Source organism: Xenopus laevis, chromosome 1L, assembly GCF_017654675.1.
Source record: "Xenopus laevis strain J_2021 chromosome 1L, Xenopus_laevis_v10.1, whole genome shotgun sequence".
Classification (NCBI taxonomy): domain Eukaryota; kingdom Metazoa; phylum Chordata; class Amphibia; order Anura; family Pipidae; genus Xenopus; species Xenopus laevis.
The window spans coordinates 9302477-9374565 of NC_054371.1; the positions used below are offsets into that span (position 1 = coordinate 9302477).

The 72089-nt window shown below is 38.0% G+C and overlaps 1 protein-coding gene across 1 annotated transcript; it reads right to left on the reverse strand.

The window, feature by feature from the left end:
- Positions 1-21229: 21229 nt before the first annotated feature.
- On the reverse strand, positions 21230-51355 carry LOC108719464 (vomeronasal type-2 receptor 26). The gene is made up of 7 exons (XM_018268321.1): positions 51052-51355; positions 37169-37364; positions 36285-36576; positions 31320-32144; positions 24753-24977; positions 23742-23862; positions 21230-22182 (listed from the first exon to the last, which is right to left on the reverse strand). Exons 1-7 carry the CDS (start codon positions 51353-51355, stop codon positions 21230-21232), a joined length of 2916 nt encoding a protein of 971 aa, XP_018123810.1.
- Positions 51356-72089: the final 20734 nt, after the last annotated feature.

The window sequence follows — 72089 nt, forward strand, 5'->3', positions numbered from 1 at the left end:
TGGCTTCTCTATACATATAGTTTTCCCCGGGTCTGGCCACTCAAAGTCCTGGCATTTTAGACAATTTTCCATGTCTGTAATAAAATAAAATATATAAATGTATAGTAAAGTATTAAAAGACCTGTAAAACAAAAAAAAGTTGATTTAAATGTCCATAAGATTTTTTTCTATCCTGAGCATTGCAGTGTATTTCCTTTTTCAGCTTTGCTGTAATCATCCATTATTATCCTATTGTCAAAACTTCACACCTTTTATGTACCTCCTCTACCTTTTGTGGTCAGTGCAGTCATGTATAATGCTTATTGATATATTGTATGCTATGAAGTCATGAAAAAAATTGCATTACAAACTTCAAGTATTTTTAAATAAATATGTCGCACATTCTAGAAAACATTTGAACTTTTGAAATGTAAAGACACATTTATGTTATGGCAGTGTTTTTATTGAATGTATTACAAATGACTTGTAATGCAATCTCTAAAGGCACCCACAATGGTGGGCAATTCCCAATGGGGCTATTAAACACTTAAGGGAAGATGTATTAAAGTTCGAGTTCTGTTTTCCACGACAATTCGAGTTTTCGAGTTGTTTTTTTGTCAAAACTTAAATTTTTTGAGTTTTATTTAAAAAAAAAGAAGTCAATGGCAGAGGTCATTTGAACCAATTAGAGATGTTAAGAGCCTTCATGATGTTCTGTTTTTTTTTCCAGAGGGTTTTGCCCAAAAACTCAAAAAATTAGAATTTTTTCCCACTGAAAACTTGATTAATTTAAGTTTTTGGGTTGTTAACCCTGACCACATTGAGTTCATTAGAGATTTAAAAAGCTCAAATAACTCTAAAATTTTACTATGGAAAAATAATTCCCTTTACAGTATAAAAAAAATCATTTTTACCCATAAAGTGGATCACTGTACCAGAGGCCTCCCCTTCAGACTAGAAGAAAAGAACTTTCATTTGAAGCAACGTAGGGGGCTCATCACAGTGAGGACAGTGAGGTTGTGGAATGCACTGCCGGGTGATGTTGTGATGCTGATTCAGTTAATGACTATAAGAGGGACTTGGATGATTTCTTGGACAGACATAATACAAAGGCTATTGTGATACTAAACTCTATAGTTAGTATAGATATGGGTATATAGAATTTATGTGACAGTAGGGAGGGGTGTGTGTATGGGGCTGGGTTTTCATTTGGAGGGGTTGAACTTGATGGACTTTGTCTTTTTTAAACCCAATTTAACTATGTAACTATGTAACTATGAGCCATTTTCCTAAGTTTTATAACAAGTGAAATTTTTACCCCATGTATGAGAAGTGAAGAAAGGGTGGATAGGGATATTTTGCCCAGCAGCAGGGATGGGCGAATTTGACCCATTTCATTTTGCCAAAAATTCGCCACCAGCAAAATGTTGGCAACGGCCATTAAAGTCTATGGGCGTCAAAATGTTTTTGTCACGCGGCGGAATTTTTTTTGACGCGCGTCTTTTTATTTTTGATGCACAAGGCCATACAAGTCTATGGCCGTCATTTCCACGGCGAAACAAGCTGAAAAAATTCGCCCATCCCTACCCAGCACCATTTAACTTGAGCCTATCTAAACTAATCACTATTATCACCATTGTGCTGCAATATTTTTTTCTCATAGCTTGCCCCTGGGAGTCAAAATCAGTGCTTTCTTTTCTGCCCTAGTGCATCTAGCATTCTTTTATGATAGTTTTGGGCAGTGGTAACTATGTAAATATTTTCTATAAACCAAAGCTTCCTTTAGAAAGCAGGTGATGGGCAGGATTAAACAGGCTAACCACTGTCATATACATTATTATTAAGTACCACTCTTATTGGAGATCTCCCCCTCTGAACAAGGAACACAGTCGTAGCAGCATGGTGGAGCTCCTTCTCTTGGAACTTTTCTGTAGCCAGGAACACAGTTTTCAGAGCACTGAGACCTTAGGATCTGAACATTAAAGTAAATCTATTAGATTTTGATTCATTTAATAATATTTCAGCTTTTTTTAATCCTTTATATCAAGTACATCATAGAAAAAATATGTAAATGAATAACCTTAAGGCAGTAAAGATCAAGTGCTAATAAATACAAATCCTTTCAAATGGAAAAAACACAAAATGATTAAATAAATATATGTTTATATGTGAAATATGCTGTTGGATAACAACTACATGAATTTTTCTGTTCATGTGAAGTATATATGTTATACCTTGTGAATCCAAACCTTACTCAAATCTCTACATAAACATGGTTTTTTTTAATGAATATATCATATGTAGGGGATGAGCAATTTTTTTCGCCTTGTTCAGCCCGGAAATGACGACCATAGACTTGTATGGCGTTGTGCGTCAAAAAAAAAAGATGCGTCAAAAAAATTTTGACGCCCATAGACTTTAATGGGCGTCGGCGACATTTCGCTGCCAGCGAATTTTTGGCAAAATGAAACTGGTCAAATTCGCCCATCCCTATTTATGGCCAAAAATATTTGAAGCTCCATTTTAATTATTGGAATTGGAAATTTAAGAAGCAAGGCAGTAAGGGATCAGTGCTAATAAATACTCTGTTCTGTAGTGTAGAAATTTCAACTTTGAAAATAAAATAGAGGTTCTACCATATTCCATGGTAAACAAATCCGTAGCTTCAGATGGGAAAACACAAATTACCATTAAATAAATATACTTTCACATACAATGTCATAACTACTGCAGCTACAGTATACAAAAGCCTCAGCAACCCTGTCCCCCTGCACCTCTAATATCTGCCTGGATAATAGTGGAGAAATATGACTAGCTTCCACAGAGTCATAACCTAAACACAAGTAATCATCTGTGGAAATAATTGGAATACCTGGAATACCGACTACAGGTCAAGCCTGATGCCAACAGCAATGCCCAACCTTAATAATGCTCTTGTAGCATTAAAAATGCTACTTATGCAACTAACAATAATCCAACATTTAATGCCAAAGCCTCTCCAGAAGAACAGACTCTCTTATATCATGAAAGTGAGAAACAACTACATATTAACCCTTGGCTGTTGAACACACAGTATCCACATACATTTGGCCATGCAAATTAAATCTGTTGTTGTTTTGCATTCAGAAACCCCACATCAACACAACATTAAAAAAATAAAGTAAAATAGTTAAACAAATAATTGAATCTAACCTTTTTTGAGGGTTTCTTCCATATTATTGTTTGGGTGTTGATTTCAAGAGTGTACCCTAGGTCAGACAAAGCAAATTTCCCAACATTACTGTATATGAGCCTCAAGTTATATAAAATATACCGGTTCACTATTAGGTAATGCCTGTAGACTTCTCCAATGTCATTATAACTTGTTTCTTTACCCCAGGGGTCCTTAAACTGTATGTTTCTTATATAGTAATGTAACTGTAAAGTTAAAATTATAATATTTAGGCATGTTAGCAATTCACATGCATATGTCTCTTCTTCTAAACATTCTCAATAATTATTCTTCATAATGTAATATATGTCCCATACAACAGAATTAGCCAACAGTGGAGAGATAATTGTTCAGCATAGATCAGGTTTATTATAGTTCAAATTCAAGAAACCAAGATTCCAAGCAGTTTGATCTATGTTGTTGTCTATCAACATTCAGGAAGTTTTTATGACAAAGTCAAAGATGATATTTGTGTGAGTTCATCGGGTTACCCAGTTACACAAGATAAGTATATTTATTGTAAATGAGACCACATCTTTTACAAAGAGTTCTAGAAAATTATAATTACGTGTTATTGTATAGGTTTTGGCATCAATTTGCCAAAAGATTTGCAAAACGATGGGAAACTTTTTAAAACTAATTGACGTCAATGGACATTTTCTTCACAGCAACCGTGGTGACTTTTTTCATGGTGACATTTTACATTGAGCTTCCAGATTACATACAAATATTGGCCAAGACTGGAGAAAACCACACATTCTAAATATTCTTAGGGGCACATTTACTTAGCTCGAGTGAAGGATTAGAATGAAAAAAACTTCGAATTTTGAAGGTTTTTTTGGCTACTTCGACTATCGAATTGGCTACTTCGACCTTCGACTACGACTTCGACTTTGAATTGAACGGTTCAAACTAAAAATCATTTGACTATTCGACCATTCCATAGTCGAAATACTGTCTCTTTAAAAAAAATTTGACTACCTACTTTGCCACCTAAAACCTACCGAGCACCAATGTTAGCCTATAGGGACCTTCCCCATAAGCTTTCCTAGCAATTTCTGATCGAAGGAAAATTGTTCGATTCGAAGGATTTAAACGTTCTTTCTAATTTTTCTTTCGATGGATCGATTTTTCTTTCGATCGTTCGATCGAACTAAATGCGGTAAATCCTTAGACTTCGACATTCGAAGTCGAAGGATTTTACTTCGATGGTCGGATATCGAGGGTTAATTAACCCTTGATATTCGACCCTTAGTAAATGTGCCCCTTAATATTGACTGCATTTGAATGCTATTCTTCTTCCTTTTAACTTAACCAAGAGCAGTTACCAATAGCAACCAATAAGATGTATGCTTTTAAACAGGTGACCAATAAATGCTGCCTGTTGATTGGTTTCAATTATTTACTGCTCCTTTACAAACATAGTCCCTTTTTTACATAACCCCATAAATCTACAAAACCCTACACAAATTGTTAATTTAAAGTACAATACTGAACCTGACTCGGTACAACCACCAAATCTATTATCTTCTTATTTACTGCCATGAAGTAATTACACTTAGATTTGTTTCACAAGTAAATCATACAGTAAATCTACCGATAAATTTAAATTATCCCTAGCATATCCCTTTTGTCTGACTTATTCTTGATTGAATGTCACTTTTTAAAGTATCCTTATGTACAGCACTATGCAATAAGTGGACACTTTTGTAAAAAAATGAACAATAGCAATAATATGAATAATAATGTAAAATGTTTTGACATTATTTGTATGGGAAAGGATTTAGTTTAGCCAAAATGAGATCAGTATTTATGTATCCATTAATTATTGTCCATTCATAGTTTATCCAATTCATTTAAATGTGTTTGAAGTTATTGAATTATATTATATATTGAATTATATTACTGCACTCAAACTAAAGTTCCATTACTTTAGCTACAACTATTTATTTGACTTCAATGGAACCTTTTTTAAGTTTTATGCATATGCCAATAAAACACTACAAATAGACACAGGGGTACATCAATATAGTGTTTATACTTTAATGCTTTATAAACAGAGCTCTTAACCAACATTATATAAATACTCATTAAAGTGTTCTTAAATCTTTCAGTATTTTCAATAGTCTATTAATTTTTACTGAAAACTTCAAGTGCAAATTTTGTTTTTGAAGCCATAGATTAAATTCTTAATGATAATAGTATATGTAATTAATAATTATAATCAACACTTTGGGGCACATTTACTCAGCTCGAGTGAAGGAATAGAATAAAAAATACTTTGAATTTCGAATGTTTTTTTTGGCTACTTCGACCATCGAATTGGCTACTTCGACCTTCGACTTCGAATTGAATGATTCAAACTAAAAATCGTTTGACTATTCGACCATTTGATAGTCGAAGTACTGTCTCTTAAAAAAAAACTTCGACCCCCTACTTCGCCACCTAAAACCTACTGAGCATCAATGTTAGCCTATGGGTAAGGTCCCCATAGGCTTTCTAGCCAATTTCTGATCGAAGGAATTTCGTTCAATCAATGGTTCGTTCGAATCGAAGGATTTAATTGCTCGATCGAACGAATATTGAAGTCAAAGGATTTAACTTTGAGGGTCGAATATCAAGGGTTATATTCGACCATTAGTAAATGTGCCCCTACGTCTATTTCTCTATGGACAAACTGCAAATGATATATTTTTAAATTGCACATTGTGATGTCAGAATGTGCCAGTTATAATTTTTAGAGACTTGCACCATATTCTGCATGTATCTTCAAGTTATCTTCTAATAATTAAATAAAACCTTGTACTTGATCCCAACTAAGATGCACACATCCACTGTATTTGCAAAACAATGCTACTGGGTTTATTTTATGTTTATATGTTTTTTAGTAGACATGAGGTAGGCATATCAGAAAGATCTCTTATCCAGAAAACCCAAAGGCCTAAGTATTGCAGATAAAATACCCCATACCTGTACTGTATATTATGGTCTGTACTTGTAAGATAATATATAGAACATAGAATAGCGTGTGCTTAATATCTAGTTTATATGAAATAAAGTGTGAAATTGTAATATATACAATTCGATTAATGAACTAACATTGTGCTCAGCCATTGATTTATAGTAAACTGATACCTGGTACTGTTACAATTTCTTTGAGTTGCAGAAGTTATTTTTCTATAAATTTTTACCTGTTTTCTATATTTGTTAATTATGATAGGTTTATTCCTGTGTTTTCTATATGCAGAAAGCATATTGTGAAGTGCATGTGCAACTGTATATACGGACGTGTACACTTTGATATTTGGTTCATCTAATAGATTGATTAATTGAAATCTCTCCTGTTTACTGCAGTTCCGAAGAGACATTTGATATATCTGTTCTAATACGATTTTCTTCTTTTCATCATGGTCCCAACAACTGAAACGATTTGCCAACATGTCTTTAAATAACATATCTTCTTGGATGAAAGACAAGTACTCCTTGAACTGATTTTCTAATCCTTGAACCGGGCTTAGTGGATCTCTGAAAATCAAACTCCCATGAAATAATCTGCTTGATGCGAGGAAGACATGGGAACCCCATGTTAAAGGAATAACCAGCGTCTTTTCTTCAATCATTTGCTGTAGTTCTTTAAGTGAGTTATAAATGGGAGAGGATGGTGTTCCACTTAAGACTATAACCTCAGCAGTTGAATGTTGGATTCTCTGAAATGTTCTCATATTGATGTTTGTATCTTCTGCTATAGTGACAATGAGATCAACACAGGCACCATGTTTAATAATCTGATCTCTGAGATTCTGGCTCTCTGTCTCTCCTCTATCATTCGCACCCACAAGGATGATAATCCAGGTCCAACCAAAGTACTCCAACAGCTTTGAGATAGCAATGTGTTGAGTGCGATCATTGAGTCCTGTACTAAAATAGTATGGATATTGGACTCTGTTGCTCAGGGCCGGGTCTGTGGCTCCGTAACTAATCTGAAACCAAATAAATGTAACATTAACAGGGTTATTTATTAAAATCTTAGATTTATTTAGAGTTGTCAAACTCTAATGCCGGATTTGAGCTTATTTATTATTAAAAAAGCTCAATTTAATCTGTTTGGGTAAAGACTCAATAAAATCTAGCAAAAACACAGATTGTATGGTTTTTTTGGAGTTATTTCCCAAATTGCTTGATTTTTTTTGTGCTTTTTCAAGAAAAGCCTGAATTTTTTAGATTTGGCCTTTTTGCTGCATTGGGTTTTAACCCAATGCAGCTTAACCCAGAGTTGAGTGAATAACCCCCTAAAAGAATAGTACATATTTAAATTAAATGCATTTGTATAGTGATGTAAGGGAGTCTTTCAAGGAATTAATGTTTCATCTTGTCACCAAACTACTTGGTACGGTCATTTGCTTCTTGGGGAAGGAAAACAAGATTCATATACTGTGCTCCCAATCAGCATCCACTCACCAAACTATAATATGTATTTGCAACTTACAGCTAAAAGTAACAGGACTCACGCCCCCTCTAAAAGATAGTACAAGGGGATGTTACCTTTAGTTACACTAAATCCATAATATATTATAACCATGTTCAACTTTCTAAAGATGTTAAAATACTAATTTCATGCATACCAAACTTCAGTGGTGTGTAGAAACTACATTTGTATTATAATATCTATGGAAAATGTGATGAATAAATCTTCTTCTTTATTATTATATGTATTATTATATTTATTATTATTATTATTAGTAGTAGTAGTAGTAGTAGTAGTAATAAAGCTGAACTTTAAAGGGGTGGTTTACCTTTGAGGTAACTTTAATATGTTACAGAATGTTCCATTCCTAGCAACTTTGCAACTGTTCATTATTCATGTTTTATCGTTTTTGAGTTATTTGCCATCCTATTCTGCCTCTTTCGAGCTTTCAAATGGGGGTCACTGACCGCATCTAGAAACACAAGCAGTAAGGCTACACAATGTATTGATATTGCTATTTTTAATATTGCTCATTTTTCAATTCAGGCCTCTCCTAATCATATTCCACTCTCTTATGCAAATTAATGTATGGTTGCTAGGCTAATTTTGCCCCTAGAAAATTTAAATTGCAAACTGGAGAGCTTTTGAATAAAAAGTTAAATAACTCAAAAGTTAAATAACTCAAAAAACAAAAACACAAATAATAAACAATAAAAACCAGCTGATTTAAAACCCCCATGAACTCCAATGAACTCAAAATTCAACCAATTGCTATTTATTAAAAAATTTGAAATTTTTGAAACTCGGGTGAATGGGATCGAACCGCAAACTCAAATCAAATTAGAATCAAATTCAATTTGAGATTTTCTCAAAAAACTTGAATGTCAGGAAGGCAGCAAACATCTCCAAATTGATCCCATAGGCTAAAAACAGCAATTTGGCAGGTTTAAGGTGACAAAGTTAGAGTTCTTAAAGGGCCAGTGTATGATAAATCTTAAAATAAATTCAAAATTTTAAAAAAAATTTAACAATTCCCTAGTCAAATTTGACAGTTTTGGCCATAAAAAAACTCATAAATTCAAATTTGAAATTTGGAAATTTGGGAATTTTCACTTCTACCATTGATAAATCTGCCATAACAGTTATTTGAAAGATGAACAATCCGTTTAAGACAACATTGCTGGGTTATAGTCCACCAAATCTGTTCAGTTATTTGCAAGTGCTTAACCAGTCATCAGAGGGCATAAAATGGAACTTGTTTGACACGCTTAGAAATAATGTGACATATTTATCAATGGATGAAAATGAGAGTTCACCATTTGAGAAATACACCTCTAAACTTGCCATAACAATGGTTAGAAAGCAGCAGAATTCCACCTTTGCAGACTGTGCTGAGCTCTAGTTTCACTCTTTGATAAATAATCCCAAATTGCTGGAAAATTATTAAATGTTTTTTATGTGGAAATGATCTTGCCAGTGAGGTATAGAAGTTATAGAATTTAGAAAATTAAACTTTATGTAAGAAAAACAAATAATACTAATGAAGTAAATATCTTTTAGTAAGGTATTCAATTATAATATTGTATGTAAACAGGGTTCATAGAGACAGGTACAAGAGGTCCTCTGCACTCAACCCATTATCAATATATTAAGGATATTGAGACATCTTGTGCATTAAGCTACTAAAAACAAGGTTTATAGCCCGATACCTGACTTACCTGTGTGTAACCATAAATAGTGAGAAGCTGAGCTATAGCTACAGATGTGGCGGAATGCAAGTCTCCAACAAATCCAGCTATTTCTCCTAGTTCCCCACAGGAGAAATTCGGAATCACATTCCAAGGGCCTGATAATATCTGTAAAACATTTCCAATAGCGAGTCGTGGATCTGCACAGGAATCATATATGTGATATCCCAAAGTGATGTTGGGTAACAGATCCGAGTGACTGTTGATCTCATCAATGGCAAACAGAAATGTAATGATGTCACCATAGTTTTTTGTAAAAGGACTGTAGAGCAATGTTGAGCACATTATGTTAGCAAAGCAATTAAAAAGTATAACAACAATTTCCTACATAGGTATTTTTTGCAGTTGGTGAAATGCATCTTCAAGAATAGACCTACTCAGTTGATTGAGTTGTTGCCAATTGCAGATGTTATTGCTATCTAACTAGCAACCTGCAATCTTTCTTCCACTCATTAGATATTGTCCAGTAGTTATATCCTGTATATCCATTAGTAATATATGAACAATATGCTATTGCATGTAGAATTATAGCCATGGTCCATGCACTTAGAGGCAGATTTATCAAAGGTCGAAGTGAAAATTAATAAAATTTGAATTTCATGCTAATTTTTGTGTACTTTCGACTAGGGAATAGTGCAAATTCATTTTGAATAAAAAAATTCAACTTTGACCAATTGCCATCTAAAACCTGCCGAATTGCTGTTTTTGCCTATGGGGGACCTCCTAGAACCCATTGGTCGACTTTGAAAAATCAAAGTTATTTTTTGGGAAAAACTTTGTATCATTCAAATGCGCTATTACTTTGATTCGATTTAATATTGGCCTATTCGAAAACTGACCTATTCAGCCAAAAAAAAAAAACTTCGATATCATTTCCATTGATCTTTTTGAATTACAATTTTGAAGGTTTTCAAATTCGAAATTCGACCCTTGATAAATCTGCCCCCTAAAGTATAAAGCAGCTTCCTATGTGTTACTGCAACAGGATTAATCTTTGGTAACACAGTTACCCCTCTTTATTATACCACCGCAACAGAATCAACACCACTAACTTCACAGCTGTATTTTTGTAAGGGCACCTGCCTATTTAACATTGCTGTAATATTTTATTTCATTTCTTTGAAGCATGACAACGTTCAATATATATGGACAGTTCCTCCAGGATGAGTGCAAAATAGTGCTGCAGTGATGCACACTGACCTATAGTATATGCTATGTTGTACTGTTCCTCTTTGTACTGTATATTGGCATAGAGTACAGTATAAGAAGCCTAATAAATGGAATATCTGAGCTGGATCACTCATTAATAATAAGATGCTATACAAGGCATAATAGTTAAACATAGTTAAATTGGGTTAAAAAAAGACAAAGTCCATCAGGTTCAACCCCTCCAAATGAAAACCCAGCACCCATACACACACCCCTCCCTACTTTTAATTAAATTCTATATATCCATATCTATACTAACTATAGAGTTTAGTATCACAATGAATTGGTTCTTTGTATATGAAGGCATCTGAGCTATATACTAATCTTCCAGGCCCAACTTCAAAGAAGTACTAAAGTTTATAGATGACAGGTTAACTAAGTGAGCTTTATCAGAATGATCTATATAAATACACCAGTAAACCCTCAAAGTAATGCTGCTCTGAGTCCTCTGTCAAAAGAAATACAACATTTCTTTCCTTCTATTGTGTACTCATGGGCTTCTGTATCAGACTTCCTGTTTTCAGCTTAAACATCCAGGGCTTGGGCTTGAGCATGCTCAGTTTGCTCCTCTCTCCCTCTCCCTCCTCCCCTCCCTGCTGTAATCTGAGCCCAGAGCTATGAGTGAGCAGGGAGAGACTCAGGCAGGAAGTGATGTCATGCAAAGCTAATATGGCAGCTGCTATCCTAAACAAACAGAGAGAGCTTCTAGAGCTGTTTACTCAGGTATGGTAAAGTATTCTGCAGAATAAATATAGTCTTGTAGTTTGCACTGTTGTGGCTAATCTATTGGCAATAAACTTCCTTGGTAGCTTTCCTTCTCCTTTAACTAAATAAGTATATAGAAATGTTGTACATGATGTTTTGTGCTTCTGTAACAGCCCAAGGCAACCACAACCCTAAAGATCTGTGTCTACAAAGATGCCCCAGTAGCTCCCCATCTTCTTTTCTGCTGATTCACTGATTCACATGCTCTGTGCTGCTGTCACTTACTGAGCTTAGGGAGCCACTCACAATATACAGTACACATAGAATAGAAATGTCACAATATAAGGCTGATTAGTCATTAATACACATAATTACTACATGGCAGCACAGAAACCAGTGCAATTAGCATCAGAATTGAATAATCAGCAAACCTGTAGCATCAGCTTATATTACAGCCAGGGAAGCTCATTTTCTGCTGGATAATTAGTGACGAGCCCTAAGCTTAGCTTCTCAACAGCCAATCAGAGCCCACTGATCATGTGAGTGTCACAGACACTTTCCAAGATGGTGACCCCCTGTGACAAGTTTGAAGTCCTGGATCATTGCTGCTATTGACAAGCTCAAACTTTAGCCTTGTGCAATAAATTCACTATATAAAATATGCCATTTTTAGCCACATTATTATTAACGGGGTTATTTACTAAAATCCAAATTTTTATCAATATTTGCACGTTAATAAATAACCCACATAGTAAAGCCTTTTGCCTCTTAAATGAGTATTGGTCTGATACAATATTTTGAGCTGTAATTTCCTTGTACAGCTAAGCCATGTGGGTGACTGTGATATTATTTTGCCATGTCTGTCCATCCTATGCAGGCTCCCCCTATTTGCCTCTTTCTTTTAATACTAGTTTTAGCAATGCAATCAGTAGAATTCATGGAGTGTTTTAATGTCTTCTAATAAAATTCCAATCAAAACCATTTTAGCAATTTCTGAAATGTTCAGAAAATACTCATAAAGGTTGAATTCAAATAATTAAAGCAGATATAATGAAAGTAAACATGTAGATAGCATGTAGGATTCATTTCCAGTAGCCTGTTATCCAGAAAGCTTCCTGGAATGATTTCCATTTTCCTTGCCCTATTAAACAATCAATCCATTATTTGCCTTTTTTCTGCAAAAATTAATAATGCTTTGTTAAAACTAAATTAGCATACTATATAGGAGGACAATAGTAGCCATATAGTTTGGGCTCTCTGTATCATGGAAAGATTTATTTGGAAAACCCCAAGTCCCAAGCAAGTTGTATTACAGAATCCATAATGCTACTGTTATTGTAATCTTCAGCATTTTTTTTAGAAATGAAAAATGATTTTATGTGGAAAGTGGAAAAAAAATCTCTTACTCAATGCAAATGGGTAAAGATCTAAAAGGCCCATCAGGTAAATATTTTAGTCTGTAATTCACAGTAAAAACTCCTCCAATAATGATGTCTCCATCCTGAAAGTATTTGTATTCATACTTGGGCTTGGTAAGGTGAATACGACACTGTAAGTCTGACCCACTTGGCTCAGTACTGCAGGGTGTGACCCACAGAGCTGTCAGGCAGAATATCACTTTCAGATGATGAGGAGAGAGACCTCGGTTTGAAAACAAATTCCAGTGATACATTTTGCTAGTTGTTTTTTTCGTCTCTGTATTCAGTAGATCCGTCTTCTCTCTAGTCTGCACAGAACACCCACTGCTGTATTGACTTGGAAGATACATGAACTGTATACCTTTGTGCCCTTATAAATACTCATTGAGCAGTGATATGTCTCCTGTTCTGGAAGAGCTGCAATTATATTATTTCTAAAATACATTCTGTCCATGTCTGCTTCCTACACTACAAATAAACATTGTAATAATCTCAGGACTCATTAGGAACATTTGAATTTAATTTTATTTCAAGACTTTAAACTTAGAAAGTATAAATTATTTTACAGTCACAGTTCATTTTTCTCTTTTTTTTTTACTTTCACAACTTACAGTATGATCAACAGATTATTGTTAAGCACATTTACTAGTTTGGAAATGTAGTAAGTACTGTATGAAGTTTGAAAGTGAGGTTACAGTAAATGTAATCTACTAAAATTAAGCCCAAATTATGTATATAGTGTTGCCCAAACCTCTGCTTTCTAAACTAAAGTATTTTGGTCTTGGTGGAAATGTTTCTACATAGATAAAGCATTGGCTTAAGGTTTGTGAACAGGGATTGCTTTTCTTCTCCAGGTTGAAGTTGACTTCAAGGTTCTGGTTTTTTTTTTTAGTTAATTTGTTCATAAATTATAGAACAGGAAAGGGTTAGTGATGGGCGAATTTATTCGCCAGGCGCGAATTCGCGGCGAATTTGCGCGATTCGCGTCAGGCGAATAAATTCGCAAAACGCCCGCGAAAATTTGCGAAAAAAACGGGCGCCGGCGTCAAAAAACGGGCGCCGATGTCAAAAACGAGACGCCGGCGCCGTTTCGCGAATTTTTCGCCGTTTCGCGAAATTCGCGAATTTTTCGGCGAAGCGAAACGGCGCAAATTCGCCCATCACTAGAAAGGGTTAATGTTGACTTGGGTATTGGGTATTTTTTAGTTAATTTGTTCATTTATAATGAGGAGCAGAGCCATTGAGTCAATCCTTTGAACTGTAGAAAAAGGAGATATGGGCAAGAAGTGCCAGGAAAGATTAGATGATAAATGTAAGGTTATACATTTGGCATTTAAAAATATGCAGCAACTTAATAATGTTATGACAAAAGGAAAAAGACCAGGGGGGTATCTAAGGATAATGAAACTTAGCTGTAGCAAGAAATGGCAGTCATTATCAGAAAGGGATAGCAATGTATTTTATTAAAAGGATTGTAGATTCATAGGAGGGACGGTTTACAAAATACCAGTAAAGTCCTATCTAAGAAAGTGCAGTTTTTTTGCAGAAGTCTGGTTGCTAGGGACCAAATTACCATTAAAAACACACACTGATTTGAATAAGAGACTATAAGGTGCCTGAATAGAAAGATGAGAATAAAACATAGCAATAACAATAAATGTGTAGCCTTACAGTGCATATGTTTTTAGTTGGGGTCAGTGACCCCCATCGGCCATTTGCTTGATACCGAATCCTGCTGAAAAAAAATTGAATCTTGGACAAATCCTAAACCAAATTCTGCATTCTGTGCATCCTTAACTGTGAAACAGCTTGTATAATGTATTTAATTTTAATTGATATTCATTTGCAATGCAAAAATGTAGAGACAAGAAAAATTCTAACCTTGCTGTTATTGGTTCTCCATTTCAACTGAGTATTAATCTTCAATTGCTGATGTGATGGTTCCCATGGCATAAACAAGCCAGCAATGGAGACACTGTACATTTTAAAAGACGTATATTCAAATAATAAATGATGAACTTATTCTGGAGCTCACCATTATCATCAAAAGAGAATGGGGGAAATTCACTAAAGGGCAAAGTGACTAACTTTAGCAAAAATTCTCCAGCGTGACGTCATTTCGGGACTTCGCCGATTAACTAATGGGCACAGGCGTTATTTTTGCTAGAGAAGGAGATAGACTCTAGCGCTACTTCGCACTTTTACGCCAGGCGATGTTTCACTCGGGCTAAAGAGCGTTACTTTGTAAATTCACGAAGATGCACCTTTTACTCAATGTTACCTGTTCTGCCAGACTTGCCTTCACCAGCTCAGTCCAGGCAAAGTGCAATGGAATGTATAGGGCTTCTTCAACTTTTCTTCAAGTCCCAAAAAACGCTGGCGTCTTTTACTTTTTCAGGGTATAGGCTGCAAAAGTCGTCCTAACATATGGCACATAAACTATACACTGGGATCATGTATAGGGCAATATAACAACTTTATTTTATTCTCTTAAGGTTTCCCAGGCTTGTGTAGTGTAATGTATTTGCTGCAACATATACGTCCATTGTACTTTAACTTCCCGTAGTATGCAAATTAGGTAACGCTAGCGTAACTTCGCTTCGATTGACGCAGTAACGCTCGCGCAACTTCGCCAGAGTTCGGCGCCCTGGATGCAACTTCTTATTTTAGTGAATTAGCGTTGTCCTGGCGAATCTACGCCTGGCAAAGTGTTGCAATGTGAGCGAAGCCGGCACTGGCGAATTTCCGCAAGTTAGTGAATTTGCCCCAATGTCTCATTGAAATCTTTATATTGGAAATTTTTGAGATACTGTAGTGATAAAAATATACAATACAGTTATTAGCAATGTTACCACATTTAAAATACTCAAATATACAGTAATAGGTATCATTTAAAAAAAAAAACTAAAATAAGCTATCCTTTCATGGGAGCCATTCTAATAGTTGTTGCCTGCTTACTCAAATACTCTTATGTGCACTTCTTTGGATATCTCACTTACAGTACAATCAGCATCTTATTGGGTTAATGTAACATTCTAGCTTGTGAAGAGACACAGAAAAGTCTAGCATTCAAAAAAATGTTGCACAAGTTTTGGTTTTTCTGCACCCACATTTTTTCACCAACTTGTATTTTGATAAATCTGTCCCTAGGTGTAAAAATTGTGAGTTCTAAATTTCACCCACTGATAAATACAATTCTAAAAATCCCATAGGAATGAATAGAAAGTGGAGGAGGTTTTATTTATTAAACTCTAAACTTTTTTTTTGATAAATGTGTCCCATATATTAATCTTAAATATCAGTTTTGTATGACGATTTTTTTTTTAAATATTTATTTTGACCAGTTGGATATTTAGCTAGTCTGGCATGTCACTTTGTGAATTCGGTTCTTTGGAGTAAGAGTATTTAATGTGTATTTGGATTGTTGTTTTGCTATATCTAAATGGTTTAAAATGTATATATACCAGGGGGTTATGTAAATATTATGTAATACAGATGCAGCCACTTTGGTTTGCCTGTTTGACACAGAATAACTAAACACAGATATCCCACTTATCCCATTTAACACAGAAAATTGTGTCACAGCATCCCATCTAATTAAACCATTCCCCATTGTGAACAATGGTGCTTTGGTATGCTAATGAAAAGGTTAAATGCATTAAATGAGTTAAGATGACTTTAGATAACACAGTTTCTTTAATTAACCCTGAGTCATGACGCATTTAACTCACAAATCCAAGTGGCTTCATCTGTATGTGCACTATAGGGGTTTTGGGATAAAGTACGAGTGTTGATAATGTTACGTGTGCTTGTTTGTCTATTTAGCTTTGGAGGATGGACAGCTTTGGGCAAATTTACAGTATCAGTTTTTTTTTTAGGTTTAGAAGAAAAACCTGCATCAAAGCTTATGCCATTTGTTTTTTCCTCGAGCACAAGCTTATTTAAGAAACAAATCGAACAAAACATTGTGAATTGCACACCAGCGAGTATCACATTGTATTGCTCTTTTTTATCGTGGCTATCTATAATAATAAGTCAAATGAAATGGTTGATTTGACTTATTACTGTAGACCTATATACCATGACCTGGATGAATGAGAACCTTCATAGACATTTTTCAATCGGGCTGAATGTTTTAATAAACTGGGAAATAAATCAATAAAGTTGCATGAGAAAATTTTCCCTGGCTTCTCTAGAAACTCATGAGTTTTTACCTGTCAAAGTTTTTTGGCGGGGTGGCATTTTGCAGTTTTTCTGTTAAAAACCTTGACTATTCATGGCTCCAAAGAATATTCTAAGAATATATTCACATTTTCCATTTTAGCCACATTTTTTCTCTCATTGTGAAACAAACGCAAACTTGATTTTTAATTTATATGAGAAGGTAGAGTATTAGTACATTATATCAAGATGAAAACATAGGTGGAGGATGACTACAGATCAAATTATTACTAATATTATGGGATTCTGTACCTCACAGTCTGATACCAAACAGAAGTGCTCTTTAAAGAAGCACTAAGAGGTGTCCTTCTGTCTGGGGTCTAAATAAATGATCCTTTATAACTCTGATGTAGATATCCTAGCTGTCACCTGGGGTGTAGGGTAGACACTGAAGAAAATGAAGCTATTACAAAAAACACAACAGGGCATATTTATGTCTAAGTGTAGTTGTGGTCATGCAAATTTTGCCATAATTGTAGTGTATAAATATGCCATTCATTAAACGTAGATAGTTGATTCATTAAGCGTAGATTGATAGTTGGATGAAAGTCTTGAAACTGTCTGTCTGTGAAACAGAATTAGTTTTTGTTCAGTATCTGTCCATATTATATGGGTACAGGCTTTGCACCCCATTATGACAACCTCTTCATGGCAAAACTAGAAGAGGACTTCCTCTCCACCTGCAACACCAAGCCTTTGACATACCTCCGCTATACATGTATAGATGACATATTCATAATATGAACAGAACTGATTCAGTTTCAAGACTTCATCCAACTTCATCAATTTGAAAATGAGCTACTCCCCCACTCACATTCACTTTCTGGACACAAAAATACTATTAAAACCACCATATATTGAAAGCCAACGGACAAATCATCATATCTAATGTATGACAGCTTTTCTCCCTGACCACAGTAAACACTCAATAATCTACAGCCAGGCTTTACGATACTATTGTATATGTTCAGACACTGCAAAAAGGAACCACCACCTCAAAACACTCAAATCAGACTTCATCAACAGGGGCTACAACCCCTTGATTGTAGATCAATACATGCATGCAGCTACCATGATTTCCAGAAGTCACCTTCTATAGTAAACAAAAACCTGAAACAAATCAGGTCCCCCTAGTGGTCACATACAATCCACAACTAAGGTTCCTCAGAAAAATAGCCATCTACAAGGTACACTTCATAAGGATGAGAGGCTCAAAAGCATATTCCCAGACCCACCACTCCTAGCATTCAGACAGCCTCCCAACCTAAAGTCATTACAAGAAGTGCCTTATTGCACCCCACCAAAAGTGGAACATACCCCTGTGGCAATAAAACAATGCAAAACCTGCCCACACATCCTGACTTCAGACAAAATACCAATTCCAGACACATTACAGGAATACAGCATGCATGGTCAATACAACTGTTCTTCTTCCAATGTGGTGTACTTAATACAATGCACTAAATGCATAACAGGGGGACTATATATATAGGAGAGACTGGGCAAAGTCTGAGAAAGAGCAATACACACCACCGATTCACTATAACCAATAAAAAACTGGACACACCAATAGGAAATCATTTCAATGTCCCTCATCACTCCATAAAGGATTTGAGAATTTTGGTTCTTATCGGCAATTTTAAAACCTATATGAAAGAAAAGTGTCGGAATACAAACTAATGGAAACTTTCAATTCTTTGGAGAAAGGACTAAAGCTGAGCCTTTGATTTACGGCTAATTATGTGGACTATAAAGGACTTCACCAGGTCAGAAATACCAACATGTTTGGATCTGGACTAAGATCATATGGAATTCCTTTGATTCTACACTCCAATAATTCAGCCTTAATTTATATTCAGCCTCTTTGACCCATATTATCTTGTACCTTATCTGCTTGTCTCTTGCAGATCCCCTCGTAAATGACTTTGACTCCTTACACACAGATTGATATTCCCTTTGTTGATCACTTGACCTATGAGCTGAATGTTGTATATATACCAGAGAACGCCACAGCTTCATTGTAATCAGCTTAGAAAAGGAACTGACATTTTCTGAAAGCTTGTTATGATTATATCAGTTAGCCAATAAAGGTATCACCTTTCTACAACTTTTATTTTTTATTCCAAAAGGGTTGCCCTGTAATATTGCTCTGCTTTATGAATGATATTCAGCCTGCCTTCTTCTCCCTTTTCCTTAGCATGATTTATTTCCCTAAGAGCTGCAAGCAGTAAAGGAGCAAGAGCATGAACATACTGACTTTGTCCTGGGTTTTCTTTAGGACAGATTTATGGGTGACCTGTCTGCTGCCCTCATTGCTCTTAGAGAAATAAATAGAAGTTGAGGAGATAAACACACACCCTCTCCCCATACCTAAATGCTACACGGAATTCAGAAAAGAGGGAAAAGGCTGGCTGAAAATCATACGTGAAGCAGGACAAGTAACTTCCAGTTTTAAAAACAAATGGGCTAGCAGGACATCAGAGCATGCACGTAAGTGCAGGTTGCCACATCGCCTTTATTTGCTTTATTTATGTATTAAATATTAAAGATATTAAAGATAAAAGTATTATTGAAGGGGGAAGAATTTAGTTTTTACTTATACATTTTTAGTGTTACTTGTGCTTTAAGCAGAAGGTGCAGGTGGCCACATACTGATGACAAACCAGAAACTTGCAAAAAGGGAGGGGCAGCACCGTTTTCAAGCTGATACATATATATGACACATATATTTGAAAGTACTAAAATAAAAACACTTCCTAATATTTTACATGATTTTCGTGGTTTAGTGCATTGTAATCATTTTCGTTATGTGTCCCCTTTAAACAGAAAGAATGCAAAGTACACTCTGCTAAAAAAATGAATCTATGATATTTGTTGAAATTGATCAAATTTGTATCAAATTAAAAAATAAATAAATAAAAAGCCATTCCTGCTGTTTTGCCATTGCCTTATGATTCCTATTCCTGTTCCTGTTTCCCTCTTCCTGTCTAAGCTGAGAGCAATAATGGAGCAGGCCACACCTACCTTCCACGTTCTAATAAATGTAGCACAAGTCCCTGTGCACAATCACAATCATTAACTCACTGTTAGCCAAGTAGTTTAATCACATAAATCACATGAAAAAAAAAAAACATTTTAATTCCAGGTTGTAATACAGCAACATGTAGAAATCCAAAGTGGTTTTATGGCAATGCAAGAGAACCTATAACTGTAATAAATGCTTTATTCTTCTCAAACCTAAAGCTCAACTGCATCTACCCTTCTACTTACCTGCTATTGTACAAAGTTTTCTTTACATACCAAAAAAATGTTTAAAGGGATTCTGTCATAATTTTTATGGTGTAGTTTTTATTTTTAAATGATGCTGTTACACTGCATTCCTAAACCAAAATGTGTATTGTTTTTTAGTTATTGGTGTGTAGGTGCATCTCAGGTCATTTATAGACAAATTATAGACAAATAGAAGGGGACCTTTTTTCCCTTAAAGAGAATCACCGTACCAGGGGCCCTCCCCCTTCAGACTAGAATAAGCAGCATTGGCGGTTCTTCCCAGTGAGGTTGGGGAATGCACTGCCGGGTGATGTTGTGATGCTGATTCAGTTAATGACTATAAGAGGGACTTGGATGATTTCTTGGACAGACATAATACAAAGGCTATTGTGATACTAAACTCTATAGTTAGTATAGATATGGGTATATATCATTTATGTGACAGTAGGGAGGGGTGTGTGTATGGGGCTGGGTTTTCATTTGGAGGGGTTGAACTTGATGGACTTTTTCAACCCGACTTAACTATGTAACTATAAACATAGCCTACATAAGAGAAAAGTTGCAGTTTGAAGGGCAGGCAACAAACCACTCAGACCACTACCAAACGTTTGGTTGGATTTTAGGTTTATTCCAGAGCAGAACACAGAAAATTCCAAATAGGATGGGGACCTCTGTCACTGACTAATACACAACCTCAGCAAAGATGGTTCATTTTAGGATTCTGACTTTTTGCAGCATTGGCCTTTAATAAATATTGAAAAATGTGAGTTTTAAAAAAAAAAAATGTTTTGCATTAAAAAGCCAGACCAGATAAATTCAGAGTTTAGTAAATAACCCCCTAGATGTGGAGTTGGTAATACGGTATAACTATATACTCTCTCAAGTGGCAGGCATACCCTCTCTCCCCCATTCAAATATGTTTTCATTTATGGTTAAAAAAACAAAAATCCTCCATCTCTAAATATATATGTATCACAGGTAAGATGTGAGTTAAGGAACAACTCTATGCACTCTTTGCATTTGCGTAATTATGAGGTTTTGTTTCTAATAAATGTGATTTTGTGTTAATTTCTGGTTTGAATACAATAATATAACATTTGGGGAGAAATATACAGCCTAAAAGTCCAGCACTTGAGGTCACAATGGCAAATATCTCCACACACACAGTGTTTTTGCCTTTGGTGCTCAGATAGGCCGGGATCATTGTGATCCAAACACTGCAGAAGAGCAGCATGCTGAAAGTGATGTACTTGGCCTCATTAAAACTGTCCGGTAATGTCCGAGCTAAAAATGCTAAAACAAAACTAACAGCTGCCAGAAGTCCCATATACCCAATAACTGAGTAAAAGCCAATAGCTGAGCCCTCATTGCACTGAATGATGATGGTTCCAGGGTAAGTGTGAAGGTCCAGTTCCTGAAAGGGAGGAGAAATGGCCAACCAAGTCATGCAGATTATTATTTGAATGGATGAGCAGAACAAGACTACAGAATTGGACAGTTTGACTCCCACCCATTTTCTCCATGAGCTCCCTGGCTTGGTGGCTTTGAAAGCAATGTAAACCATGATAGTCTTGGCCAGGAGAGAAGAGACAGCTATGGAGAAGGTGATTCCAAAAGTGATGATGCGCAGCATGCAGGTTATATCCACAGGGCGACCGAGGAACAGAAACACACTGAGGAAGCTCAGCTTGATGGAGACAAGGAGGAGGAAACTGAGGATCCTGTTATTGGCTCTCACAATGGGGGTGTCCCAGTGTGTGATGAAAATTCCCAATATTACCAAAGTTATCATGAAAAAGAGAATAGAGATAGATGAAAAAAACACAGAAATCACATCATTTCTGTAGGACAGAAATTCTACTATTTTTGCAACGCACTGATTTCTGTTTTCATTGGGCCATTCCATGTCTGGGCATTTGAAGCAGTTTTCACTGTCTGTAAACAGAAGATAAGAAACTAAAGATATAATTGTACATGAATAGGGATATGAGAAATATTTTGCATGATTTTGCTGCAAAAAAACACCCATAAACTTGCTGAATTGTAGAATCATTGTACGGTTCATAAAAATTCAAGGCCCTTTGACTTCAATGCGGTTTGAGAATTGTTTGCCATTTTGCAGATTTTCAGTGAAGCAAAATGAATCATATTCACTCATCACTATACATTAACAGATTAGCAGATAACATTTATCAAAAGTATACTATATATTATTATTATATATCCCTTCAGTATATCTATTTATCACTGATTGTATCTTACCAGGCAAGAGGACCAAATTCATAAACATGGCAATACCCCTTTTGTGGCATCACAAACTGGCAACCTGTCCCCCTGTGTATAATATATTGTTTATACCTCGAATGAGTTCACAACGCAAATGGTTTCTAATTTAATCAAAAAAACTCGAATGGAAAAAAAATGAAATACCGAGTTTGGGGGATAACAACCCAAAAACTCAAATTGATCAAGTTTTAGGCCAAGAAATATTCAGTTCGCTCAAATTTTTGAGTATTTCGGCAAAACCCTTAGAACAAAAAACTCATAAACTCATAAACATCATGAAGGCCATTAACATCTTCTAATGGTTGAAGGGTCCTCTGCCATTGACTCCTATTCAAAATTTGAGTTTTTAACCCAAAATTGTGATTTTTGAACAAACAAAAATATCCTTGAAATCGCGAATTTTCATGGAAAACACATTTCGAACCTTAATAAATCTGCCTCTTGGTGGCAATGAGATTCAGTATTTAATGCAACACTGTTGGTCTGGTCTCTAGTGTGTGAGTTCCTACAGTATGGGGCATATTTATCAAGGGTCGAATTTTGAATTGAAAAAACTTCAAAATTCAAATTTGTTTGGTCGAATAGGTCCATTTTCGATCGGATAGGTCCGTATTTGGCCAAATTCGAATCGTACGAATCGAAGAAATATCACATGCGATCGAATTTGATTCAAAGTTTTCCCAAAAAAACTTTAAGTCCACCATAAGCTAAAACAGCAATTCGGCAGGTTTTAGATGGCGAATGGTCGAAGTCGAATTTTTAAAGAGAGAGTACATGATAAATTTCGATATTCAATTTTTTTGCAAATTTGAATCGAATTTGGGCTATTCCCTAGTCAATTCGAAAATTCACCTCGAGCTTGGATAAATCTGCCCTTATGTTTTCTACTTGATTTTGGAAGACTTTGAACTTCTATCTATTTCCTAACCAATTTTTCCTTTTTTTTTTTTTTTTGCCCTGGTCTGTGTCAGACCAGTGGATTTGCTCTTGCCTGGACCCACTGTTTGGTACTTCTCTAATTGCAACTCTCTCCTAATTCTCTCCACTGCTTCCTTAATCCATTCAACCTTGGTAATACTTTTAAGCCCTTACAACTAAATGGGGAAAATACAAAAGTTATAAATCTAACAAAAATTTTGTAAAAATATGTTCAGTTTCCATCTTTGGTACACTTAAAGCCTCAATTACACAATCTCGTTATTTTTTCTGTTCCATGTTATTGATTATACCTGTAGTAGATATTTCCCCCTCTGAACACATAACACAATTATAGCAGCAGACTGGGGCACCATACTTTGAAGCCTTCCTGAAGCCAGGGACACATTTGTCTGAGCACTGGGATATTGGGATCTAAAAATCAGTTAAGAAGGAGAGCTTATTGTGACAGTATACATCAACCTCTTCATCATTATATATATTATATATATATATATATTGTTTTTTTGTTTTTTTTATTTAAAGGTAATGGAACCCAAAACATAATTTTTTGCCGATTAAAAGAACTTTTGAAACAACATAAGACAAGCCAGTTGATTAACAGAGGTGTCTTTGCTAGGGAATTAAGATTGTTTAAAAAGTAAGAACTGGGAGTTCAGCAAATGCTATTTTTAATGCAGGTTTTTACAAATAACTTTATAAGCACTGAATATTAATAAATGTATATTGGGAAGTTGCTTTTCTTTTGTCAGGAAAATTTTCATTTTGGGGTAGACTTCCCTTTAAAAGAACATGTATTGATTTTTAAAAAAAAGTCTACACATTAAAATATTAAAAATTAAAATTAAAATGGGCGAATTTTTCTTGGTGAAAAATTGTGAAATCGGGAAATTCGAATGTTTTCACCAAAAAAAGTGCAATTCAAACGTGTTCAAGAAAAAATTGAGCAATTCGAACGTTTTCACAAAAAAATCGGGAAAATCGGAAATTGACCCCGGCGAATTTTCACCGGCAAATTTTCACGGGAGATTCACAAATTTATTCACCGGTGGTGAAACGCGGAAATTTGCCGCAAATTCATGTCAGGCAAATTTATTCGCCCATCACTAATAAGAGGATTTATTTATATACAAATAGCACAAATGATGAGCCAATGTACTGTATTTTAGTATTAACTATGTCTGCTTACTGCTTCCTTTAATTACTATTTGTACTCCTCACATATATCTGCATTGCACTACCTACCTTGATATGTAGAGCAAAATACCAAATAACAAACATAGGAGAAACAAACAAATTCTAACCTTACTGTCATCGGTTCTCCATCTTAAATTAGATGTATTGATGTTAAATTTCTGATCCAATGCTTCCTGTGGCATAAACCAGCCAACATGTGATATAGCGAATTCCTTATACGATTTTATAGTGAGATAGTAAAATAGGTATTTATCCAGTAACTCACCATTATTATCAAAAGACATTGTTTTACTGAAGGATTTATATTGGAGATTTTTCAGATAGTGATGTAACTATGACAAATGACACAAAACAGTAAAAAATAAAAATAATCAATTATAATATATTTCACTTTTAAAATACAAAATTAAGAGGTTTAAAAATTAACATCTTAACTTCACGTGTGCTTACAAACTACACTACAAGTGCAAATGTGGGCACATATGTTGCTGTAATTGGGGGGGATGTACAGGAATGCCAAACCCTCGAGTTCTTTATTTCTGTGAAATAGCATCCCCCCAGGAGGGGTGTAAGAGATTTGAACTTTTTTTTTGTAATACCAGAGCTTTTTTTTGCTCCTCCATACACCTGCATGCAAATAAAATGGATAGATTAAAAAGCACAAGGCAAAAGAGCATATAGAAGTTGAAAGGAGAATGACAAGATAGATAAGGAAAAGTGTTAAACAGATAAAAAAGCTGGAAACATCAGTTATAGAAAAAAGAATATAAAAAAACCAAATACAGAAAATGAAGGTAAATAAGAGTTGCAAATTGAGGAATAGTGAGAGAATGATATATATATATAATGTAAGCTGGAAGGAGTCTCGCACTCTCAGGACTTAAAAAACAATAAACAGGTTTATTATTTCACCGAGGAAACACTGACGTTTTGGTCAGCAATCTGACCTTTTTCAAAGTGAATGAACAAAGAACACGTGACCTGGATTAAATATCGGTAGTTGTTGTTGTGTCACCGAGGCTGTTGGCCAAAAATGAAAAATAAAACCAAAATTCATATTTCATTTTAGATTTTGGTTTTATTTTTCATTTTCAGCCAACGGCCTCAGTGACACAACAACAACTACCGATATTTAATCCAGGCTAGAGCGCAAGTGCACCATACTTTGAGATCCGCAAAGTTGACCCGAAGCAGCAGCGATTTTTTTCTTAAGAAAAATATCCGGTGAAACATGCGGAACGCTGACAAACAAAGAATGTAGGTAGCAAGGTTTGCGCTATACAACGGAGGACACAGTCAGTAAATTTAATGTAGAATAAGACAGTTTAGGATTTGGTGCGCTAAATTGATATTCGGTCCCCAATATCTAAGTAAGGACGGAAAGATATATAGTGTAATACAGTCGATTGTTTTTGATAAAGGTTGCTGCTCAGAACTACTCACAGATTAAAATTTCTTGACAGACGTTTAAGTGGCCGTTCCAAAGTGGAGTCGGTCTGTAGAGCGCACCTATAACAGACAACTGCAATAGTGTAATACTATCGGACTTTTTGGATACATTTAACGGTCAATTGTACTCACCGAGTATCAGTTAGTAATAAGCGTCTTTGGGAGAGTTCTCCGTCTTCTGCACAGAATGTCCACCTCCACCGGCTGGTTAACGATCTCTTGCTCCAAGGCTGCAGCGGTGTTGTTTTAAAAGCCAAGATATCCCTCAGCGTGTTGCCGCTGGTTCTCTGCGGGGCCTTGTGGGGTATCTGATTCAGTGCTCCGGTGCAAGATATTATGAGGGGAGACTGACAAGGTTGGGGTTGTTTTCTCTGGAAAAAAGGCGCTGTCAGGGCGATGGTATAGTCTGTTTGTATGAGGATTCCTGCCGTCCCGGTAATTTACATTCTACCGAAAATACATAAGGATCCCGAAAACCCCCCTGGGCGCCCGGATGTGGTTCCCTATCCTCCAATCTGTCAGAGTACATAGATCTATTTCTACAGAAATATGTAACAAAATTACCCTCTTACTTGAAAGACACAATTGATACAATCCAATTTATAAATAATATCACTTGGAAAAAAGGATACATCATCGGGACTTGCGATGTAACCTCCCTATATACGATTATAGACCACAAATTGGGAATTCAAGCAGTGAGATATTATTTGGATGAAGATATTTCCTTAAAAAATCATCAAAAAGAATTTCAATTGAAAAGTATAGATTTCATACTCACCAAAAATTATTTCTGGTTCGAAGGTGATTACTACCTCCAAACCAAAGGGACAGCGATGGGGACGCGTTTCGCACCAAGTTATGCTAATTTCTTTATGGGAATGTGGGAACAAAATAACATTATACCACAACTAAATAAAGATGTGGGGTTGATTACATGGAAACACTATATCGATGACTGCCTATTCATCTGGAAAGGTTCCGAAAATGATTTAACCATTTTTCTAGAAGGTCTGAATAACAATACTTCAAACATTACATTTACTAGCAATTACAGTACCTCAAATGTGAATTTCTTGGACTTAAATATTTATGTAGAAAAAGGTAAATTTGAGACTAGTTTATACTGAAAACCCACTGATTGCAATGGCTATATTTTACGAACTAGCTGTCATCACAGAAAATGATTAGATAATATATCATTCAGTCAATTTAATAGAATAAAGAGAAATTGCAGCAAAAATATAGATTATGAGAAAGAAAGTGTATTTCTGACTAAACAATTCAAAGAAAAAGGATTTAAAGACAATATTTAAGAAACGCCAAGGCAATGTGCGATAAGAAAAATAGAAACGAAATGCTAGAGAATAAAAATAAAATCAAGAAAAAACAAATTTCACCAGATAATAATTTTATTCAATTTATTACAACATATAACAATTCCAACAAAGAATTGGAAACAATAATTCAAAAACACTGGCATATACTACTTAAAGATAAAGATCTTCATGACCATTTGTCTGCCAATCCACATATAATTGATAAAAAACCTCGCACAATGAAACAAATGCTGGTACCAAGCTGTTTGCCATCCAAAAAACAAAAACAAACGTCAGATCCTTTCAACACTGGAGTATCAAATGGATTTTTCGCTTGCAGAACATGCAAAGGGTGCAAGACAAGTAAAGTAAATGAAAGAAAAGTTACTAATTTCAAATCAAATGTAACTAATGTAGAATTTGCCATTAAAGACATAACTTGCAACAGTAACAACGTTATATACTTGCTACAATGCCCCTGCAGTTTGCAATATATAGGAAGAACAAACAGAAATTTAAAAACACGAATTGGGGAGCATATGAATAATATTAAAAAAGGACTATTGACACATAGGGGCCAATTCACTAAGATTCGAAGTTGCGCCAGGCGCAACTTCGCCGCACTTGGCCGCACTTCGCCAGGCGTAGTTTCGCCAGCGCTCCGCAAATTCACTAAAATCCGAAGTTGCGCTCAGGGGTAGCGTAAGGTTGCGATGTAAAGCGAAGTAACGCTAGCGAAGGCTAATTTGCATACGGCGCCAAATTCAAATTTAAATGGAGGAATACGTATCTGCACTACAAATGCCAAGAAAACCTTCAAATCATCAAATAATTTTTTTTTTGCCCTACACATGTGCCCACTGTCTAGGTAAGTTGCCATGAGTCAGGAAATGTAGGGGGGAAGAAGGGGGGCCCCAAAAATTTTTTCGATCTTTTTCAGCCTATCACCCATAATGTAGAAAACACGCCAGTGTTTTTTGGGACTTAGAAAAATTTTTTGACTTTTTTTGAAACAATCCCTATCTACTCTATTGCGCTTCGCCAGGTCTGAGGTGGAGAAGGAAGTCTAGCGTAAAAGGTAGCGTTCAGTACACTGCGCAAGTTAGTGAATTTGCATAGTTACATCGCTAGCGAAACTTCGCCAGGCATAAGGGTGCGAAGTAACACTAGCCAAACTACGCCAGCGTTCGTTAGTGAATTTGCGCAGTAACGAAAATGACAAACGCTAGTGAACTAACGCTAGCATTCGGCGCTTCGGCGCTTAGTGAATTTGCCCCATAGTGTATCTGCACACTTTAAAACTTATCATAATTCGGATCCCTCCTTACTACAGTTCACTGGCATTGTTTCGAAAAAAACACATTGGCGTGGAGGTGATATTGTTAATATAATATCGAGAGAAGAGACTCTGTGGATACATAAATTGAAAACATTGACACCACAAGGCCTTAATATAGATATTGATTTAAAATGTTTTTTAAATGATTGATTTATTACATTCAATGTTTGTACTAATTTTAATGTTTTAATGTATTAATCCCTTACTAAATAGAGAAGAATTACTACATCTATACTTAAACAATTATGCAAATAAGCAAATGAATGACCACAAATGCTATTTAAGTACCAATGTAAAAAAAACATGGCGTCTGCCCCTGATGAAGTATATGAGATACGAAACGCGTTGGGCTTTTTTTACTAGTGAATAAATAAATATTTTATAATATAAAAAAGCCTGACGGCAGGAATCCTCATACAAACAGACTATACCATCGCCCTGACAGCGCCTTTTTTCCAGAGAAAACAACCCCAACCTTGTCAGTCTCCCCTCATAATTTCTCGCACCGGAGCACTGAATCAGATACCCCACAAGGCCCCGCAGAGAACCGGCGGCAAAACGCTGAGGGATATCTTGGCTTTTAAAACAACACCGCTGCAGCCTTGGAGCAAGAGATCGTTAACCAGCCGGTGGAGGTGGACATTCTGTGCAGAAGACGGAGAACTCTCCCAAAGACGCTTATTACTAACTGACACTCGGTGAGTACAATTGACCGTTAAATATATCCAAAAAGTCCAATAGTATTACACTATTGCAGTTGTCTGTTATAGGTGCGCTCTACAGACCGACTCCACTTTGGAACGGCCACTTAAACGTCTGTCAAGAAATTTTAATCTGTGAGTAGTTCTGAGCAGCGACCTTTATCAAAAACAATTGACTGTATTACACTATATATCTTTCCGTCCTTACTTAGATATTGGGGACTGAATATCAATTTAGCGCACCAAATCCTAAACTGTCTTATTCTACATAACTTTGTGGGCCCTGTGTGGACTCGCATAAAACATTGGTGCAGCTAGCAAGAATTTTTTTGCGAATTGGACTGAGCGCAGCACTCACACTTATCAGATAAAGTAAATTGAATGTGCCAATATTTGACACTGAACAAACGAAACGAGATCGCTAATACCTACAACCGACAGAATGATTATTTGAGCTTAGACACAGATGGAAGATAATGTATCTGCAAAACTGACCTACAACTGATGAATAGCTATTAAGTATGTTCTTGCACTATTTACACAGCTTGTGACGTGAGTGCTGGTACTCCTGCTGTATATATATATAAATATATATATATATATAAACAATGCACAGGCAGGATGCTGTGTTTTCAGAAGTTGAAGTATGAGCCAAGAAAAATCATATGCACAATTTGTATTTTGGGGTCTCCACTGGCCACAAACATAGTGTAATCTACAATATGTATAGTTGGCATCCAACTGTATTTATAAATCAAACATTTTACTTAATGATTAACTAAGATGCATTAATCCATATTTGGGGCAAAAAAATTATTTTGGGTTTATGTAAAGGGTTGTTCACCTTTCAGTTAACTGTTAGGGGCAGATTTACTTAGGGTCAAATATCGAGGGTTAATTAACCCTCAATATTCGACTGCCGAATGTAAATCCTTCGACTTCGAATATCGAAGTCGAAGGATTTACCGCAATTCGAACATGGCACCTCATAGGCTAACATGGCACCTCGGTAGGTTTTAGGTGGCGAACTAGGGGGTCGAAGTTTTTTTAAAGAGACAGTACTTCGATTATCGAATGGTCGAATATTCGAACGATTTTTAGTTCGAATCGTTTGATTCGAAGTCGAAGTTGTAGTCGAAGGTCAAAGTAGCCCATTCGATGGTCGAAGTAGCCAAAAAAAAACATTCGAAATTCAAAGTTTTTTTCCTCTATTCCTTCACTCGAGCTAAGTAAATGGGCCCCTTAGTATGATGTAGAAAGTGCTATTCTGAGACAATTTGCAATTGTTTTTCATTTTGTATTATTTGTGTTTTTTTTTTATTATTTAGCATTTTATTCAGCAGCTCTCCAGTTTCCATCAGTCTGGTTGCTAGGGTCCAAATTCCCCTAGCAACCATGCATTGATTTGAAATAGAGACTGGAATATGATTAAGAAAGGCCTGAATAGAAAGAGGAGTAATAAAAAGTAGCAGTAACAATACATTTGTAGCCTTACAGAGCAGCTGGAAAAAGTTTGAAGAAGAAGGCAAATAATTCAAAAACTAGATAAATAATGAAGACTAGTTGAAAAGTTACTTAGAATTAGCCATTCTATAACATACCGAAAGCTAACTTAAAGCTGAACCACCCCTTTAATGTTTGAATGTTTTTAGTGGATTTAAGATATGGAGAAATGACATAGCATTATTCGTATAAACTCCAGGTCCTATGCATTCTGGATAACAGATCCCATAAAGAGCAACTTTATCTTCAGGATTTGAAGATCATCATTTCATAAACAGACAACCATTATATAGTGATGGATATGGCAATAAGTTACTACTGAGAAAATAATTACATATATAAAACATTTTCAAAAATAGTTACCTGGTTTCTATAATTAGCTGTATTTCTAATCTTTCCAGGGATTTTATTGTCAATAGACATTTGCATATCATAGATTGCATAAGCCATTATTTCAGCTGCAAAGCCCACGTGGGGAGAATACAATGTATAATCAAAATGGCGGACTTTCATGATACTTTCCTTTCCAGTGCAGTTGTAAAGTGGCAGGCCATAAACCTGTTCATAGAGATTATTTTTGTTTTTGTCCTTTGACATACATGAATGATATTGCATCCAGATATCTTCCAGTAATTTATCTTCTGGGAATTTTGAAGGACGAAATTTCTCTAGATAGTCTTTCATTATGGGAATGTCTATAAATGATGGAATACGCTGAGTCATTCCCAGACTTCCATTAAATATTTCTAAGGCATAATCCATGATGTGATAATTTGCTGATATACTGTAAGAAACAACAACTGTCCTGCTATCGAATTCATTTATAAAGCTACGTAATGTTTCTATAGCACCTGTAATGATTGTTCCACAAAGTACAAAGACTCTGGAAGAAGATTTTTTAATGATCTCTTTATAACGCATAATCTGCTCATCTGTTTCTAGAACACTCCTTAACTTTATGGTGAACTCAACACATATCCCATCACTTGAGAGATAGTTTGTTAGCAGTTGATGTTCTTTTTCACCTCCATAGTCATCTACTCTTAGAATTCCAATCCAGGTCCAGCCAAAATGTTTCAGTAATTTGCTTAAAACAAAATAATTACCATGATCACTTTGTAGTGTCCGGAAAAAATATGGGAAAGTGACCCTGTCACTAAGCGAAATGTCTGTAGCACCGGAACTGATCTGTAAATAGAGAAAAAAGATCAAAGATGCCATCACTTGGATAAAGGCATATTAACTTTGAAAGTAATAGAGTTTACTTTTGATTGAAATCAGTGTACCATGTTGTATAAAGTAATGTAGTTTTGCTGGGAAAACAACTTTTACATTTTTGCGGGTAAAGTGGGCTTTTGAGCTTGCATTGAGGAAATCCATGAAAAAAACTGTATTGTGAGTAAAAAATATAGCAAAATGTACTCAAAATTGCACATTGCACTTGTACTTGTAATTGTTAATGAGTCCCTGTTTCTTCTAGCAAACAGCAGAAGGCCTATCTTGTTTTGTGGCAAGGACACCAGTTATATACACTCATAATCAGAGTCATTATCCCATAAGGCAAAGCAAGATCCATGCAGGATGCTGCCACTTTGCACAGTGATTTGTCTAAGTTGGGAAACTGGACAGCAAACTGGAAAATGAGGTTCAATGTTGATAAATGCAGGTTATGCACTTTGGTAAAAATAATATAAATGCAAGTTATACACTAAATGGCAGTGTGTTGGGAGTTTCCTTAAATGAGAAGGATCTAGGGGTCTTTGTAGATAACAAGTTGTCTAATTCTGGGCAGTGTCATTCTGTGGCTACTAAAGCAAATAAAGTTCTTGTATAAAAAAGGGCATTAACTCAAGGGATGAAACATAATTGTGTCTCTTTATAGGTCCCTGGTGAGGCCTCATCTGGAGTATGGGGGCAGTTTTGGACTCCAGTCCTTAAGAGGGATATAAATGAGCTGGAGAGAGTGCAGAGACTAAGTGCAACTAAACTGGTTAGAGGGAGGGAAGAGTTAAATTATGAGGGAGACTGACAAGGTTGGGGTTGTTTTCTCTGGAAAAAAGGCGCTTGTGAGGGGACATGATTAGACTTTACAAGTACATTAGAGGACATTATAGACAAATAGCAGGGGACCTTTTTACCCATAAAGAGAATCACGTACCAGAGGCCTCCCCTTCAGACTAGAGGAAAAGAAGTTTCATTTAAAGGAACAGAGTAGGGGGTTCATCACAGTGAGGACAGTGAGGTTGTGGAATGCACTGCCGGGTGATGTTGTGATGCTGATTCAGTTAATGACTATAAGAGGGACTTGGATGATTTCTTGGACAGACATAATACAAAGGCTATTGTGATACTAAACTCTATAGTTAGTATAGATATGGGTATATATCATTTATGTGACAGTAGGGAGGGGTGTGTGTATGGGGCTGGGTTTTCATTTGGAGGGGTTGAACTTGATGGACTTTGTCTTTTTTCAACCTGATTTAACTATGTAACTAACTAACACATTTCATTTGAATAGCCTAATAATATTAACTTTGCTGCCTCTTGGAGATTTCTTATGCCTTTATTTTTAGAATGTATAAACAATAACCAAATATCATTCAGTTGGTATCAGGGGCCAAGTTGCATCCTGGCTCTCTTCTTACATTTCTGACCACTCCTTCTCTGTTACTTTTGCTAACAAATCCTCTCCCCCAAGTTGATCTTAGAGTATGAGGGTCCCTCAGGGTTGTATACATGGCCCTCTGTTGTTCTTATACCTTCATTTGGCCTCAAAATTCAGATATATTTAGACACCCTTTCACTAACCACTGACGTCAAACCAGGATTGTAAACTGCCTACTATCTTTCTCCTCTTTGATGAATCAATGCAATCTCAAGCTCAAGCCAAAAAGTTACATGGTCATGCGTATATAGTTAAAAACACAACGTTTATTATCACATATCAAAATCCTAGGCATTTTTAGTGGATTTTAATATGTGATGATACATTGTGTTTGTTTTCTTTTACTATACATGCATGAGTATGTCATTTTTTGGCCTGATATATGACTCTTTCGGTCACTAGAGGTCTCTCATGCATTAATTCATTAATTATGTAAAAGTGCTTGGTAGCCAATTTGGTATTTGAAGCCATCTCAAGCTCAACCTGGCTAAATCAGATCTCATGGCTTTCCCTCCTAAACCTAGCCCTCCTCTTCCTTTCACCATTACTATTGATGGCATAACCTTTAACCCTGTTAATTCAGCATGCTGCCTAGGGGTCATCTTTGATCAGGCTCTCTCCTTCTCTAATCATACAGTATTAATATTTTTGCCAAAACCTGATGCTTCTTCCTCCACAATACAGACAAGGTTGGTCCCTTTCTATCATACAAAATAGCCAAAACACTAATCCATGCCCTTATCTTATCCCATTTAGACTATTGTGCTCTCCTACTAACTGTTCTCCCTGACTCCCATCTCTCTCCCCTCCAATTACTCTAAAACTCTGCTACAAGGATCCTCCTGCTCTCTCCTCAGAGAGAGGAGCATGGCTGCCTGTTAAGCAAAGGATATGATATACAACCCTCCTACTAACATTCAAAGCCCTTCACTCCTCTGCTCCTCACTATACAAGTTCTGCATCAAAGATTAGGAGCTGGCGGTTGTTGGAAGGTTCATTTATTTTCAGAGCAAAAAACCAGAACAAAAACAGAAGAAAAATAACTTTTCACAGAAAGCAATGTCCCAACTCCAAAAAAACAGGGTAGCCCACGGCAGGTTTTATCAATTGCTAATTAAGCTCAGTGCATGTATCCGGCACAAACCAGGTGCTTAGGTTTTGCTCACATTATATTGAATGGGAACAGATACATCTGGTATGTAACATTTGTCGTGAGTTTTGTAATGCTGGGTAAAATTAGGAGAGCTGTTTATTATTTTGTCAGCAGAGGCAAAAAAAAGGGGGGGAAACAGAGGAAGGGGGAAATCATTTATATCACACACAAAGGCAGACAAAATAAATCACTGTGCATATCCTAACAGTCTCAGTGTTTGTTCCTGGCCGCCTCTCTCTTTCTTTTCACACCATCCATCTCGCTGCCCCTTCCCATTGGAATCCCATCCCTGAATTCCACCATAAGAAGTTCTCACTCAATCAGAACATTAGTCTTATCCTGGTAGTTATTGGATAATGCCTTTACCTTGTGCACCTTTCCCCCTCCAATTTGTACCTGTATCTTAGCCACCCACTTAGACTGTAAGCTCTATGGTGCAAGTACTTCCTTCCTACTATATGTCTCTTACCACATAGCACTTAAGATTGATGTCCTTATTTAAATTCTGTGTACTGAGTATATTTATTGTATTATTTATGTACTTGTCCTCCCTGTGTATACTTTCTATATATTGAACTGTTATCCATTGTACGGCACTATGGCTCCTTGACAGTGCTTTACAAATAAAGCTATACATACATACATACAGTAAATACATATAAGAACAATGATAAAACATACCCGATTCTATAAAAAAAGAATAATAAAAATGAAACAAAAATTCCTGAAAGCATCCAGACCATTTCATACATTCAAATTAAATTATATTTATCTTTGCTCATAAATAAAGCACCTCCCAACTAAAACAAATAAGACTCATTCATAAAGGGGTTGAGATCCTGAGGTCAGTGCTAAATGGTGCACAACACAACTGTACGACTGCAAAGTGCACTGTGTAGACAAACATGGCTCCTGTTCCTTTCCTCTGCTTCATAAATGTACTAGAAAAGAGAAAAAATGTGAGTTAACCAGAAACGGAACTAGAGGGGGGGTGGGCCCTGGCACAGGACGCGCAGCCGGGCCCCCCGCCCAACTCCGTACACCCGGAACTGGCCTGGAATATGCGGCACGCGGACTGCTGGGGGGCCCTGAGGGGGTGCGGGCCCTGGCCCGCTTGCACCCCTGCTCCCCCGGTAGTTCCGCCCCTGGAGTTAACCAGTCTTGCACTTCTCTATAGTTGAGCTTGGTGCCAGTGCATCCATCTTGCTCTCTGTCCAATTCATGTACAAGTACAAATACTGAACAGGGGAACCCTGGAGCTACTCTCATGTTCAACCTGGCAGTAATAGTTCTCACTATGGGTTGTGTCAATACCCACACACTAAAGACTCTTTGTTACTGTATTCTGGGGTAAATATCAAATTAATATGCATATCTTTACTGGCTCCTTATATAAAGTATTCATCAACCCACAATAAGCATCTTTTTGTCCCACTGATACTAAAATACAGTATTTGTGTCAAAATTACATATTTTTAAATTGTTTTATTTTTCTTTTCTGTCTTCTCACCTGCGAATAGCCAAACAGACTCAGAATCTGGGCTACGGGTACTGTTGTCTCAGAGGTGACGTCTCCAATAAATCCAGCAATGCTTCTATTTCCCCTACAGGAGTAATTGGGAACCGGCTCCCTGATACCAGATAATATCTGGAACACACTCCTCACTGCTTTTGCTGCATCCCCACAGGAATCATATACATGGTACCCCAGAGTCCGGTTGGGAATCAAGGATGGATGATAGTTTAATATTTTGATGGCTACACCTAAATCCACAAGATGTCTGTAATATTGAGGGAGAACCCTGGGAAAATGAATGATTCAGTTACAAATTCTAGTGCAGAATATTATTGTATATGTGTTCCTATAATAATATTGAATGGAAATCCAAAGTACAATTCTGCCTTCTGCTTACACATATAAAGGTTTGAGGAAAATATTGCAATTAATTACTATTAACACCAGTGACGCACATCTCAGGTCCGACGCTTATTGAATGGCAGGACAAGGGTTTAAAGAGACTTTCCCAGCTTTAGATAAAAGGATTGATGAATTTATTTGCACAACTCTAAGAGAAGATCAGTTTACAGAACAGGAATACTTTGAAATTGTTCAAGTGAGACAATAGTGGGGTCATTCTTGATCTGCAAGTGCAAACAGATTACTGTATTTCCCCCCAAATGAAGCATTTTTTTCCCCATAGTTCCAGTTTAACTGAAATAAATTAAAAAAAAGCAGGTTTTCTGCACATTCAATTAAACTGTATTGCACACACACAGAGTAACTTGGTTTCATCTATGCACCATATTGGACTTGGAATAAGACCTAAATAAAACAATAACATTGTATCCCATGAAATTCAGCAGGCCAATATTTTCTTAAGAAATATTACTTACTCTACACACAGCCTCCTCTTGTAAGCTTCGTTCAAATGCATGTAATTAACCATGTATGAGTTCACTCCTATAACTACTCCAAGCATGATATCACCTTCTTGAATGTATTCATACTCCTCATACATTTTGATGACATTCAATCTACAGGCAGGGTTTGTTATTTGTGGCGCAGATGTGCTGGGTTCCACACACAAGACTATCAGATATATCAGTAATTCAAACTTCACATGTGTGAAAGCTGTAGCTGCAAGCATTGCACAAAAGCTCAGCGTTCCTAATGTAATACAGAGTGTCAGAGTCGCAGGCTGCATCTGCAGAACAGAGCAAGGGGACTGACTCATTTAACTCTCATTTTATAGAGAACAGAGAGAGAGGATTTGCACATTATCCTAAATATATCCACAGGCACCTGGGGGATCTTTGGTCTTATTTGGTCTTGAACAACTGTACAAATTAACATTTTCCTGGCTGTTGTTAAACAAAGAAGAGATTTCTAAAGTTATAAAATATCATCTTGAGTAACCCAAATGTAATGTTAATTTACATTTTTTAAAAAGGGAATGTTTATGATATGGGGAGCGATTAACGAACATTTTCCACAAGTTTAGCTGTGAAAATGAAGCAAAAAACTGTTGGCGATTGACTTTAATGCGTTTTGGTGAATTTTCGCCATTCTGTGAATTTTGGGTAGAATGAATCTGGAAAGATTTGAGCATTACTAGATATGGCCTGTCTTTAATTCATCTCCTTTTTTGTTAAGTTGAAAGCAACTATTACTAGTGATGGGCGAATTTGCGCGATTCGCCGCCAGCGAATAAATTCGGCGCCGTTTCAAAATTTTTTCGCTATTTCGCGAATTTCGCGCGAAATTCACAAATTTTTCGGCGAAGCGAAATGGCGCAAATTCGCCCATCACTAACTATTACTACATTTAATCAGTAAATATATGTGTGGCACTGAGTACTCTAAGTAGATCACATTCACTGCCAAGCTAATCTCTAAATTTCTGCTCACCTACCCATAAAAGGCAGTTACATTTCTATATTAAGATCTATAAAATCATGTTGGGACAAATGTGATTGGCAATGTATTCAAGTATATTATCTCTTCTTACTCTATTCACAAACTTTCCTACCACAGAAATCAAGCCAACAGGCGTATAGTTTTAAGTGAGGGAGTGCCAGGCCCCCTTCCTCAAGAGGGGTGGGGAGTTTGGTCCAAGCCACCCTAGGCGGTTTGTAAAAGAAATTAGTATTTGGTTGATCGGTTTAAAATGGATTTATGAATATAGCAAGGAACATTGTGCAGTCCATATAAACAGTTGGGAAGGTAAACCATATTATATGAGGCTAACTCTGCTCCAAAGCAAGAGTGGCAATTTTTCCTGTTGTGCCAATTTATTCTTAAAATAGTTAATGATTGGATTTAGGTTCAGGTTGATATATTTGACTGGATCTGCATGTACCAATATCCCTAAGTACTTGAATTGGTTGACCCATTGTAGGGGGATCCTTTGGGAAAAAATTTGAGGTTGGTCAGTGTCAAAAGTACTGATTTGTACAAGTTAATCTGGAGGCCAGAGAAGTTACCAAATTTGTTCACCAGTTTAAGAAGAGCAAGAAGTGAGTATGTTGGGTCTGCAAGCTAAATTAGTAGGTCATAAAGCGAGACTTTCTTGAGTATCATACTGTAGAAGAGACCTCTAATCTGAGGGGAGTGTCTAATGCATATAGCAAGAGGGGAAATGAGAGAGAAGTTAGTCCATTGGTCCTGACACGGGCTAAATGTTTTTCATAGAGTAGTTTACTCGTAGGACCTCCCACGAGTAACCCCATTCCAATGCCTCAAATGCCTTAGCAATTAAAGATTGATATAGCGGCATCAAAGGTTAATATCATTGGAACTGCCTGGCATAAACCTTGATTGGTCTGGATGGATGAGGCCTGGGACCACCTGCTGGAGCCTGGCCGTAATGATTTTGGCAAGCATTTTAACATTTGTATCTAGGAGGGAAATGGGATGGTAAGATGTTTATGGGGTATGGGGTATTTTCTATTGTAATATAAATTAATAATGTTATTTTAATTATTATGCAGGTGTTGTAGTACTTGCATGTTTGTAATGTTTTATCATTGCTTCTGGGTTGCAAGAGATCACTGAAAAGTACAATTTTTGACTGGATCCTCAACAATCTGTGATATAAAAATTTCATGCAGCAAAGTAGTCTACTTGCTTGATTTAAATGTGCTGGCAGTATTATTGCTCCAGGAAATATTAGGAGGACTACCATGATAATTACAATCAACCATTAAGACTAATTCCAAATCTGCTGTCTTCTATTTGAAACAGAAGATGAACCTTTCCTTTTTGCTTAAATGAGGGAGTCTGGAGTATAATCCTACAATTTATTTTCAATATGTTACATGTAAAAAGTATGACCAAAAAGATGTTGCATTTCAAATCCTGCTTTATACACCTACATATGAGAGATAATCTTTTTTTTCATATGTCCAAAACATGGACTAACCTTCTATATGCATTCTACTCATTTTCATCAAATTGAATACATTTAATACTATTTCTAGTTTTTATATTGTATAATATAACATATGGTCCTCCACAACATTTTTCATATGCATGTCCACCTCTCCACCCCATTTTCCCCTAATATTGCCAGATCCTCAACCCTACCTTCCATAGAATTTCTCACTGCTTTCACTTCCACCTCTAGTTTAAAATGCCCTTTAACCTTCTAGCCCTCCCAAAAAATGTTGTACCATTGAGATGCATTTACATCAAAGACACTGAAGCTGATGGAAAAATTAACCCAGTTTTCCAAAGTTATGCATTTAAGTTTTTTAAGCTCTTCATACCTCCCTAATGTACATGGATACTATTACTATACCTGACATATGTTCCTGAGAAGTCCGGGTCATTTTAAAGTAGTGTACCCAACTTCCGACATTGTCACTGGTATTAATGTGTGCTACCAGCAGGTTATTCCCGGTCCCTCCTAATAAGCTTTCTATTTGTTCTTCCACATGCTGAACCCAAACACCAGTCAAGCAACAGATAATTTTTTTTGTGTATATTCCTGTTAAAATATTACGTTATCCATCTTTGTAATAATGTAATTCCATTCAGCATGGCTTTATGAAGGACAGGTCATGTCAGACGAATTTGATTGCTTTTTATGATGAGGTAAGTAAGATTCTGGACAGTGGGGGGGCAGTAGATGTGATCTATTTGGATTTTGCAAAGCGTTTGATACTGTGCCCCACAAACGACTGCTTTCTAAACTAAGGTCTGTTGGGCTTAATGAAGTCGTTTGCACATGGATAGGAAACTGGCTACAGGATCGGGTACAGAGGGTGGTTGTTAATGGGACATTCTCTACTTGGAGTAAGGTTCTTAGTGGGGTCCCTCAGGGCTCGGTATTGGGTCCACTTTTATTTAACTTGTAGCATATTGGAAATGAGGTTCTCTAACAATGTAAGGCAATGTACAGTATTTGCTTTTGCTAAACTGAAAAAGGCTTTAACCAAATTTCACAGTTTTATACACATTCAACATCCTTATCTGAGGTGTTATCTTTGCCTCCTGATCCTCTAACCTCTCTGGTTATTGAGACTCCTCGCTCCCTATGCCAATCCCTGACACATCCTTAAAATTAACCAATTAACAATACTAGGCACCATTGTTACTGCCGGGTGGGGGGGGCTGCAAACAATGTGCTCATGAAATTACTACCATCAATCTCCACCATAGGGGCAGGTGGGGTAAATTTGCAACAAGTTGGACTATCTGTGCCCTCCCTTTCCTTAAATGTATCCTATATCCCACTTTTTGGGAGCTGCAGCTCTACAAGTTCAACTCCCATTATGCCTTAAAACCCACCAATGATCTCATGCAGGTTCTTCTTCATTGCCCAGTCATTGCCCCTGATGCACCACCTGCTTCCTTAGACTTGCTCCTACTGAATTAGAAATGCACCTGCTACTATAGGAAGATTGGCCACTTAAAGGGCCATGTTTTATAATGAACCAAACTTTCACCTCAACAAAGCCTAACCCTCCTGATATCATCTATTACTTAGAAATTGAACCACACATCAATCAAATGTCTTTACATTAACTTAAAATAACTTTTTATTTGCTTGTGTAAGACAAGTGAGCTGTAGCTCATAGGGTTAAAATATCCACATTGTAGAGTCATTACTTTGAAGTAATACTGCATATTTATCCAGATTCCATAGTTGCATATGCCATAATATTTTCTCTCAGCTTTTTTAACATTTGTAAAGGTGACCCTTTTTTAAATACCTGAAGAGAAATGCTGAAACAGTGAGACCTTTCTTCTACGTCTCTGTTGCTGGGAGGACTGCACTGCAGTCTGTCTAGTTCAGTTTTGATATTAATAGACACATACAGGGGAATGTAATAAAAGTCGCAAAGAGCAAAACTATTCGCACCAATAAGACAAAAAATCCACATCTCGCAATGTAATATTGTTCCTTAAACTGTTATTGCATTGCAAATTTTAATTGCGCATTGCGAATTTTAATTGTGTACTCATAAGAAGTGCTTGAAGGTGTCGTAATCTTTTGGAGCAAACATAACTACTTTTTCAGTAAGAAGTTTTATTACATTGACTGCGCATTGGCGCAAACTATAAAATTCGCAAACGTTCTTTCACTGTCGGAAGTGGTCGCTAAACAGTTTCCGGGCTCGCAAAAGCTATATTAAATTCGCACAAAGCAAAATTTGTTCGCGCAAAGGCATAACTTTTCGCATTGCGAATAGTTTTTCCGTTAGCGATTTTTATTACATTCCCCCCATAGAGGATAATATATACAGTATAGTATGCCCTCTCTCTCTTACTAGAAGAGGGAAGTGAGAAGAAGACTTCAGCATTATTTCCTTCTTTTCCTTCTAGTAGGGCCATCACGCTGACACTGTAGATGAAGAAGAAAACTGATTGAGGGGGTGTTGATCAGTCTACTGAGCACCAGGCACTTAATTCCAGGAAGACCATGGTGTGAAAGTACATGGTGTGTAGCCCATCCCTTAGAGCAGAACATATAACGTCTAATGAACTTATCCTGGTCACATTGCACATTACTGAGAGTTCCAACTATAGCTCATGTATTCTTGTAGTGAATGTAGCCATAAATGTTGCTTGTCATTCTACTATTGTGATAAAAACAAACTTTGTTTAAATGGTGTTCTGGTATAGTGTAGGCTAGGGTACAATGGCCTCCTCTAGTTTTGAAGAGTTTTGGTTCGTCTAATTTCTTATGTCTGCAGCAAAGACACTGGACTATCTGTCTGTAACTAGGTCCAGCCATTGTTGTGTGATCACAGGGTGGGAATCAATGGATCAGACAGGGTAGCATGGTAAAAATTAAGGCAGTATTCGTCCAAAAATTAATTGAACAACAAAAAATGGCTTAGAGCAGCAATAGGAGATCAACAACAACTTAAAGGCAGCAACTGTGTGTTCATAGGCACATAGGTTATTTTGCGTCAGTATCTCAAACCTCTCTCTCTCTATGTCTTTCTCAGTCAGAGCTCCTAAGAGACTGACCAGCTGCAGCACCTCAATCTGCTACAGTTCCCAGGTTTGCTCAATTACCATCAGTCTGTTTATGCTCTCCTGTATTTTTTTGTAAACCTTAGTTCACATATTCCACCTCTCTGTAAAGAACCCACCAAGACTGACCTTGTTCCTACAAGTCATGGAGTTCAAAGTCCATCCTTTAATACAATAAATTAATCTTTACAAGTATAGAGGACATTATTGGACATAATTATTGAATTATTTTTTCTCATAGATAAGACCAGGAAACCCTTTAGATTGAGGAGCTCAATTTTAATGTGTAAGGACAGTAAGGTTGAGGAATGCCCTGTCATGTGATGTTGTGATAGCAGATTCTATTAATTCAGAGGGTTTTGTGTGATTTGTGAACAAGCAAAATATCCAAGGCTGCTGTGATCTTAAGATCGACAGAAAGCACAGGTATCATTATATATTTATGTATTTGTAAATGTATGGGCACTGAGGTTCATTTGGAGGGTAGAAGTTTATGGACTTTTGTCTTTTTCAACCCAAATTAATTATTTTAGTTGATCGGAGTGGCTATTCCCCCCAGTTTTTTGGTTTTTAAGTTCTGGTGCAAGTTTCCACCACTTTCAGCCATATTTTTCTCTAATGCTTCAATAGAGCCACACCATGGTGCAGATATAGTATTACCATTTGAAACAGAAACACAAACATTTCAAAATATATGTTAATTAAAATGTCACCTCTAAAATATGATAGAAGCCCCTCTTCAGAATAGAGTACCTTTACATCAGTAACATCTGGTATACATTTGTGGACCCATTTATTGTATTATATTTTGATATGTAGACCACCAATCACACAACAAACATAAAGCAAGGTACCTGTAAAGTATTATATAATTTTTATTATACATACAAGTTCTGTATATGGTTTCTCTCCTCCTAAATTCCCTGAAGACCTGTAATTGTGTATTAGTCTCCTCTCCCTGTATATATACAATCTACAATTGAATCCTACATAAAGTGGGGAGGAAACACTAACACAGTACAGCATTTGGGATCATTATGAAATGGAAATAAAGGTCACACAACTAGGAAAGAACTGCATTTTGAATACAGCTAAAGTCCAGCTCAAGATCACAGTGCCAGAGCAGGGCTTTAATTTTTTAATAAACAGAAAGACAGGACTGTGATTGGTTAGCTGGTATAGCTAGTCAATAGTGAACAGGCCGAGCCCAGAGCAAGAAGACAGAGGAAATAAGAATATTGTGAGTCGGTCCATAACCTCAGGTCACTGGCATCACCCAAGAGCAGACAGAGCATGTGCAGTAGTTTGGCAAGACAAAAGATGAAGAGCTACTGCGGGCATCTTCAGAGGCATGAATCTTCATTTCAGTAGAGCTTTGATGGCTTTTGGGCTGGTACAAAATCCCCTAGAGAGGAGTGATTTATAAACAAAGGGCAAAATTGAGCTTGTCCAAATGTTATTCAAAAATTATTCAACTAATTTATAAATCATTCTACACATTCTAACACATGAGGAACGCATCTTTATCTACTCCAAACATTTCTTGCACTAAGGATACCACACATTACAGTACATTGAATAAATGAACAAACAAATCACATATCGGTACAAGTTATGCTTATCGTTCTTAGTTATATGGTCTAGCAATTTAAATACAGTATATATACTTCCAGGTGTAGCTGCCAAATCGTGAGCACAGGAAAATGTTGTCATGTGACACCTTCTGATATGTGTTTATTTGAGGTGCCTGTCTGACTCTGGAGCAAAGTTGTGGTTGACACTACTGTAAGAATCAAAGTCTGGCCATTATAGAAACATCTCCATCCTCAAAAGTGTTTTAGCTGATAACTTCCATGGACGTTATACCATGTCCTCTGCCATCTCTGAGTAGTTCTGTTTACTGGGCACGTATTTATGCTAAACAATTTTGCTGTATTTTTATTTTCACCTAAGAACTATTTCTATGACACCTCAGTTGTGAAGACATAGTTCCAAATGAGGGCCTTGAAAGAAGATATATAAATGTATCGCAAACTTACATGGTAAAGTTTTGTAGCAGCTAGAAAACCCCCTACAACAGGAATGTACTTCTACTTCTATACTTCTAATCTTAGAGTTTTAGTTGTTTTATATAAAGTGGCGATTTAGAATCTAGCTATTAGAGGAATATCTAGCATTATTACCAGGCATTAATCTAATGCTTATTGTGAGAATGTCCTAGCAAATTCTTTTTACTGTTCCGTTCAGGTTTAATTAATATAATATAACATTTAGGGAAAAATATAGAACCTAAAACACCAAAACTTGAAGCCACTATAGCAAAAATCTCAACAACCACTGTGTTTTTTCCTGAAACACTGAGATACGCTGGAATAAAGGAGACCCACACACTGCAGAAGACCAACATGCTGAAAGTGATGTATTTGGCTTCATTAAAACTATCGGGTGATTTCTCTTGTAAATGACACCCCAGTGATAAGAGACCACTTTGTAAGCTACTGACAGAATTCAGAGTGTCAGCAGATGTTAAAAGGGGCCTCTATACAGAAGTGTTTTCTTCATTTGCTGAGTTCCTCCCTATGTCTGCTAGATAAAGAACTACAAGGCTGAGGAACAGTTGTAAGCGGGAAACTATTTTCAGTGCAATATCTGTAGCTAAGAACATTCAGTCCTCTTCCAACATTTTGAGAGGATTCAAGTTATATAACGTATGTATGTGTACACCCATTTGAATTTACAGTAATCATCCTCAAAATGCTATCAAAGTTTGCGACAAGGGGAGTGTCTTTGGCAAAGCCCTCGTGTTCCACTTTGGTGTCACATTGACTGATTTCCCAAAGCAAAACCTATGCTATGTCTATGTTCTGTTGTTAAACTCAATAAACCCTATCTATCTATCTATCTATCTATCTATTTATATCTATATTTATATATCAATTAATACTGTATCTATCTATCATATCTATTAATTATATCTCTATCCATATCAATCTATCTATATCCCGCTGATGAAGGGCCATCGGGATTAATATTCTTAAATGTAACATTGAACAATTCTTCAACAGTGCAACCAGTGTGCCAGTGTCACCCACATTATCAGAGGGAAAGAAAGAGAAAATAACAGAATTGTTAATGTTTTCTTTGTTTTATTGGTGAAATGTATTTGCAAGAAGACAGTAGAGGATTTAGTTACACAGTGTATGTTCATATGATTCTCATATTGTTCTGTATCACTAGACTTTCTTTCTGAATGACATTGTTTCCCTATTTGCTATACAGAGACAGATGTCAGTAACAAGGATCCCTCTGAGACTTCATCTAAATAAAAAGAACTTGCTGGTGTCCGACTCATGCCGCGCGCCCTCCCTCCCCTGACGGCTCAGTGTTCCAACTGTCAGCGAGTTCCTCAGGGGATTCTATATGTAAGTTGTGTAATTACAGGGCTCACTTGCACAACTACCAGCAAACTTTTGTTTAGTAAATAACAGCCATTCCAGTCCCGCTCCTTCCCTAAGGAGAAGCCAAAGCCGTGCCGCACTTATTGTTTATTTTCTACAGCTGCTCCTACTGACATTCCATAAAAAAAGGATGAAAGAAAAGTTTTATGTTGCATTTGAATGAACAAATCTGAAAAGTGATTTAAAGTGAAATAAAAGCTTTTTTTACTTTAAATTCAATTAATGTTGGTAACAACCAATACAAAAAATTAACATTATCTCAAACACACAGAGCAGTGGGTATAAGTTGATTTTCACATGAGTGTCATGGACCCCTACAATGCATTATCTGCCATTAATACAGTGATGTCTATTGCCCTATAGTGACTGGCATTATACCCCCAAACCTATGCAATGTGCACACTGGAATTACAGATGCCATTTAATAATAAAGGAGCAGATCTAGGCACTACAATTCTTGCAGGTCAATGCGCATACAAATGGTGTCCATTGAGCAGAACTTTTTTTTCATTTGGCACCAGTGCACCTTCTGCACCTTTAATTGAACCACTTGTGCAAATAACAACCCCTTATCTGGAGCACAATTTTGTGCAGGATGGAGACAGGTTGAAGTAATGCTGAGACTGTAGGAACATATTGAGAGTGGTATAGGGTTGCCACCTGGCCAGTATTTTGCTGGCCTGACCAATAAAAATGATGCTTAACCCCAATGTTATGAATAGGAAAAAAAATCTAAATATATAGGAAGGCCGGTATTTTTTTCCCAAAAAAGTGGCAATCCAAAGTGGGTATAAAGCATATGACCCATTTAATAAATTGTTGTGCAAATGGTTAAATATTAGCACAATTAGACATATTTTTGTCCACAATGTAGCATTTATTGTAAAATAATTGTGTAGGGGACTGGCTTAGTTACCCTTTATTCAGGCAGTCCCCTAGCAGCTAAGTGGGTCCTAATATAGAGTTGTTGACACCTATGTGTGATTATAAATGGGAGTTTGTTGGCAGTTCAGAAACTGGCCAGTAGATGTCACTGTTAAGTTGTATTGAAGCTCACATGCCAACTCTCTTTTCTTTTTGGATTTCCACTGGACAAGCAGAGGGGAGAAAATTGGTGCCTAAGAAAACATAGGCCTAGAATAGTTGTTAAGATATTTTCTGTTAAAGGTCACTCCAGTGTGTGTATGGGAACTGTGGAGCTGGCTACGGTAAACTTTTTAAAAACACAAGCATAAGACTAAGACCAGGGCCACAAATGAAAATAATGAGGTGGTCTTAGCTAGCAGGCCCCATGTTCTGATCCCTCACCAAGCTTAGTCCCTTGAGTAGCTGAGCTACAATGGAGATTTATGATTTTTTTTTAATTCATCAAATTAAGTTATGTCTGGTCATTCCCCCGTTCTGCCCAGCCCAAGCCCTATAGAAGGCCCACAGGGAATAAAGCAGAAGAGGGAATTTGTATTAGATGAAACACTTACTGCTGGGGGGGGTTGACACATAAAGGAAAAAGACTACCCTGGTGGTCTAGTGGCCGGCGGGGACACCCGCCACGTGCATCCCATCATGCAATGGCGCCAGATTTAATGGTATTTAAAGGGGCTTTTGAATTCAACACATGGCCCGTTGTTAGGTTCTATTTGTTGGTTCCTGGGTGTTATTTCTATGTGAATCCTGTTGAACTCCTGGTGATTCACCCTTGCCTTGCCTGACTATTCTGAACTCTGTATCCAGACCCTTCCCTGTCTGTTTATTCTGAACTCTCCAATCTGAACATTGCCTGCCTGACTACTACACACTCCAATTCTGATCCTAGCCTGTCTGACCATTCCTAGAACTCTGTCTGCACTTACCCGGCCAGTCTGACTATTGTTATCTCTGCTTGTGCTGGCCCGGCCTGCCCGTCCATGCTGCATTGTCTGGTATGTCATCCAAGTTGTGTTCTTCCATCCAGTATCCTTGGTGAAATGAGCATGCCCCTTGCTCATCCAGAACCTTTAGCTTTGCTCCTCTCTTAGTAAGACCTGGCAGCATCCAATTAGCTGAATGCTCCTCCCGAGGTGAAAGGTGTCTGTTAAAGGCAGAAGCAAGAACCGAGACCAGGGAGCCTAGCATTGGTTCTGGATTTAGGTTGCCGAACTTGACAAAGACATTAAGACCCATTCACTTACCCTGACACAGTGAGCATTGTGTAATTTTAAACCAATTTCCATGTTTTTTTCCCGCACTGCTCCATTGACCTCAGAATTTCACCGTCATGTTGGGCGCAAGTCTGTCTGGTATAATTTCTGGTGTTTGGTTGTGCGAGTGCTCCCAATTCTATAGACTCAAGTGCTCTGCAGTAATTAACACATGGTACTGATGGAATTCTAGAGCTACCTCCACCTCTTGACCTGGGCTACCGTAGTCATACAGAGTTCTTAGCTTTATATATATGTACAGTGGCCCCAGCATTTCATTATACTCAAAAAAAAGAGGGATAAAATTGCAATTATCTATATCAACTCCAATGTACAATTATAACTTGCTCTAGAAAGAGATTTCTAGTTTGTTGCAATTTTGTAAATAAGAATGTGTATCTATCTATCAACTGTAACATATTCAATTTATTTTTTTTAATCATGTAACTGATTTTCTTTAAAAACAAAAAATAAACAACATCATGTGCTGATTGGAGTGACTGAAGTGGTTTAGAAAAAGAGGACCACCAAGCTGGGCTCATAGTACTTCTGCCTGACAGAATAATTCCATGACACAGTGGCCCCAGCATCTCATAGCCCAGTGACGCCATCATTTCATGACGCAGAAATCTTAGCATTTTTTTTAAACAGTGTGGTTCCAAACATTTCATGAGCAGGTTAGGGTTAGGGTTATGGTTAGGGTTAGAGTACTATTTCAGGACATGGCCTTGCTCTTTAGAGTTTTGAAGTTAAACCTCAGAATTTCATGACAGTGTGATCTATTAGCTTTTCATGATATAAGGGGTCTATGCAAAGTATTTTTGCAGTATTTTTTATATAATTACTATTTACACAATGCAATTAAAAAATGTTACACATCATAAATTATAAGCTATACAAGAAAATTTGAAAATGCGGCTCAATCCCAGTCGTAGGGCTAAATTTTCAAAATGTGGCTCACCTGATAAGGACACGTTACATAGTTACATAGTTACATAGTTAAATTGGGTTGAAAAAAACACAAAGTCCATCAAGTTCAACCCCTCCAAATGAAAACCCAGTATCCACACACACACCCCTCCCTACTCTCAGATAAATTATATATACCCATATCTATACTAACTATAGAGCTTAGTATCACAATAGCCTTTGATATTATGTCTGTCCAAAAAATCCTCCAAGTCCCTCTTATAGTCATTAACTGAATCAGCATCACAACATCACCCGGCAGTGCATTCCCCAACCTCACTGTCCTCACTGTGATGAACCCCCTACACTGTTCCTTTAAATGAAACTTCCTCTAGTCTGAAGGGGAGGCCTCTGGTACGTGATTCTCTTTATGGGTAAAAAGGCCCCCTGCTATTTGTCTATAATGTCCTCTAATGTACTTGTAAAGTCTAATCATGTCCCCTCGCAAGAGCCTTTTTTCCAGAGAAAACAACCCCAAACTTGTCAGTCTCCCTCATAATTTAACTCTTCCCTCCCTCTAACCAGTTTAGTTGCACTTAGTCTCTGCACTCTCTCCAGCTCATTTATATCCCTCTTAAGGACTGGAGTCCAAAACTGCCCCCATACTCCAGATGAGGACTTACCAGGGACCTATAAATTATGTCCGTTGACAGGGAAAAGTAGGCGGTGCCGCAGTGAAAGATATTAGGACACACCCACTTTTAAAGCCACATCCCACAAACCACTCCCATTTTCCTGTACATGCCCCTAAATGCTTCAGAACAAACAAATAAAAATGTCCTACCTGTCACCCATAATAAGTCTAAGTTTCAGAATAGCTAAGGCACATTACCAGAATATCGAAAAAGAAGACAATTGGGTTATATCAATATATTTGAAAAAACAGTCCATTCAAGTAATGCATTTTCAGATTCACTTTTGGTAGCAGCATCTGCAACACTAAAAGCATGGAAAATCAGGGCCTTTGTTATTTGTCTTCATGCAAACAATTCACATTACAGTTAAAATACACGTTTTGCTGCTCCTGCCTGGGCATAGACCTGGTACCTCGATACAATTTCATATTCTAAAAGAACTGAAGTTACTTAAAAAACAGTTTAAATACAGATTAAATACACTTGTTTTGCTGCTCCAGCTTGGGCATAGACCTGGCCTGGAACCTGGATGCAACTTCACAGTTCAAATACTTAAAGAACTGAAGATACTTAGAAAATAGTTTGAATGCACCTGGGCATGGCCCTGGAACCTGTCTTGAAAAAGATGGCACTTCAAATGCAAAGATAATTAGAATTAGAAAACAGTCTAAACACTGCTGCTGCTGACATTTGAGTTAGGCCAAACAAGTCATAACACCTAACACTTATATTTCTCAGAACAGTGTATCTTTTCATGAATGTCTTTTCCACTTGCTAATTGAATGGAGGTCACATCATATTCATAGCAGAAAAGACTCTTTCAACTGGTGTGTTGCTTCCAGGCAATCAAAGTGTAAACTCCACAAATTTTCTGAGCCCAGGACAAGGGACCATTTTTTGTTTAAAATGGGAAAAAAAACAGACCCCACATCTGACATGTTGAAAGTTTGTCCAAATTCCATGCCCTCATTTTTGTATCTGTTGTAAACCATTTTAAGCAGCTAAATTCATCAAACAAGTCATCCTCCTTTATGTCTAATAGATCGACTTACTGATAAATTGCACAGCCTGCTCAAAGGCGTTGGGCACTTCCATATCACACACGCTGCAGGCCGGAATCGTCATTCCCCTTTTGCTTGGGGTAAAGGTACCCTGGTATACATACTGCCGCTCGGGCTCCACCCGGGTTGTAGCACAGGGCAGAGGCTCCATTTTAGGCTCTGGAACCTCCGGTTCAGCAACAGGTTCGGCAACAGGTTCGGCCACACACCTCTCTGACTCAGCCGAGTCCAACAGCATGGAAACCAAACTCAATATGGCGGCAGTACTATACTCCAGGTTGGGACGTCTCACCATGACTCAGGCAACACCCTCTTGGGATAATCTGGTACGCCCCTTTCTACTTTTTCGCTTGTTTCCCTCCTTAACCCATGCAGGGCAGGGCGGTGGCACTGGAAATTGCGCAGCACAAAATTCCTTCACAGCAACTTTTCCTACAAGAGGGGGTATATGTGGTGGTAAAGGTGGTGGTGTCGCAGAGCAACTGTCCACCAATGGTTCTGTTCCCAGGGCCAAACCGGCATGTTCCTCAGCTAGTAGAAAGTCATTAAAGTCTATGGCATCATCAGCTAGGAATGGATTAAGCCCAGGGCTTGACATTTTATTTTCAGCATAGCCTGAATCCTTGGCGCTGCAGCCCTTTTTCTCTCCCCATAAGCTGGAGCCATAAAAGGATTTATTTACACTTGTGTCTTCATACACAGGAGTCTGATTAAGCATTGATGCAGGGGGGGCTACATATTAGCTGGGCAGACTTAGGCAGGCTCTGATACCGGCACAGACACCCCTCTGCAGGGACTCCCATGGGATAAACCCTGGAAGGCCATGTATCGCTGTAAGGTACAGCAGGGACCCAGTACAGAAACTGGACAAATTCTTTCTCATCTGAAGGTTCTTGTGCAACATACTCAAAAGCATCAAATATGGGGTTGCCCATTAAGGAGTGATTCACAATATCTATAGGACACCCCTCAGGGACATTATCCACTACAAACGTGTAGTCAGGATCCGCTCCCATTTCTAAGGGCCAGTCCCACAATGCAGCTTCAGACAGGGGAGCCATTCTGCTTTTAGGTGACTGATTTGTGTGAGGGAAATACACGCTCACAATAGGATCAGTAGGCACACCGCTCAGGGAATAAGAACTACAGACTTTCCCTGCCTAGGTGTCCTTTTTCCTACTGAGTCCGTACACGTAGCGCCTGTCACACTAGGCTGTGTGTAGTGTTACAGTTTAACCCTTACAGGCACCACGTTGGGCCCCAAAATGTGACTTTACTTTAGTCAGTTTAAGATACTATCAGTGTGTGGTTATACCACATATGAGGCCCTCTCTCTCAGGGGTAAGCCCTCCCAGCGGGGTGGAAGTAGGGTGTAGTGCAACTGTAACCAAGTGCAATAGCACATATGATGGGCACCAGTAGTTTTTTAACTCTTAAACAATAAACTGTCTTTATTCAACATAGCACATAGCACATATTAGATATCCACAACAGAGTATAGAACAACCAGAGAGCATAAAGGTAGCATATACTCACAGAACCAGTATAGGCTGAATCCCTGTGGGCCAGGGAATATACAGCAGAGAGTATGGCAGCTTGTGGGGGTATTGCCCAGTTTTCAGGATCTCTGTCAGTGGCAGTCATGGGGAATTCCTGTCATCCCTAGTCTCAACACTTTAGTCCTTACTCCGGGTCAGTAATACCCTGTGATCTTAATTCCTCTAATCTCCTCGGCAGAGCCTTGAGCTGCTCAACTAAATAACCTCTCTATCACTCCTAGAGTGAGCTATAAAAAAGAATGCTATCTAATTACTAGGGCCAATGCGCCTAGGGTCGACATATACCCATTCCCTTCCAGCCTGCTTGGTTGGGCTAAAGCAATGGACCCAGACCTCATGGTTCCCAAGACCTTTATACTACTGCACAGTGCCATCTGGTGTACACTGTGAGATCTACAGGGGTTACATAAGCACAAGGTCCCCATAAGGACCCACTTAGGTGATCATATTACTAGGAATGTGCCTGTCTGTAATGTGTAAGAGTGTCTAACATTTTCACATCCCTACATTTGTATATATTGAACATAGAGATTTACATACAAAAACAACAACACAAGAGGTAAATCTGGCCCTGCCCAAGTGCAGTGTTTATTAAAGGAACAGGGAATCAACCGCCATTAAAAATTGAATTATCTGGTCTTGTTTGCAAACAAATAAGATTTCATGTTTATTTCTTCTCTAAACAAAATTATATAACATTTTGGTAGAAATATACAGCCTAAAAGTCCAGCACTTGAGGTGAGGATGGCAAATATCTCCATACACACAGTGTTTTTGCCTTTGGTGCTCAGATAGGCCGGGATCATTGTGATCCAAACACTGCAGAAGAGCAACATGCTGAAAGTGATGTACTTGGCCTCATTAAAACTGTCCGGTAATGTCCGAGCTAAAAATGCTAAAACAAAACTAACAGCTGCCAGAAGCCCCATATACCCAATAACTGAGTAAAAGCCAATAGCTGAGCCCTCATTGCACTGAATGATGATCGTTCCAGGGTAAGTGTGAAGGTCCAGTTCCTGAAAGGGAGGAGAAATGGCCAACCAAGTTATACAGATTATTATTTGAATGGATGAGCAGAACAAGACTACAGAATTGGACAGTTTGACTCCAATCCATTTTCTCCATGTGCTCCCTGGCTTGGTGGCTTTGAAAGCAATGTAAACCATGATAGTCTTGGCCAGGAGAGAAGAGACAGCTATGGAGAAGGTGATTCCAAAAGTGATGTTACGCAGCATGCAGGTTATATCCACAGGGCGACCGAGGAACAGAAACACACTGAGGAAGCTCAGCTTGATGGAGACAAGGAGGAGGAAGCTCAGGCTCCTGTTGTTGGCTCTTACAACAGGGGTGTTCTGATATTTTATAAACACTCCCAATATAAAAAATGTTACAACCAAAAAGAGAACAGAAATTGATGACAAAACGATTGAAATTACATCAGTGTAGGAAAGAAAGACTTCTATTTTTGGAATACACTTATTCTTCCTCTTATTGGGCCATTCCAAAGCTGAGCATCTGATGCAGTTTTCACTGTCTTTAAACAAAAATGAAAAAAAGAGGTGTTAAATCTTCATTTATTGAAAATATTTGCTGTCCCACTAAACCTGCTGCATACAACCACAGCTTCTTCCCAGAGACTATTATCCCACTGTTACTATAGACACCATCTCTCCCTACTATACCTGCTATCCCACAGTCACACTCCCTTCCCAGAGACTATTATCCACTGTTACTATAGGCACCATCTCTCCCTACTATACCTGCTATCCCACAGTCACACTCCCTTCCCAGAGACTATTATCCACTGTTACTATAGGCACCATCTCTCCCTACTATACCTGTTATCCCACAGTCACACTCCCTTCCCAGAGACTATTATCCACTGTTACTATAGGCACCATCTCTCCCTACTATACCTGCTATCCCACAGTCAGACTCCCTTCCCAGAGATTATTATCCCACTGTTACTATAGACACCATCTCTCCCTACTATACCTGCTATCCCACAGTCACACTCTCTTCCCAGAGACTAATATCCAATGTTACTATAGGCACCATCTCTCCCTACTATACCTGCTATCCCACAGTCACACTCCCTTCCCAGAGACTATTATCCACTGTTACTATAGGCACCATCTCTCCCTACTATACTTGTTATCCCATAGTCACACTCCCTTCCCAGAGACTATTATCCCACTGTTACTATAGACACCATCTCTCCCTACTATACCTGCTATCCCACAGTCACACTCCCTTCCCAGAGACTATTATCAACTGTTACTATAGGCACCATCTCTCCCTACTATACCTGCTATCCCATAGTCACACTCCCTTCCCAGAGACTATTATCCACTGTTACTATAGACACCATCTCTCCCTACTATACCTGCTATCCCACAGTCACACTCCCTTCCCAGAGACTATTATCCCACTGTTACTATAGGCACCATCTCTCCCTACTATACCTGCTATCCCACAGTCACACTCCCTTCCCAGAGACTATTATCAACTGTTACTATAGGCACCATCTCTCCCTACTATACCTGCTATCCCATAGTCACACTCCCTTCCCAGAGACTATTATCCCACTGTTACTATAGACACCATCTCTCCCTACTATACCTGCTATCCCACAGTCACACTCCCTTCCCAGAGACTATTATCCACTGTTACTATAGGCACCATCTCTCGCTACTATACCTGCTATCCCACAGTCACACTCCCTTCCCAGAGACTATTATCCACTGCTACTATAGGCACCATCTCTCCCTACTATACCTGCTATCCCACAGTCACACTCCCTTCCCAGAGACTATTATCCACTGTTACTATAGGCACCATCTCTCCCTACTATACCTGCTATCCCACAGTCACACTCCCTTCCCAGAGACTATTATCAACTGTTACTATAGGCACCATCTCTCCCTACTATACCTGCTATCCCATAGTCACACTCCCTTCCCAGAGACTATTATCCACTGTTACTATAGACACCATCTCTCCCTACTATACCTGCTATCCCACAGTCACACTCCCTTCCCAGAGACTATTATCCCACTGTTACTATAGGCACCATCTCTCCCTACTATACCTGCTATCCCACAGTCACACTCCCTTCCCAGAGACTATTATCAACTGTTACTATAGGCACCATCTCTCCCTACTATACCTGCTATCCCATAGTCACACTCCCTTCCCAGAGACTATTATCCCACTGTTACTATAGGCACCATCTCTCCCTACTATACCTGCTATCCCACAGTCACACTCCCTTCACAGAGACTATTATCCACTGTTACTATAGGCACCATCTCTCCCTACTATACCTGCTATCCCACAGTCACACTCCCTTCCCAGAGACTATTATCCACTGCTACTATAGGCACCATCTCTCCCTACTATACCTGCTATCCCACAGTCACACTCCCTTCCCAGAGACTATTATCCACTGTTACTATAGACACCATCTCTCCCTACTATACCTGCTATCCCACAGTCACACTCCCTTCCCAGAGACTATTATCCATTATGAAGGTAAATCACATACACACTGCAATTAGAAAGTAATCAACACTTGTAATTTTAAGGAGATACTTAAATATGTTTAAAACTCTTTTAAAAAGATAAAACTGTCCTATCATTATCAGCAAGATCAGGGTGGGCAGCGAGTAGTGAAGTTAAAGTCATAGCAGGAGGTCAGATGACGTCAATTAACAATTTGGAACACCTAGAAACTCTTAGCAAGGTCAATATTCTGGCATTGAACCTGGGTCCCTGGTGTCCTTTAATTTGGAAAACGTCAGAAAACGCACAAGAGATCTCAATGACAGGAATGCTCTGCACCATAGACAAGATGGCGCTGTGCTATGATGTCAGCGCACGGCCATGGGCAGCTCCATCTTGTCTGTGAATCAGAGCATTCCTGTCATTAGGATCTTTTGTGCGTTTTCTAACATCAATTACTACAAACCTGTGAATGCTAATAAATATGTCCCATGGTGCATGGTCAGCTTATATTGCACCTATTTATAATTCACAAATGAAATTATCAGAAAACTGTGAGCAGAAATGAATGAATGTTAATACCAGTTCTACTGGAGATCTGTTCCTCAGAACATGGGACACAGTGATAGCAGCAGATGTGAGCTGAAGGTGCCTGGATCTTTCTGTATCCAGGGAGACAGCTTTTTGAACACTGAGATGTTGGGATCTGAAATTAAATAAAAGTTTAAGGAAATACGTACCTTATATGACTCTTCAAAATTATATCTAAATAATAATGTAAAGTTTACACAAGTACTGAATATAGGATTGTTTTTGTTCTTATAATTTTATGTACAGTCTTTTCATCATATGTGGTTTAGGCCATATACTGTAGCTATACGTATGTGAAACCAACGATTACATTCATTGTTCCAAGAACTGTAGTTGAAGGGACACATAAGTAAATTTATTTTTGCAAATCTGTAAGACTCAATCCTGGACCTTGCACCCCCTTCCTGTCATAGCATAGCGTGCACTCAACACCCCCTGCCCTATTCTGAATAGGGATTTCCATGTGAGCCACATCATGGTCCTAGCTCTCTGGCGTTCCTCCAATGCCCCTCTGCCCTACTCCTGTAGGAATTTCCTTGTCCTTGCTTCAGGATGTATCCACTGGCCCTACATCTATTACTTCCACCCTATCTTTGCCTTAGCCATGGCCTCTTTGCCACTCCCTCCTCATTGGGGTCTGGGCTACCCATACTGGCTACCCTGTCTAACTGAAATACCTGGTACTTCTCACTGGGAGACCCTCTCTCTCTGTACCTGTCTGGTTGATGTCAGAAAAAGAACCCCGCCATGTGTGTGACCTCCCTTTTTACACCCTTGGCACTCCAGTGTCTGGAGTCTGAACTACAACTAAACTAATATTACCTTAACACCAATTTAACACATTACACCTTTTTACCCCAAAATTGTAAATGCAACCGAAACATACAGTATATGAACCAAACATTTCACAAGATTTTCATACAGCATCAATCTCAATACATAGTTTACCCTCTTACATAGTAAGTAAGGTTGAAAAAAGACACACGTCCATCAAGTTCAAAAGGCTAAGTTTGCAAGTTTAATAGCAGTGACAATTTGATTTGAGAAATATTTACTGTTTTTTTTTATCTTCAAAGAGCTACAATATACTTTTGAGACCATTGTATGGGCCTATGATTTAAGGATCTCTAAAAACATATACACGATTGGCAAGTATGATGTTGTATTCTTATCAGTGGTCGGTTACTTAATTTGGTGAGCAAAGCATAGGGGCCAATTGTGGAGCTCAACACAGTAAAATTCCCAGTCCTTATTTATTTATTCATTACTATTAGATTTTTAGGAGTGTATCTATCAATGGGTGAAAATTTGATTAATCTCAAAGGAATTTTACTGTGGTGAGCTCTAATTTTCACTTTGATGAATCTGTCCATGGTGTGAAGCTGGAAGATCTCTGAAAACAAGGAAATCCATTGATAATCTGCCAGACATTGCAAAAAGTCTTTGCCAGGGCCTAATTATGCCATCTGATTTTAAATATGAGAGTATCTGTAAGTTGAAAGTTTAGAAATAATTAAAACATGAATTAAACCTAATAGAATTGGTTTGCCACCTGTAAAGGCGAATTATATCTTAGTATGATTGAGGTTGAGGTACTGTTTTGTTATTAAAAAGAAAAAGGAAATCATGTTTAAGAATTTTTTGATTAAAATGGAGTCTACGGAGAAGACATTCCTGTAATTTGGAACTTTCAGGATAAATGGGTTCCAGATAATGGATCCCACTCCTGTACTCGAATAAAGAATGAGGGAATTTTACTATAATTTCGCACTTGAAAAATTGTCCCCTATGATTTGCTTATGAAAGAGACTGACCCTCATTACTGCCAATCTGAGAAAGAACACAGCATCAAAACTTCCAATTGGGAATATTTTTTAAGGCTCCTAAAATCACCTGCATATACAATGATCACAAAAGGATGTTATAGTGTGTTACAAATTGGACAACATACTGTACAACTCTAGGCAGTGTCCTGTAAAGTTAATGAAGTACTGTCCATAAAGAAGGGCATTGATTTGAGGGATGAAAACACTAATGTTGTCTCTTTATAGAGCCCTGGTAATAAGTATGGGGTGCAGTTTTTGGCCCAAGACCACAAGAGGAATATTAAGAGATGGAAAGTATGCAGAGAACTAAACTGGTATAAGGAATGAAAGAGTAAAACAATGGATTATTTTCTTTTGTTATAAGGAGGTTTCAATGGGACATTACATTAATCTACATGCAGTTTAGAAGATGTTATAGACAGATAGTGGAGGTCATTTTTTCACATAGAAAAGAACTAAGAACAAGAGGCCTCCACTCCAATTTTTGCTTGGAGCAGGGCTTCATGGTGGGGGCAGGGAGGTTGAGGAATGCCCTTCCAGCTGATGTGATGGTGGCTCATTAATGACTTTAATGACTTGGCTTGGATGACTATTTTGACAAAGACTATTCCCAAGACTTTAGTAATCTCAAAACATAAATATCGATACTGTGTTACAGCTTGTACAGTTGTACAATGTACATGTTTTTAGAAAAATAACTTTTTATTTGCATTTTTTGCATTTGCTTTCCTTAGAGTCAATAGAACAAAACAGAAAGAAGCCATATGTTACCTTGTTATCCAATGTTTTCCACCTTATTGCCTCTGTGGTTATATTAAGTTTATGATCAGGTGAAGCCCATGGCGTGTATTTTCCAACTGGTGTCCCAGACAAGGGGTAACTATCATAGAACAAGTTAATAATTACCAACTCAGTGACAAATTCTCCAGTTTCATCAAAATAGGATGTTTGGTTCTCTGTGTCGGTCAGTGTGACTCTTTTCAGATAGTGATGTAACTAGAAAGTCCAAGACACACAACATTAACTTGCTGCCGCCTTTACTATTGCTTGCAATAAAATGATTTTAAGAATTTGAATGAGCCGGACAATAGTGAGGAGCGAAATATTTCACCACGTTTTGCCACGAAAAAGAGACTCTAATGGGTGAGAAAATTTGTCAGCCATAGACTTCAATGCATTTCCACTAATTTTCGCTGTTTTACAAATTTTCGGCAAAGCAAAATGCGTCAGATTTGCCCATCACTACCGGGCACATAAAAATGACATAGTAAACCAGATGCTTTTCTAAAATATTGTTCAATCTGAACTCCTCTGTGAAAGATACCTTAAATGAATACTTCTAAATGATATCATGTTAAAGAGGTTAGATAAAGAAAGACAACATAATAAACTTGTACTTTTGTGATCTTTTAGATTTAGTGAGATACTAGATGATTTTGATTTGTTTGAAATGTTAAAGCAGGATTGGCACCTTTTTATATATAATATACCGGCCAGTGGTTTGCCCTGTGATGTCACAGGGAGGTGGGGCAGTGATAAAATGGGGCGGAGCTATGGGATCACACCAGTTCATGGAGGATCAGGGAAGAGGTAAAGGGTAGGCTTTTAATAGATTCTAGGTGGAATGGAGCCTCAAAGGGTCAGGCCAGGGGCTGAACATTAATGTATTACAGAAATGGGATGTATTATAAAGAAATCAGTTATCCAGAAAGCTCTGAAATACAGACATGCTAATTTGGTAAAAAATTTCTTATTTTAGATTGATTTGCTTTTTTGTTTCTGTAATAAAAAGAAATTAATTCAATCATGCATTTATTGGCCAGATTATTGTTTGGTTTCAGTGTCGGACAGGCCTGGTAGGACACCGGAAAAAAAACTCAATGGGCTCCGGCCCTCATGGGGCTCCGCCAACCCAGACCCGACCCTGCCTACCCTGCTCCATCGCTCCCCCACTCCTTCACATGCCCTCTGTCATTGCTGCCCACCCCTCCTTCCTCCGGTCACTGGAAAAGAAAGGTGCACACTTGGCGGAGAGGAGCCAGTTGTGATTGGCACAGGAGGTGTGGGGCCCCGGGTTAGAAGCCACCAGAGGGTTGTCCCACAGTGAGGGGTATAGAAGGAGGTGCACCGCCCAAGTAAAGATACTTGAATGGAGGGCGTGGCTGGAATAACTGGCAGGGTAAGTGAAGTCAGGCTAGGAAAGAATCTAAATGAGCAAAGCACTAGGTGTTCGAGTTAGTGAGGGTATGTAGCAAGGACAGTTGTGGCCCCAATGAGGAGGAAGAGGAATTAGTTTCCAATGGACACTCCGATACTTAGGGGACCAGTGGAAGCTTTAGGCTAGGTACGAAGGACAACATGACTTCTGACGAGGATTTGGGTACAAAGGCCTAACCAGGAAGAATGGGGGGTATCACTCTGAAGATTTCGAACCACTATTGGAAAGTAGAGGGATACGGGTGTAGGATATAACGGACCACTAGGAGGTTAGGTCGGAGTCAAGTTCCAAAGGAACGGAAAAAGTGTGTGCCTACCCTAGATGAACTGGTTTTAAGGAAGGAAGCATTGTAGCATTGATGTGTTTGAAGAGAAATAATAATGTGTGCTGTGAATGGAAAGCCTCTAGTGTGTCTCAGAGAATAAAGTCTGCCATTGAAACCTGTTGCCTTCCTCGTGTGGTGAGTAATGGGGTGGCCCTCTGAAGGTATCGAAGGGGTTGTTGCCTGTGGACACTGTGCCCTTCAACAGCGGGAAGCCCTCCTACAGACACCGCCATTGCATTGATAACTATAAAACCAGTGAAAATGTCTAATTAATGTGTTTTGAGAAGTTACTTAGCCTATATCATGTACACTCTTACTGCACCCCTACTTACACCAGTCAGACTCCAGTCAACCACTAGTTAATCCCTGCCACCAAGCCCTGGCAGTGAAATGGTCCTGCTCTATTCCAAACACTACAGGACGCACACAGGTTAACTACTGCAAGCACACACACTCTCTGCTAACAGTTAGGGGTTAATTAGCATTCAAAGACCAGCTGATATGTACAAACTCACAAACAGGTTAGCTGTAGTTCCACACATACACAATGACCTAACAGCGAATCTTCAGACAGGCTGGTTTTAAAACATATAGACAAATGTATTACATTTTATATGTAGGGGGTTATTTATTAAAGTCCGAATGGCAAAAACTCGAAAAAAATTGTTACTATAAATTTGAACTTTTAGTGGAAAAAAATTCGGATTTGCCGAGATTTTTTATACCCCGAGGATGCAAAAAGTCTTAATCTGTATATAAATCAATAGGAGAGGTCCCTATCCTTTTTGTGCGTTTCTGTGGTCTGCTCTGGAATTAGCCCGAAAATTTTAGTATTTCAGACTTTTCAAGCAATAATCAGAAAAATTCTGACTTTTTGGGAAAAAGCCCAGAAAAATCTAGCAATTCAGGAAAAAACTCAGAAAAAAAAAAAAAATATATATATATATATATATATATATATATATATATATATATATATATATATATATATATATATATATATATATATATATATATACCCTATACTTTAGAAAGTAGTCAGTGGTCTTGTGTTCCTTTTGGTAAAGGCAAATAATGACCATCCCCCCAGCAGTACTGGAACCTCTATAACATGATCCTCACTGAGAGTTCCTCCCATCCCCACATTACTATGTATGAAGTTTGGGGGTAGCACAGGGTTAAGTCATTTATGACTTGTCAGCTAAACTGACCTTTGTCCTGTTTTATAATAATAGTCATAGCTATTACCCTGTGCCTACTATAGTAATATAAGTGTAATATTGTTATTCCCCATAATGATATCAAATATGATTTCTATCCCATGAACACATACCAAGCAATACTGTTCATTTCTACCAAATCAAATGTTGAAGGCCTGTACAATGGAAATCAATGGAAAGAGCTCTTTGTGTACATCACGAACATATGTAATACTGTTCGGACATATTTTCATATTTTTTAAGGGATTGCACATTTTTTTTGATGGTTTCAGTAGAGCCATAGGGGGTTATTTATCAAAATTCGAAAATATCTCATTATTTTCAGAAATATACTCCCAACAAATCTGCACAGGTTATTTTCCCTTATTTATCAATACATTCCAGTGAGAAAAACGTGAAAATCATACAAAAATTATAATTGCAGAAATCTTTTGAATTTTCCCCTCAAAAACCATGACAACTTCGTATTATTGCATGATACCCAGTGCACATCAAGATTAGTAATGGGCAAATCTGTGCCGAAAAATTAGCGAAACGCATTTTATACGCTCGACTATTTGGTCCAAAGATTTTTTGCCGAGGAATTGTCGCCTCAGTTTTGCGAATTCATTTGAAAATTTGAAATTCGTCTCAAATTCGTGTCTAATTCAGACTTTTCTCCCATTGACATAAAATCTTGGCAGGTCTGAGATGCCGGATTTTCGGATTCAGATTTTTTCCATCTTCAAAGTATATTAAATCCTGAAAAATTTTAGTTTTTTTTTCACTAAAAATTCTGATTTTATAGTCCAAATTATTTAGAATTTTTTGAGTTTTTATCATTCGGACTTTAATAAATAATTTATTTAGACAAAAGGGCCTCAAATGGAGTAAACTACTTCTAAAGTTTAGTGTTGTGCTTTCAGTCAATGTATTCTGTTACTTACCTGATACTGGTACCTGTTCCCCTTTCCATTCTTTTTCTTACTTTGCTCATTAAGAAGAATTTGCAGCCCATGGGTCATGGTAAGAACTGCTAGATACACACCAGGAAGATGGAAAGTATTATCAAAATCTTCAAGTCCTGTAAGTTGTTGCTCTCTGGGGCATTTATGTCCATCTTGCCCACAAGTTTCTGCCCATAGTTCTATAAGCAATACATCTTCAGGGTATTTGGAAGGATGTCGGTTGTTTGCAAATTGTTTAAATTTTAATCTGTACATATTTACAGGGTCTAGAAAATGTGGGACAAATATCAAACTGCCATGCAAAAAATATTCGAGGAATCTGATACTATGACTTTGAGATGCCCATATAGGAGTGAGGACAAGAGTTTTATCACTGTACTCAGTGTACTCTAGTAGCTGATATAATTTCATTATTATTTTATATTCAACTGTACCACAAAGAACAATTACATTTGCAGATGATTTACGAAACATTTCAATACTTTCATTGTTTAACATGGGATCAGATGTGGACTTAATGGCAAACTTAATGGTGACCTCAACACAAATGTTATCACTGGAGAAATATTGACTCAATAATTGATGTTCCCTCTCTCCAGTGTCATCATCAGATGTAATAATTCCAACCCAGGTCCAACCAAAATATTTCATTAATTTGCTTAACGCAAAATAATGATGGTGATCGTTTTGTACTGTCCGGAAAAAGTATGGGAAGGCTGCTCTGTCACTGAGCGATGGGTCTGTACTGCCATAACTGATCTGAAATTTGGAAATAAGGTTCATAATCAAAATCATGTGCAATAACCAAGCATGTATGAGTAGTGTAGGAAATGTGTCACAGATGGCACCCGATACCAGAACAAATGCCAAGCACCTTGGTCTCGGCTCCGCTTAACCAGTAGTGTGACCACCGTTGGGCTTCGGGAGGAGCCCTCAGCTTACTTGGGTGCCACCTGGACTTAACGAGGGGTGCAAGGCGAGATGTTCTAGCTGGCGAAGGGGCACGGCTGTTAGGAAAGTCTTTTTGGGCCAAAGGTCACGGTACAAAAGGATTAGGCAGAAGGATGGTTAAACAGGCAGGGTCGAGGCAGGCGGATATCAGAATCGTCAGGCAGGCAAGGGTCAAACCGGGTTGTCAATCAAGGGGTTAAGCAGGAAGAGTTGTCGTAAGCAGGCAAGGGTCAGGATACATAGTTCAGAATAGTCAGGATACAGGCAGGGTCAAACACAGATAATCAAGATACAGAATAACAGGAACAGATGCACTAGGCTCAGAAACCACTTAGAAACAAAGTTCTATCACGGGCAAGGGGCTGAACACAGAATGGCCCTTAAATAGATTCAAATTTCGCGCCAAACGAGCGCCAAAAACGTGCTGGCGCAAATGCGCCAGCGTGCCTGCGCCTTTAATAGGTGCGCCACGCGCGCCCTAGAATCGAAGATGGCCACATACCCCTTACAAAATGATACAGTCATGTTCCTGCTACAGGGGTAAATCATCCACTGAATGTGAAATGCAAACATAGCTTTCCCACTAACAAGTTTTTCAAGGACTAAGATCCTACAAGCTCATTCTCACTTATTTTTCACGTTATCATTATTATTAGTGGTTGGAGACATATACAGATTTGTCACCACTAACATGACAGAAATCCTGTCCTCAAAGCCACTCTCTCTGTCTTCTGCCCTCTCAAATCCATGTCTAGTCTGTAACAAAACACACCTGCGGTGCAATGTGAACAGAGCTGATTACCTCACACTTCATTTGTAAGTATTTAAGTTGTTTTCTGCCTTTTACCAAATACCTCGCTTGGTCTGCATCAAACAGGGACAATGTGATGAACCCCCCAACGGGTATGTATCTTGGTGTTTAACAAAAATATACCATTTATTGTTTACAATGAATACAAATCATTTAAAAAATTATGTAGGATCAAATACTATTACAGTAATAAATGGGCCATAGCCCACGGTGGGGTTAGAAATCAGAATTTTTTTGAATCTGTTGCAGCAGTGGCAACAGATTCAAGCAAGGTACAGGTCTGGGCCGGCAGGTCCCACAAGAGCCGGGGCCCACCAGGTTTATTCCTGGTGTCCAGACCCTGATTATACAAGCATGCAATGTAATATCTGGAAAATAATCAGTTACCAGGCTGCAAAATTTTGAAATCTTGAAAATAGTAGATAATTTATAGCTGATTTTCTGCAATAATAATGATAAATACATATTTTAGATGTATACAGAACAACATTGTGTTGCAAATGCATTTTGCCTAATATTTTAATTTTAACAAATCAGCATTTTTATTATAATTAAAAATTATGTCTTTATATCAGACCAGATTTGTTGGATTTTCTGAAGATCAAAAACTATGCTGAAATTCTGCCTCAACCTCAGCTTTAGATGTCTATTCTTCTTCCAGACACCTTGTCTCCCAAACTAAATGAAAATCTGAGCTGGTGCTCATCCAGGCTAGAGATGCCAGTCATGCTTTGAAAAATGTTTTTCACTTCTAAACTTTTAGGGATCCTCTATTTATTCTGATGCCAAGTCCGGTGAGTTACCTCATGTTGGGTTACTGGGTTAAAATTTAAAACCTGGCGTATTTGCAATACATAAAATAACAAGCCCCACTAAGAAAACAGTTACTTGAAATTCAGTAGCACAGAAATCATCCGGAGTAGCTAAAACTAGCATAGAGAAGTCAATTAGAGGAGAATATAGAGCTGGATGAGGCAGAATTTGGTAGAGCTTTGATGAGAGTTGACTATTATCTGGAGTTGGCAATGGGACCTTAGGCCTCTCCATATCCAAGATTTGCTCATTTTACTAAATGCCGGCAAAAAAGCAAACACAACTGCAATTCAACATCTTGTAAAAAGTGTTGCTACACTGCAGGTGCTTATGAGTTACACTAGTAGCCACATTAGACTGTTCCCTTACCTGTGAGTATCCATACACACTCAGTATCTGGGCTATGGGCACTGTTGTTCTTGAGTTAAGATCCCCAATAAATCCAGCAATGTTTCTCCTTCCCCCACAGGAGTAATTAGGAACCGGCTCCCTGGTACCAGATAATATCTGTAACACACTCCTCACTGCCTTCAGCTCATTTCCACAGGAATCATAAATATCGAATCCCAGAGTCAGGTTGAAGAAATGTCCTGGAATCTTATTTATCTCCTCTATTACAAATAGAAAATCAACTAAATATCTGTAAGTTTCTGTAGTTACCCTGGGTGGGAAAATAAAAAAATAATATGAACTGAAGTGTGAGCTCATGTGACTGATAAAATGCAAAGACTCATAAATACCAAGTACAAGCCTTAAAGGGCATGTAAAGTCTAAAATAGAATAAGGCTAGAAATGCTGTATTTTGTATATTAAATATAAACATGAACTTACTGCACCACAAGCCTAATCAAACAAATGATTTATGCTTTCAAAGTTGGCTACAGGGGGTCACCATCTTGTAACTTTGTTAAACATCTTTGCAGGACTAAGACTGTGCACATGCTCAGTGTGGTCTGGGCTGCTTAGGGATCATCATAAACAAAGCTGCTTGAGTTCTGCATGGCTGGGAAGTAAGGTGGGGGCTCCCCCTGCTGTTCATAAGTATGATTGTTTCCCTGCAGAGCAGTTAGGGACCGTCTGACAATTCCTATCCACAGCAGTAAATGAAGGGAGAATTTCACTGCATACAGTCAGGTTTCTTATAAAAATGATACACATTTTTTAATTAAAGTATATTGGAGATAGGTTTCTTTTTCATTAAATAAAGTAAAAATGGGATTTTATTTTTTGCCTTTACATGCCCTTTAATGAAATGATTCCCACTCAACATCAAACTGATGAAGAAATTCGGAAGAAAATAGGGCTGTGTGTAGTTGCTTCAGTGGGTATTAACACCGTGTATTTTAAGACTTTTTTACAAGTTGAAATAGAGGAGCATCTGTGTGTTAATAGTTACTGAATAATAAGGAATGGTATAATAACCTATAGGAAAGTTGCAAATAAATAATATACACATGGTTACCTTGGACTAATGCTACAAACCAGAGGAAAGCCATTTCTTTCTGCCAGCACAGATTTTTTTTTTTTGCAGCGATTAAGGATGAGCGAAATATTTAGCCGCAAAAAAAAACATCTATAGGCTCTAATGTATTGTTAAAGAAAATGTTGCGCCACAAATGCCCCATTGACTTCAATGCCAAATTTAGTTGAAAATTTTCAGGTCTGATTCTCTAGCAGTGATTAAAATTGTTTATATGCAGGTAATTTTAGATCATTCAGCATATTCATTTACTATTCAATACAAAGATGCATTATCCATTAATTGCTCAGTCAATGCCGCACATTTTATCATAATGCTAATAATGTTTTATAATGTTAAGCCCTAGTTAAACTGCAATATAATATAATACACGGGAGGTTTGACGAGACTTTGGTAAAATAAAAAATATACAAATACTCAGATCTGGGGCAAGTAGTATTGATTCTCTGGTCACTCCATTCTCCTTCATTTAAGTACCACAGTGTGTCATAGACTAAATACTCCTCACAGTTTTCCTATGGACGTCAGGGCTCACTGCCCCTGATACAACTTACATCTGTATTTACATGTGAGCAACTGGATTGACTTTCTGAAGGTCCCTAAATACAGAAATATTTCTCAGTAGGCCTCAGCTAAGTGGACCTGGGGTTTGCTGGATAAATAGTTTTTCCATAATCTGTGTCACCACAATTTAAGGATTCTCCGAAACATTTAATCATTAATTAAACCTGGTAATTTTTTTTGGCATCAATAGGGATCTGCTTACTACAGAGAAGAAAGGAACAAATACAACAAAAATAAAATAATTTGCTTCAAATGGACTTTGTTGGTCAGGAGATGGCTTTCCTGTAATTTGGAGCTTTCTGGATAGAACTGGGTTAGTCTAATTCATAGGCTTTTCCGCACACACAAAATGGAATGTATAACATCCCTATCACCTGCTCATTATATAGATCTTCCCTTTAACTTTCTGACAAGAGGGAAATAAACTTTTTACTCCGCTTTTTCTATTTTGGGGGGCAGGGCTGCTGTTTATTGTTGAACAGAGATTTTTCAGATAAGTTAACTAAACTTAAGCATATAAAGCTGATTTATTGTATAACCATTTCATTTTCATTGCTCAGCAGTCTGGATCACATTAGGGCCTGTATTTTGCCCTACCAGAAACTTATCAGTCTACTGTTAAGCTCTAGTTAAACCCTTCCCAAACTTACTGGCTGCAAGTGATGCCATTGTTCTTATGCGCAGTTTCAGATTTCCTAGCAAACAGATTCAGAGTCATCACTCCTCCAATCAGGATATCCCCGTCCTGCATATATTCATATTCGTCGTTTACTACTGTACACTTCAGATAACAGGCAGGGTTAGTAGATAGAGCCAGAGAAGTGCAGGGTCCCACACACAGGACTAACAGATAGACCAGCACATTTAGATGATTAGATGTAGGTGTGACTTCCAGCATTGCACCCTCACATACAGCAGTGTACCCCAATACAAGGCAGAGGGTCAGAGCATTTCCCCAACAACAGTCAGTTGCACAAAATGTTACAGGGGATTCAGGATTCGGCTGCATCTGTAAAACACAATAATGGGCCTGGCTAGTCCGGCTCTCATTTTATAGAGAACCCAGTGAGGGTTTCCATAGTATCCTGAATAGAAGCACAGGCACCTGAGGGATTGTTACTCTGTTATGTTATTCTGGAAATGTTACAGATGCTCTCAGTATTTCTGGTCAGCAAATTTACAGATTTAAAAATATTCATAACTGTGTATTTCTTGTCCACAATGTATCTATCACCAACAGAATCTTGTTAAAGGAGTTTGCATTTAGTGATGAATGTATCTGTCCTGTTTCTCTGTGCTCAAAAATTCACGAACATGCTGAAAATTTGCAGGTCAATGGGAAAAGCAGAAAATTCCACACAAATCCATGTCTGCCAAAAAATTTGGATCATGACTGATTTGCAAATTCTTTTATGCCAGGGGAGATTTTTTTTTCCTAATTGTACTCTAGATGTTAAATATTATGACAGAAACATGGACAATAGAAAGAACAAAGTACATGAGAGGTTTAGGGGATGTTGGTTGAAGATATCTAAAATTTTATTTCTCATAAAGGCATGGGATGTACTATTATGGCCAATTTCTGCCTAGCGGGTAAGGTAGAACAAGAATGTAATGTATGGTATCCCAAAATCCAGAACAAACCCCAAGGTTCAGATCTCAGCTCACACTTCTTCCTCTAACAAGCGCCTTTGACTTTGGGTGGAGCCCTACTCGGATGCCACCAGGTCTTAAAGTGAGAGGACCAAGGGACCTCAAGAGACAAGGAAACCGTAATGTATTCCAGAAGGTCAGGGATAAACAGGCCGGGGTCAAAACCATACGGTAACACAGTACAGAGTTGGGATCAGGGCCGTCATTTGGGCCCCACCCACACTTGCGCCCAAGCCCCACCCCAGATCCTGCACAGTCTACGCAAGCCCCACTCCATCCCGCCCAAAGACCACACAGACATCATCAAGTTAAAAAAAATTGGGGCCCCAAAAAATATTTTTAAAAAAAACATTGGCGCCAGGGCCCCCCTTACAAGTTCAAAAAATTGGGGCCCCAAAAGTTTATTTTAAAAAAAAAACATTGGTGGCAGGGGCCTATAAAATATTAAAATAATACATTGGTGGCCAGGGGATTAAAAAAAACCCCACATTGGTGTTCAGTAGAATTGAACTCGTGGCTTCAGGACTTCAACTTCGCCTCCTTTTGTGACTTTGGGTCTTTTTGCAGCTTCAGGGCTTCAATTTCGGCTGTTTTCGTGACTTCGGGTCTTTTCGCCGCTTCGGGAGTCCGGTTTCGGCTTTTTTTGTGGCTTCGGGTCCCTTGGCTGTTCTTGGCACTTCTGCATTTTGGCTGTTCGGGATGGCCGCAGGCTTCGGCGCACTCAAGGGGGGCCCTACTCTTTGCAAAACTGCAGCACTGCTGGGCCCCCCTTCATGCCAGGACACTTGTCCCCCCCTGACCAGGCAAAAGGGGCGCAATGGTATGCAAAGTCTTTGGGCAGAAGGTCATAGTACAAGGCGTTAGGCAATAAAATAGTCAGATCAGGCCGGGTCGGGCAGGCAGAGAATAAATGTAGTCAGGCAGGCAAGGGTCAAACCAGGAAGTCAATCAGAGGGGATATAGCAAAAGAGGTAGTCTGTAATCAGGCAAGGGTCAGGATCCAGAGGTCAGAATAGTCAAAATCCAGGCAGGGGTCATGACAGGAATCAAACAGGTTCAAAAACAGATTAGCACAAGGTCAGATAGCACCAGGAACAAACTCCTTTAACGGGCAATGATAGAATAACTGAGCTCCCTTATATACCCATTTGAAATTCGCGCCAAATGGGCGCCCGCATCAATAAAGTCAACAAGACATGGGGGCGCGTGCCCTAAGTAGCCGCAATGGCGGCTGAAGAGGAGCGGCGTGGCGCACCACTGGACCACCAGGTACAGTTTTTATTACATTAAGTGGCTGTTATTTATCAGGGACTGTCTAATAAGCTCAATGTATCTTGTATATAGAGCGCTTCCAGACACTTTACAATGGATCAAACGTTTCGGGACCGCATGGCCCTTCCTCACTGAGGAAGGGCCATGCGGTCCCGAAACGTTTGATCCATTGTAAAGTGTCTGGAAGCACCTTGAATAAAAGTGGGAGCACCCCGTTGAAAGCAAACACAGGTATTGCTTTCTTTCCTGGGATTTACTACTGGCGTGTGGCTAGGCCAGGGCCATATATACCTGTATCCCCTGCTACGTTGTTGTCTTGTATATAGAGACCTCTCTGAACAGCTTGAGGATCGGATTGTTCTTGCTATCAAGGTTGACGCCCACCTAGGAGAACACCAAGCAGATAAACGGCAAGGCAAGACATTCCAGCCTTTTCTGGCACCATGATTTCAAAGATCTCTACTTCAAAGCTCTCCTTCTTAGCCTCCTTCCACCTCCTGTGAGGAACCCATTCAGATTGGGAGGGCACATCTCTCTATACAGGAGAAATCCAGAAATATTCTTATGTGGCAAGGTTCATTTTGCCAATAACTGTCCCTTGAAACAGGGAAACACTAATGACTAGTTAAGAGCGAATCTAAAATTTCATGAAATGCATTAAAATCAATGGGAATTTTTTCTTATGGTGACTTTTTATCCTAATGCATTTGTCAATGGGAAAATTCGTAATTTCTCCACAAATCCATGGCCCGCCAATACATTCGCTCAGCACTACTAGTGCCTAGATGAGATTGGTGAGTCTTATTTGGGTGGCATTGAACCTTCTCCACAAAAGAACTCATAGATTCCTACTCCTAGTGAAAATTCAGGTGGCATCAAGAACTTTCGTGACTCTGGATCTGCAGCGAATTTTATGGATTCTGCCTTTGCAAAGCATCTGGGTAGTTCCCTTTTTCCCATGTTTGCATTGGTGATTGATGGTAGACCGCTGATGTTGAAATAATCTCAGAATTACCTTTGACAGTGAGGGCTTTTCACAAGGAAAAACTATCCTTCCTCATCATTAACTGTCCCTCGGTTTCAGTGGTCTTGGGCTTGTCCACAATAGACTGAAATTACAATCATATCTCCCCAATGGAATCGACACTGTCTCAAGAACTGCCTTTACATCAGTTGATCGTCCTCCCCTACTCCCTGCTTCTACTTTTTTGATGTTCTCTATAAGACATCTGCTTAGACTCATCCTCCTCACTGTCCATACAGTTGTCCAATTGACCTTCTTCCTGGAACCATGC

What these genes read in the sequence shown, in the direction of transcription:
- LOC108719464 (XM_018268321.1), bottom strand. Translation starts at nt 51,355, where the DNA reads ATGGTGAGACGTCCCAACCTGGAGTATAGTACTGCCGCCATATTGAGT. An exon ending in AAGAGGAGGCTGTGTGTAGA is followed by an intron (nt 36,577 to 37,168) that starts GTAAGTAATATT and finishes TCATTTTCCCAG; the next exon opens with GGTTCTCCCTCAATATTACA. An exon ending in CAGCTAATTATAGAAACCAG is followed by an intron (nt 24,978 to 31,319) that starts GTAACTATTTTT and finishes CATTTGTCATAG; the next exon opens with TTACATCACTATCTGAAAAA.